This window comes from Nicotiana tabacum, chromosome 7 (assembly GCF_000715075.1).
Source record: "Nicotiana tabacum cultivar K326 chromosome 7, ASM71507v2, whole genome shotgun sequence".
In the NCBI taxonomy this organism is placed as follows: domain Eukaryota; kingdom Viridiplantae; phylum Streptophyta; class Magnoliopsida; order Solanales; family Solanaceae; genus Nicotiana; species Nicotiana tabacum.
The window spans coordinates 124,395,365-124,467,453 of record NC_134086.1 but is presented as its reverse complement, the minus strand read 5'-3'; the positions used below and the strand labels follow the sequence as shown (position 1 = coordinate 124,467,453).

The window sequence follows — 72,089 nt, the reverse complement described above, 5'->3', positions numbered from 1 at the left end:
AAAATGAATTTAAGTTGACTTCGGTCAACATTTTGGATAAACAGACTCGGACCCATGATTCGACGGTCTCGGAGGGTCCGTAGGAAAATATGGGACTTGGGCGTATGCCCAAAATTGAATTCCGAGGTCCCAAGCCCGAGAAATAAATTTTTGAAGAAAATTATTTAACTAAAATTATAAGAATTTTTAGAAATTTGAATGTATTTGAATTTGATGGTATCGGGTCCGTATTTTGGTTTTGGAGCCCGGTACAGGTCTTATATGGCATTTAAGTTGAGCCTGTAAGAATTGTTAAGAAACAGAGGTCATATGACGTGATTCAGAACCTTAGTTGTAAAATTTGAAACTTTGAAAGTTCTTGAGACTTCCTTTGACTTTGATGCTAATCTTGTAATTATTGAGGTTATTTTGATGATTTGATTGCGCGAGCAAGTCCGTATGATATTTTTAGGTTAGGGTGCATGTTTGGTTTGGAGCCCCGAGGGCTCGGGTGAGTTTTGGATAGGCCACAGAGTAAAATTGGATGTAGGAGAATTGCTAGTGTGTTGCAGGTGTGTAGCAGGCCTCTGATCTCGCAAATGCGAGATCAGGCATCGCAATTGCGATGCAAGCAGGGTTCGCAAATATGAGGATTTTGTCGCAAATGCGAGGTATACTTCACAAATGCGAAGCCTTTAGTACATGTCAGAAGTCGCAAATGCAACACCTTTATCGCAATTGCGAAGGAAGCAGGTTTCTTAAGGGTTCGCAATTGGGAACCCTAGTCGCAATTGCGATATCAGAGACCTGCTAAATGAATTTCAGACGGGATTTCAACCATTTTTATAACTTTTTCTAAACTTAAACTCTCTTGGGCGCTTTTCTAAAGAAAAGTTCTCCTCCAAATCTACTGTAAGTCATTTCTCACTCATTGTTTTTAATCTATAACATCTTTTTACATAATTTCAACTCAAAATCAAGGGTTTTCATGGGGGGAAGTTGGTGTTTTGGGTAAAACTTAGGATTTTCAAATTTTGGGGATTTGGACCTCGATTTGAGGTCCGATTTCAAAACAAATTATAAATTTGTTTTTGTAGGTGAATGGATAATTGAGTTTTGGTTCGAATCTCGGGTTTTAACCATGTGGGCCCGGGGTCAATTTTTGACTTTTTGGGGAAATCATTGGAAACCTATTTTCATGTATTAGAATTGATTCATTTAGCATTTATTAATATAGTTAAGTAACTTGTGGCTAGATACAAGCGAATTGGTGGTGGAAACAAGAGGTAAAGCGGTAGTTAAGGCTTGAATTGTGTTCGTGGCATCGAGGTAAGTGTTTGGTCTAACCTTAACTTGAGGGATTAGGAGTTGTGTCTTATTTGCTATGTGTTAATTGTGGAGTACGGCGTATAGGCATGGTGACGAGTATCTATACGTCGGTGTCAAGCATGCCCGTGAGTCTCGTATTGTAATTGTTGTGACTCCGTTGTGATTTGTTCATACTTAATATGCTGATTATCATTGTTGGTACCCTTGTCGGGATGTTATTGTTTATGATATTGTCTTCCTTGCTGGGATGTTATTGTTGATGATATTGTCTCCCTTGCCGGGATGTTGTTGTTATACTCTTGTTCCCTTGTCAGGATTCTTTTATGACTGATGTTGAATTATATATGGGATCGGGTTGCACGCCGCAACGGTATCATATGAAATACGATCGGGTTACATGCCGCAATGGTAATATATAAAATGGGATCGGGTTGCACGCCGCAACGGAATTATATGAAATGGGATCAGGTTGCATACCGCAATGGTATTATATGAAATGGGATCGGGTTGCACACCGCAACGGTATTATATGAAATGGGGTCGGGTTGCACGCCACAATGGTAATATATAAAATGGGATCGGATTACACGCCGTAACGGTAATATATGAAATGGGACCGGGTTGCATGCCACAATAGTATTATATGAAATGGGATCGGGTTGCACGCTGCAACGATATTACATATTTTGGGATCGGGTTACTCGCCGCAACAAGAAAGAAATGAAAGTGAATATTGTGTTTGTTTTCCTTATTCTTTACCTTCCTTTATTGGTATTCTATTATTATCCGATACTCCCCGCAGCATGTTTTCCCCCTCCTATGTTTAACTGTAAATATCTTCTTTTATTTTTTCGCCGTTTATGATTTAACTGCACAAGTGTATTTGGTAGTCTAGCCCTAGCCTCATCACTACTTCGCCGAGGTTAGGCTAGGAACTTACCAGCACATGGGGTCGATTGTGCTGATACTACACTCTGCACTGTGTGCAAATCCTGATGCTACAGCTTTTGGACCGCTGTGAGATGGCTGCCTTCAATCTATCAAGTGATCCGAGGTAGTCCTGCAGGCGTCTGTAGGCCTTGGCATCTCCTTCTATCTTTCCATTTTGTTTCTTTTATGTATTTCAGTGACAGCGTTGTATTTATCTTTTGGACCCTTATTTGTAGTATTCCTAGACAGTCTGTGATATTGTGACACCAGTTCTGGGTAGCTTATGTTATGGATTGGCATTGGTATCATTATTAAATTATTACGTCTCAGTCTTCCGCTTTATATTTCCGCTGTTTATATGATGTTTATTCACCATTGTTAAAGGATTAAAATATATGAAAAAGGTTAAGTAATTGTAATAGTTGGCTTGCCTAGCTTTCACTAGTAGGCACCATCACGACCCCCGAGGGTGGGACATTTGGGTTGTGACAAGTTGGTATCAGAGCTCTAGGTTACTTATGTCTCATAATTCATGTACAAGCTTAGTAGAGTCTGAGAGATCAGTATGGAGACTTCTGTATTTATCCCCTAGAGGCTACATAGTTAGGAAAAAATTCACATCTATTCTTTCCTGTCGTGCGACTTGATTTCTCAATGTTAATTGAACTTCTACTCTGTTCTCTCGCAGATGGTGAGAACACGTACCGCTTCATTAGCTGACCAGCAACCCGAGACCCTAGTAGTAGCTCCTGCGAAGGGTAGAGACAGAGGCTGTGCTAGGGCCCGAGGTAGAGGCATAGCTCAGCCTAAAGCTCAAGCAGCAGCTCCAGTGGCGGAGCCTCACGTTGAGTTCGATGAGGAGGCTCTAGCCTAGTCAGTTATAGTGGGGCCAACTCTGGTCCCAGAGGGGTTCATCGCCACCCCGGTACTTCAGGATGCTCTAGTCCATCTAGAAGGCCTTATGGAGAGTGTTGCCCAGGCATGCTTGCTCCCTGTAGCACCAACCGTCTCTCAGGCTGGAAGAGGAGCCCAGACTCCTACTACTCGCACTCCGGAGCGGATGGCTCCCCAGTTTCAGACTCCAGCAGCTCAGCCAGTTGGGGTAGTTCAGCCTGGTATTGTGGCACGGTCCGGAGAGGGGCCAGCCATGTCTGCTGATGCCTTTTTGGAGATTGGATAGGTTTACCAAGCTCTTCACTACCACTTACAGCGGTGCATCTTTCGAGGATCCCCAGGATTATTTAGACAGTTGTCATGAGGTTCTTAGGAACATGGGGATAATGGAGACCAATAGGGTCGACTTTGCTACTTTTCTGTCTGGATCCGCCAAGACTTGGTGGAGAGATTATTGTTTGGCAAGACCAGCTGGGTCACCAGCTTTAACTTAGGATCAGTTTTCTCAGCTATTTCTGGAGAAGTTTCTTCCTATCACTCAGAGGGAGAACTAGTTTGAGCGTCTCCAACAGGGTTCTATGACTGTTACTCAGTACGAGACCTGGTTTATTGATTTGGCCCGTCATGTTCTTCTTATACTTCCTATTGAGAGAGAGAGAGAGGAGGTCCATTGAGGGACTCGTTTAGCCTATTCGATTACAGATGGTTAAGGAGACGGGGAGCTAGATTTCTTTTCAGGATGCGGCCAATGTGGCCAGGAGAGTTGAGATGGTTCTATCACAGAGGGTGGTCAGGGGTCTGACAAGAGACCTTGTCATTCTGGTAGGTTCAGTGGTGCCTCGTCTAGAGGTATGGATTCTTTTGGTAGGGGCCATCCTCCCAGGCCATTTCATTCAGCACTTTAGGCTTCTCATGGTGCTCCAGGTGGCCGTGGTTCTCACATGTAGTATTTTGATCAGCAGTCCTATAATGCACCGTCAGCTCCTATCAGTGCAGCTCCGCTCCAGAGTTTTCAGGTTCGTTAGTCCTAGCAGTTGAGGGCTTGTTTTACTTGTGGCGACACGAGGCATATTGCTAGATTTTACCCTCGAGCATCGGGTAGTTCTTAGCACCAAGGTTCCCGTGCCATGATTCAGGCACCGAGTGTTCCACCGCCCGCTCAGCTAGCTAGAGGTGGAGGTAGAGGTACTAGATATGGAGCTCAGGCCGCTAGAGGTGGAGGCCAGCCAGCCGGAGGTAGTCCTAGAGATATAGTTTAGAGTGGTGGGGCCCAGCCCCTATGTTATGCTCTTCCAGCCATGCCTGAGGCTGAGGCTTCCGATGTCGTTATCACAGGTACTGTTCTGGTTTGTAGTAGAGATGCTTCAGTTCTATTTGATCCAGGGTCTACATACTCCTATGTGTCATCTTATTTTGCACCGTATCTGGTCATGCCTAGTAATTCTTTGAGTGCTCTTGTATATGTGTCTACACCGATGGGTAATTATATTGTGGTAGATCGTGTGCATCGTTCTTGTATATTTGTGATTGGGGGTCTTGAGACCCGAGTAGACTTATTACTTTTGGACATGGTTGATTTTGATGTCATATTGGGGATGGACTGGTTATCACCTTACCACGCTATCTTGGATTGTCATGCCAAGACTATGACCTTAGCCTTGCCTGGGTTGCCTTGTTTAGAGTGGAGAGGGACTCCTGGTCATTCTACCCGTAGTGTTATCTCATATATGAAGGCTCAGCGAATAGTCGAGAAGGGGTGTTTGGCCTATTTAGTATATGTTCGTGATTCTAGTGCTGAGGTTCCTTCTATGGATTCTGTGCCTGTCGTTCGTGAGTTTCCTGAGGTGTTTCCTTCAGACCTGTCGGGCATGCCATCCGATAGGGATATTGACTTGGCTCCGGCCACTTAGCCCATTTCTATTCCGCCATATCGTATGGCCCTGCCTGAGTTGAAAGAATTGAAGGAGCAGTTGCAAGACTTGCTTGATAAGGGCTTTATTAGGCCTAGTGTCTCGCTTTGGGGTGCACCGGTGTTGTTTGTTAAGAAGAAGAATGGATCGATGAGGATGTGTATAGTTTACCGGCAGTTGAACAAGGTTACAATCAAGAATAAGTATCAATTACCGAGGATTGATGATTTGTTTAATCAGCTTCAGGGTGCCAAAGTATTTTCGAAGATTAACTTGAGATCTGGTTACCATCAGTTGAGGATTAGGGCATCCGATGTCCCTAAGACAACTTTCCGCACTCGGTACGGGCATTATGAGTTCTTGGTGATGTCATTTGGGTTGACAAATGCCCCAACAGCTTTTATGGATTTGATGAACCTAGTGTTCAAGCCTTACTTGGATTCGTTCGTGATAGACTTCATTGATGATATTTTGATTTATTCCCCCAGCCGGGAGGAGCATGAGCAACATCTGAGAGTTATTCTTCAGACTTTGAGAGATAGTTAGTTGTATGCTAAGTTTTTGAAGTGTGAGTTCTGGTTGAGTTCTGTAGCATTCTTAGGTCACGTAGTATCAGCAGAGGGTATTCAAGTAGATCCGAAGAAGATAGAGGTAGTCAAGGACTAGCCTACACCCGCATCAGCTACAGATATCCGAACTTTCTTGGGATTGGCGGGTTATTACCGTCGATTTGTGGAGGGGTTTTCATCTATTGCAGCCCCGATGACCTAGATGGTGCCCAATTCAGGTGGTCGGACGAGTGTGAGGCGAGCTTTTAGAGGCTCAAAACAGCTCTAACTACAGTGTCGGTGTTGGTTTTACCTACAGGTTCAGGGCCATATACAGTTTATTATGATGCATCTCATATTGGACTTGGTGCGGTATTGATGCAGGATAGCAAGGTCATTGCTTATGCTTCGTGGCAATTGAAGATTCATGAGAAGAACTATCCGGTTCATGATTTGGAGTTAGCAGCCATTGTTCACGCCCTGAAGATTTAGAGGCACTATCTGTACGGCGTGTCATGTGAGGTGTTCACATATCACAAGAGTTTGCAATACTTGTTCAAGTAGAAGGGGATAAATTTGAGGCAGAGAAGGTGGTTGAAGCTATTGAAAGACTATGATATCACCATCTTATATCATCCGGCGAAGGACAATATGGTGGCCGATGCTTTGAGTAGGAATTCAGTCAGTATGGGCAGTCTTGCGTATATTCCGGTCGGCGAGAGACCGCTTGCTTTGGATGTTCGGGCTTTGGCCAGTCAGTTCGTGAGGTTGGATGTCTCAGAGCCCAGTCGTGTGTTAGCTTATACAGTCGCTCGTTCTTCATTATTTGAGCGTATCCCAGATCGGCAGTATGATGATCCTCATTTGTGTGTCCTTAGGGACACGGTACAACATGGGGGTGCCAAGCAGGTTACATTAGGAGATGATGGAGTTTTGAGGCTGTAGGGTCGAGTTTGTGTGCCTAATGTGGATGGACTTCGAGAGTTGATTTTAGAGGAGGTCCATAGTTCTCGGTACTCTATTTATCCAGGCGCCGCTAAGATGTATCAGGATTTACGATAGCATTATTGGTGGAGGAGGATGAAGAAGGATATTGTTGCACATGTGGCTCGATGTTTGAATTGTCAGTAAGTAAAGTACGAGCATTAGAGACCTGGTGGTTTGTTCCATAAGGTTGAGATTCCTAAGTGGAAGTGGGAGAGTATCACTATGAACTTCGTTCTTGGACTTTCACGGACTTAGAGGAAGTTCGACGCAGTGTGGGTTATTGTTGATAGGCTGAACAAGTCAGCATATTTCATTCCTGTGGCAGTCTCCTATTCGTCCGAGAGGTTAGCTGAGATCTATATCTGGGAGATTGTTCGTCTTCATGGTGTGCCTGTGTCCATCATTTTGGACCAAGGTACGCAGTTTACCTCATATTTCTAGAGGGCAGTTCAGCGTGAGTTGGGCACACGGGTTGAGTTGAGCACATCGTTTCATCCTCTGACGGACGGGACAATCCGAGCGTACTATTCAGATTTTGGAGGATATGTTTCGAGCTTGGGCCATTGACTTTGGAGGCTCGTGGGATCAGTTTTTGCCTTTAGCGGAGTTTGCCTACAACAACACTTACCAATCGAGCATCCAGATGGCTCCTTATGAGGCTTTATATGGTAGGCGGTTCGGTCGCCGGTTGGATGGTTTGAGCCGGGAGAGGCTCGGTTGTTGGGTACAGATCTAGTATAGGAGGCCTTGGACAAGGTCAGGATCATTCCGAATAGGCTTCGTACAACTCAGTCCAGACAAAAGTTTTATGCCGACCGTAAGGTTCATGATGTGGCATTCATGGTCGGCGAACAGGTGTTGCTTCGGGTGTCGCCTATGAAGGTCATGATGAGATTTGGGAAGAGGAGCAAGCTTAGCCCTAGATTCATTGGCCCGTTTGAGATTCTTGATCGAGTGAGAGAGGTGGCTTGCAGACTTGCGTTTCCGCCGAGCTTATCAGTCGTGCATCCAGTGTTTCATGTGTCCATGCTTCGGAAGTATCACGGTGATCCATCTCACGTGATAGACTTCAGCATTGTCCAGTTGGACAAGGACTTGCCTATGATGAGGAGCTGGTAGCTATTCTAGACCGGCAGGTTCGTCAATTGAGATCGAAAAGTTTCCATTCTGTTCGTGTTTAGTAGAGAGGTCAGCCTGTTGAGGTAGCGACCTGGGAGTCCGAGTCCGATATGCGGAGCCGATATCCCCATCTTTTCTCCGACTCAGGTACTTCCTTCTTATGTCCGTTCGAGGACGAACGATTGTTTTAGAGGTGGAAATAAATTCGGTGTTTTGAGGCCTTAAAACCTTCTTTTGCCTCACCTCGATTTACGTATGCAGTCCGGGCGTGTATTCGAAAATTCATTATGTGAAAATCTGTGAAAAGGATAAATTTTGCTTTTAAAATGAATTTAAGTTGACTTCGGTCAACATTTTTGGTAAACAGACCCGGACCCATGATTCGACGGTCCAGGAGGGTCTTTAGGAAAATATGGGACTATGACATATGCCCGAAATTGAATTTCGAGGTCCCAAGCCTGAGAAATAAATTTTTGAAGAAAATTATTTAACTGAAATTATAAGAGTTTTTAGAAATTTGAATGTGTTTGAATTTGATGGTATCGGGCCCGTATTTTGGTTTTGGAGCATGGTACGGGTCTTATATGGCATTTAAGTTAAGCGTGTAAGATTTAGTAAGAAACGGAGGTCATATGACGTGATTTGGAACCTTAGTTGTAAAATTTGAAACTTTGAAAGTTTTTGAGATTTTCTTTGATTTTGATGTTAAACTTGTAATTGTTGAGGTTATTTAATGATTTGATTGCGCGAGCAAGTCCGTATGATATTTTTAGGTTAGGGTGCATGTTTGGTTTGGAGCTCCGAGGGCTCGAGTGAGTTTTGGATAGGCCACAGAGTGTAATTGGACTTAGGAGAATTGTTGGTGTCTTGCAGGTGTGTAGCAGGCCTCTAATATAGCAAATGCGAGAACATGCATCGCAATTGTGATGCAAGCAGGGTTCGAAAATGCGAGGATTTTGTCGCAAATGCGAAGAACCCAGGGCCAACATTACCTTGCAAATGCGAGATATACTTCGCAAATGCGAAGTCTTCAGTACATGTCAGAAGTCGCAAATGCGACACCTTTATCGCAATTGCGATATCGCAAATGCGACAATACCTTCGCAAATGCGAAGGAAGCAGGTTTCTTAAGGGTTCGCAATTGCGAACCCTGGTCGCAATTGCGACATCAGAGACCTGCTAAATGAATTTTATACAGGATTTCAACCATTTTTACAACTTGTTCAAAACCTAAACTCTCTTGGGCGATTTTCTAAAGAAAAGTTCTCCTCCAAATTGATTGTAAGTCATTTCTAACTCATTTTCTTTAATTTATAACATCTTTTTACATGATTTCAACTCAAAATCAAGGGTTTTCATGGAGAAAATTGGGTGTTTTGGGTAGAACTTAGGATTTTCAAATTTTGGGGATTTGGACCTCGATTTGAGGTCCGATTTCAAAACAAATTATATATTGGTGTTCGTGGGTGAATGTGTAATCGGGCTTTGATTCGAACCTCAGGTTTTGACCATGTGGGCCCGGGGTCGATTTTTGACTTTTTGGGGAAATCATTGGAAAACCTATTTTCATGTATTAGAATTGATTCATTTAGCATTTGTTGATATAGTTAAATAACTTGTGGCTAGACAAGCGAATTGGTGGTGGAAACAAGAGGTAAAGCGGTAGTTGAGGCTTGAATTGTGTTCGTGGCATCGAAATAAGTGTTAGGTCTAACCTTAGCTTGAGGGATTAGGAGTTGTGTCTTATTTGCTATGTGTTGTTAATTGTGGAGTATGACGTATAGGCATGGTGAGGAGTATCTATACGTCGGTGTCAAACATGCCGTGAGTCTCGTATTGTAATTGTTGTGACTCCGTTGTGATTTTGTTCATGCTTATTGCTGATTATCATTATTGGTACCCTTGCCCGAATGTTATTATTTATGATATTGTCTTCCTTGTCGGGATGTTATTGTTTATGATATTGTCTCTCTTGCCGGGATGTTGTTGTTATACTCTTGTTCCCTTACCGGGATTCTTTTATGACTGATATTGAATTGTATATGGGATCGGGTTGCACGCCGCAACTGTAAAGGGATCAGGTTGCACGTCGCAACGGTAATATGTGAAATGGGATCGAGTTGCACGCCGCAACGGTAATATATGAAATGGGATCGGGTTGCATGCCGCAACGGTATTATATGAAATGGGATCGGGTTGCACGCCGTAACGGTATTATATGAAATGGGATCGGGTTGCTCGCCGCAACGATAATATATGAAATGGGATCGGGTTGCACGCCGCAACGGTAATATATAAAATGGGATCGGGTTGCACGCCGCAACGGTAATATATGATATGAGATCGGGTTGCACGCCGCAATGGTATTATATGAAATGGGATCGGATTGCACGCCACAACGGTATTACATGATTTGGGATCGGGTTGCTCGCCGCAACAAGAAAGAAATGACAGTGAATATTCTGCTTGTTTTCCTTATTCCTGTTAGCAATTGAATTATGGTTTTTCTTTACCTTCTTTTATTGGTATTATGTTGTTATCTAATACTCCCCGCAGCATGCTTTCCCCCTTCTATGTTTAACTGTAAATATCTGTTTTTATTTTTCCGCCGTATATGATTAACTGCACAGGTTTATTTGGTAGTTTGGTCCTAGCCTCGTCACTACTTCGCCGAGGTTAGGCGAGGCACTTACCAACACATGTGGTCGGTTGCGCTGATACTATACTCTGCACTGTGTGTAGATCCGAGTGCTGCAGCTTTTGGACCGCTGTGAGGTGGCTGCCTTCAGTCCATCAGGAGATCCGAGGTAGTTCTGCAGGCGTCCGTAGGCATTGACATATCCTTCTATCTTTCCATTCTGTTTCTTTTATGTATTTCAGAGACAACGTTATATTTATCTTTTGGACCCTTATTTGTAGTATTCCTAGACAGTCTGTGATATTGTGACACCAATTCTGGGTAGCTTATGTTATGGATTGGCATTGGTATCATTATTAAATTGTTACGTCTCAGTCTTCCGCTTTATATTTCCATTGTTTATATGATGTTTGTTCACCATTGTTAAAGGATTAAAATATATAAAAAAAGGTTAAGTAATTAGAACAATGGCTTGCCTAGATTTCACTAGTAGGCGCCATCACGACCCCCGAGGGTGAGAAATCCGGGTCGTGACACCCAAAAATTTCATAAACTTCTGAATCGCTAAACTTTCAAAACTGCAAACTTTTTAACTCGTAAACTTTATTGTTTCTAAACCCGTAAACTTTATAATTTCTAAACCCGTAAACTTCCGAACACATAAACCTCTGAACTCCTAACTTTGGAACTTGTAAATCTAAAGATGAAAAAACTAAAACTGAAAATAATTAAAAAAAATAAAATTTCAAGGGGGGTGATATGTGCAAAAAAACGAAAAAATAATAATTTGAAAAGAAAAAAAGAAAAAAAAACTTTTTTGTGCAGGGTAGGGGTGGGGCGTAGTGGGGTGGGGTTGGCAAGGTGGGGGTGGGTGGTATAGAAAAAAAAATTGAAATTACAAAAAAAGAAATTGCCCTGGGTGGAGAGGGTAGCAGGGTGGGTGGTGACGAAAAAAAATTGAAATTTAAAAAAAAAAACCTTTTTGGAGAGAGGGATGGGGTGGGTAGGTGTGGGGTGGGTTGGTGAGGGTGGAGAAAGTTGAAAAGGAGTTTTGAAAAATATTTTTCCTTCTCTTGATAAGGAAAATATTTTCCTCCAATTGGAGGAAAATGAGTTCATAAGGAAAATGTTTTCGAGAACATTTAAGCCAACCAAACATGGAAAAATTGGAAAACATTTTCCTTCATACCAAACACACCTTTCAACTTTCAAATTTCGACGTAGTCCGATATCTCGGGATATGGACTTCCGTTTGATTCTGGACATACGCCCCAATCCCAAATCACCATCCGGACCCACCAGGACCGTCAAAACACGAACTAAGTTCGTTTACCAAAAACATGAATTTTAAAACATGACTGTTAAAGGTTTGAGATCACAAAATTAGGTTTAAATCATAGATGACATATTGGGTCATCACACAAAGTCTAAAAATTATTTACAGCTTGTTTGGATGGTTGTTACATATCGTTTCATAATGTATCGTATCGTATTGTATTGTATTGTATTGTACTGTATCGTTTGATGAATACAATGTTTGGATGGATTGTGTCGTTTTGCCGTCGTTTCATGGTATCATGCACCAGTAATATGATGAATAAACTTGCAATATTATAAAGAAAAATTATGAGATGGTATATAAAAAGGTAGGGTAAATGATAAAATAAAATTATTTAATAATAATGAAGGGTGAGATTGAGAGAAAAACACAAGGAAACGATGCGACCACACCAAATCGGTCGTTACATAAAGTGGCATATTTCATCGTTACGTAACGACAGATTTAACGATACGATACAATAAAATTTAAGTAACAATCAAAACAAACATTGTATTTAAAGTAACAATACGATATGATACAACTGGTAACAACCATCCAAACAAGCTGTTAGGTAACACAAAATAAGACCTTGGAACTGAAGGTTGATCTCGTGGACAACTTTTATACACACTTCAAAGAGGTATTTCAATTTATATTTCATGTAACTCAAAATTTGTATGTCTAGTTTACATGTAATTTTGTCTTGGACTTCTTTTAAGTTTGTAGCATATTATTTCCATCATATATAATTGTAAAAATTACTTACTAATTAAGTAAAACGTCTCATCATGTTCTCCCGCCTTTTAAAATACTAATGGTAAATGGTTATAACTTTACGATGCATCTCTAATTAGGTCAATTTGTTCAATTTCTTTAGACTTTCTATTCCACGCATTTTTTTTTTGTCTATTATTCATGGAAACACGCTCATACGAAAACAAATCAAAAGAACAAAAACTGTATTTGAAAAAACCGACCAGCGGCAAAAAGGAAAAAAAAAAGAATAATGAGATTGAGAGATCCTATTAAGAGGGTGTTTAGCTAAGCTTATAAGCTGGTTATACATGCTTATAAGCACTTTTTGGCTTATCTACACGATTGAAAAATTAAAAGTGTTTTATAAATCTAGTGCTTATCAGCCAAAAATAAGCCAAAAGTCATAAGTTGATCTCTCCCAACTTATCAAATTTAAGCTTATAACCACATTAGGTTTGATCAAAATATTTACTATTCTATCCCTAAAATACTTATTTTAAAACAAAACTCCTCGTATAATTTCACTCTCTCCCAAGCAATACATAATAAGTGCTTGCTTCTTCTCTACAAATAGTGTGTGCATTATTTAATTTTTTTTTCTTAACTTTTGTCAATTTATACTCCACCCATTCTAATTTATGATTGTATACTTATCATAACATAAATTATATTTATAAAAAATGGTATTAACTAATCATTTTATAATTAAAATAACATGATAAATAGGTTATTTTTTATTTGAATCTATGTATAATCTAAAATTTTTGAAGAAAATGACATTTTTAGTAGTGTAAATTGTTATAAGGTCATTCAAGTCATTTTAACATAAAAAGAGCTTATCAGCATTTTCTAATCAAAGAGTTTCAAACGCTTACTATTAATTTCAGCACTTTTATCATAAAGCGTAATTGCTTATTTATTAAATCAGTTTCAACAGTTAAAAGTAATTTTCAACCTTAAATATTTATCAGCTACTCGAAATCAGCTAACCCAAATGGCTTACATCAATCTGTGTTAGATTGAAAAAAAATGGAATTTTTACCTAGCTATACTATAATAGAAACCTATTTACTACCTTTATTTAGTTTCCTTGTTAATTACTTTATATACCTATATTTACTAGTTTTATACAAAACCATAAAAAAGAGGAAATGCAACATACCTTAATAATAGCGTATCAGTTACACATAATCCCATACATTTAAGATTCTTTTCCTTTTTCTAAAGGATTACAAAAACATCTTCTAATTTTGTACTTACCCACCGTAAGAATTCCCCCTTACTTCTAACCCAAAAATCTCGCTTACTCACTCCTCTTCCAAAGCTTTTGATATCCGATTTCTCTCTTTCAATCATCCACTATTATCCCCAAAATTGCAAATTCTTTCTTCTTCCAAAGCGTTTGATATCCGATTTCTCTATTTCAATCATCCAAAACTATATTGAAATAAATAAACCCATAGTGAAAGAGATTACAAGAACAAGGTTGCAAGTTTCTACAGCTTAGAGGGGAGAAAATTACAAACAAGCAACAAAAAGAATGATATTTACTTCCAAGAAATAATTTACACAAAACGGCAACTATGAACCAAAGGCGGTCACAGAATTGCCTTTGTCGTGGATACTTTACACTTGAAATACACCTCTCATTCCTCTAATTTACACATATTTTCTCTACAATCAAGTTGTGGGTAAGTTGTGGATACAATACTAATACAATTATAATATTATTATATTAAATTATTAGTGTAGAGTTGTGATTGACACTTGAAGAAAATAAAGATCATAATTGTATTATAATTTTTCAGAAATGTATCGCGATTGTATTATAATTGTATATGTATCATAATTGTTGCAGGAATTGTATTACTAATGTATGAGAATTATATATTCATTGTATATTATTACAAGCAGTTGTGAATTTGTGACGAATTTCACAATTTGTATCACAAATATGATAATTGTATATTAATTTATTAATATTGCATCAGGTAATATTTTGGGTATTAATGTACCAAATACAAGTTAGATACAATTGTGATACAAGTATGATACATTTATGTTTTAGGCATTGATGTATTTGATACAATTCAACTACAATTATGATACAGTTATCATACAATTTTTAAATATTTTTAAATAATATAAAGCTGTAGGCAATGGTGAAGAGAGAAGATGGAGATTCTGGATGTAGATTAAGTGATTTTAATTTTTAAATAAAAAGGAGAGAGAAGAGGAGAAGGGAAAAAAAAGGAAAGGATGTAATTGAATCCCTTAATTGAAGACACTAATAATGGGGTGGGAGCCTTTTAAGAAGCAATGTATACAAGTTGTAAGAAAAACTTAGATACTTATTAAAACTGCAAAACATAGAGAACATAGGTAAATAAGTTTCTAATCTGTACTATATTAAAAGCACGAAGGCAATTAGCGAAATGTTATTCGCCTTTTTTACCCCTTTAAAATATAGTTCATATTGGACAAAATCAACATTTAAAATTATTTCCTAATATTTAGAAATTTTAGATCAACTAAATTTTGTGCTTTAAATTCTTCCTTATTTAAACTAGGTAAGAAATCATAATATTTAGGACTTTAAAATCAATTAAAAAATAAATTGTTAAGAAAAAGGAAAGGAAAAACTATCAACAACCCCAAATCAACAACAAACCATTGGGAAGAATTAGTGGTACGTGCATTAAAAAATTGTTACTAATTTATGTGATTTTCTTTATATAGACCAACTTAATGTTACTTATGCTATTACGAGGAGGAAAAACATAAATGCCACAAAGTTAAATGATGAAAACCATTGTAGACATGAGCAAGACTTTTCAAATAAATATGAGAGAGTGATTAATTATTAATAATAGTTTGCATAATTTATCTCATACTATAATATTTGAAAATTACACCTCAATAATTTCAACAAGTTAACTACAAAAACATAAAAGAGAGAGAGGTGTTGGGATATTGACAATAGTTAAAAAACACGAATAACTTTGCAAATACAAATATCCAAACTTAAATATTAGATTGATTTTTTAGGCTTGAAAAATATAATTCTAAATAAAATTATAACTATAGTTAAATATTTAAAACTTGTAATGAGTTAATATTATTAATTTCAATCAATAAAAATTAAATCTTTTCCTTTAATAAGAATAAATATTAAAATTTTGAATTAACAAATTGAAAAAATAAATCCCATTCAATTTCTTTCCAAATTCATCATATAAGCAAACCCTTATTTTCAGTTGACAAACTTTTAGATACAAAAATTAGACTTTTGTATAGGAATAGCATTTGAGGTGGAATGAATAAAAATTAATGAAAAATCGATTATAATATAGTAATAAGCATCAACTGCAAAATCCTATAATAATCTTGAACAAATTTATATATATAATTTAATACATGAAAAGTTAAAAACAAAAAGAGTAGATTAATTAAAATGTAGCGGTTGAATTTACTTTTTGTGATAATAATTTATTTTTTAATATGTTAAAAATAATTCTTATGGTATTTCTTGTATATTAAAGAAATAGAACAAAATACATTTTGCTCGTGAGCAAAACGAAGGCGTCTTCTGTCAATTGAATGAGATGATTAAGAACTTATAAGGGATAGAGTTTTTTTCTTTTTTTGAGTTAGATAAATAGTATCAACAATTATCATTTTCAGAAACTTGCAATTTTTAGCTTTACCTTTTATTTTATAACTCAAACCATAATAATATAAAATTTATGTAATTCTTTAAAATATTATATTTATTGAGATAGTGTAGTATAATATAACTAGATAAAAATCCTCAAAAAAAAAAAAATCCATATTCAAGAGTAAATGATACTTCAAGACCAAGATTCGAAGATCAAACTTAAATGCTACAGCCTACAGTTAAAAGATAGAGACTATAGTCAATAACAATACGAGTCGAGCCACTCGTGACTCTGTCAATTCCAAAACTGCCACTACTTAGATTAGAGTTGCATTGACTGTTCAAATCTACATTCAGTTAAATGGAAAAAAAACTTATTTACACTCAGTATATTAAATGCTACTAATAATTTTTTTCCTAATAAAGTACGAATTCTATTCACATAGAAGCTTTCATTTTTGTATATTTCTTCATGGTACACTCTCATCCATAGAAATGGAAAAAATAATGACGTTGAGAGATCCAATTACTGCAATCCACGTAAGTCTGGAATAGAAAAATATTTACTGAAATGATAGAGTCAATAATCAAACTTAAATAAAAAGAAAAAGAGAAAATACAGATAATTAGTATTCCTACTAAGCTCTTTTTCTAAATGGAAGTCAAGCCATAATTAGTATTCCTACTATTACTCACTCATTTTCCAATTCAAGGATAAAATTGTCATTTCAAGGACCCCATGAATCTTCCACCCCAGTCACTACGCATCCCTCAACATTCCCCACCTCACCCCTTTATTATTTTCCAACGCTCTATATCCTCTCTAATCCTACGCACTCCTCAACTAACCTTACACACCAGACAACATAAAAAGACTAAAATTTTAGACATCGGTACTCGCTATCGTGCGCACTTCTCCGGCAACGGGAAAATCGTACTTAAATTTGTGTGTTTTTTTAAGACCAGGAATCGTAGGAAATGGGCGGTGCCGGCGGGAACGGGAACGGCGGAGGGGGAGGGCCGCAACAGTCGGGTACGGCGGAGTCACAGTACTCAACGGCGAGGATTTCGGTGTGGTGGGATATAGAAAACTGTCAAGTACCTAGAGGATCTGATCCTCACGCGATTGCTCAGAATATAAGTTCTGCTCTTGTGAATATGAACTATTGTGGACCCGTTTCAATTTCTGCTTACGGCGATACTACTAAGATCTCTCCTTCTGTTCAGCAGGCGCTTAATAGTACTGGAATCGCCCTTAATCATGTACCTGCAGGTATACTTTTGTGGACTGATGCGTAAAAAAACATTTTTGTTGTTTGCATGGTTTTTAGCTTGTTTAATTTTGATAAAATGACTTCTTTTTAGTTGATTTGATGGATGCTTGAGTTGATCTATGTTGGAGGGTAAATGAAATTGTGTGGTTGAACAGGATCTGTTAGATCTAGTTGAATTTTGGCTTTTTGATTGTCTTTGGTGCTGATTTTTAAGTCAACGGAGTGTCTATGATGGTCTAAAGCGCTTGATTGACTCTTAGTCTTGGAATCTATGCATGTGTCGATCTGATTTTCCTGTGTCTGAATTCTCACGGTCAGATGCAAAATTGCATTTTGTCCAATGATATACCCAAGTTTTTAAATTTATGAAACAAAATATTTTTATTAGGTGACTCAAAATAAAAGGAAATAATGTTCTTTTCTTTACTTTTCTTTTCGAACGCCCTACCAGTGACAAGGATGGGGTGTTTGGTATCTGTTTAGCATGGATTGAAAACTGTTATGAGTTGCTGATCTTTTGTTTCGTAATTGTAGAGCTCATCTTCTCTAAATCGTGAAGAAACCAAAATAGTGGTCTGAGCCAGATCCAGGATTTTAAGTCATTGCGTGGGTTACTACTGCACAGTCCATTCTCTTTGATGACAATGGAATAGATGTTTTTTTTTTCAAAAATAAAAATAAAAATTTAAGCATATGTATTATGAACTAGGAGTGCATGGTCGATTCATAAATTTTTTCCGAGAAAATTTCTTTGAAAGTTATTTCCTTGAGCTAGTAGGAGCTATGTTTTTGGCTCTAAACATATTGAATTGATTGATATTTGCTTAAAGTTGCCTCCATGTGACTAGGAGGTCACGGGTTCAAGCTGTGGAAACAGCCTCTTGCAGAAATGCAGGTAAGTGCAGGGTAAGGCTGCGTACAATAGACCCTTGTGGTCTGGCCTTTCCCTGGACCCGCGCATAGCGGGAGCTTAGTGCACCGGCTGTCCTTTATATCAGTGCTCGCTAGGTGTTAAAACTTTGTAGTCTGACTGGTCGCATATGCTGCCTTACAGCTTTGTACAAAAGTGAAAATTTGGAGTTGATATGTGGTTTCCTTAGTTGACTCTTATCTTAATCTAATATCCTTATTTGGTTGATCCCTTTTCAGTGCCAGCTGACTAAAGTATTAAGCTTACCTCTATTGATGGTTGTTAACTAAGTGAATAGCTAACTGAGTCTTAAGATAACATTTGGAGGTGGTGTATACACTAAGAGAAAACCAGTGTGTTCATGATTCTTATTTTTAGCGCTTATGGTAGCTTGATTAAATCTGTTTAGAACTGCTTGGAGTCAACTTTGACTAATTTTGGACCAAATGTGTATAGGTGTCAAAGATGCAAGTGATAAAAAAATTCTTGTGGACATGTTATTTTGGGCAGTTGACAATCCTGCACCTGCTAATTATTTGTTGATTTCGGGAGATCGTGACTTTTCAAACGCACTTCATCAATTACGCATGCGCAGATATAATATTCTTCTAGCACAACCTCAAAAAGCATCCGTGCCACTTGTTGCTGCTGCGAAGACTGTATGGCTCTGGACAAGCCTTTCAGCTGGAGGACCGCCTTTGACAAATAGTGAATCAAGTCAACTTGTAAATAGCAGTTACGGTTCTTTAGCCACTTCAGACGCATTATCTACGTCATCTAGTGATTCCAATCTGATAAGCCAGGCTGTTGATACTTTCCATGAAAGCCCACAAGTGAAGTTTAACAATGGGGGAAGGGGTACCGATAATAAACAAAAGGGTAGACCAGTTCGTAAAAGTGTGAATCAACCCAATATATCACGAACTTCATCTACAATGTCCGGCACACAAGAAAATCGTAGTGCTGCAAACTTCCATCAACCAGGATATGGGTATCCTAAGCAGTTCAATGATTCAGTGGAGTTGCCTGGAGCTCATAATTCAAGGACTCCGTTCAGTGGGCCCATATCTGCGTCGAGCGGTGGTCCTGGTAATCTCGAGCCTTCCTGGACAAATGGAAACAACTCACAGAGCAGTTATCAAAATAATTATCCTCCAGTAAGGCCAAACAACCTCCCAGCATCACCGGTAATTCCACCTGGTAATTTCTTACCACCTAATTCGCATGTGCATCATTCTCAACCAATGCCTCCTAGGTCTGATGCACAAGGCTTCTCCTCAGGCCTTCAAATACCTATGCCTGATGTGGGTAAGCTAAAAATCAGTGAAAACTCCAACAATGGTCATAATCGTCCTTTTTCTCAATCGTGGAATGGAGAATTGAGACAACCTCCTCAGATTGATAATTCTTATACTAACATAAATGGGCCTCAGAAAGGAAACAATTTGCAGAAGAAAGCACCATTTTACCTTGAAAAAGAGGTCAACAGGTATACACATCCCAGCCCTGAGATTCCACCACCACCATCATCTTTAACAAATAGCAGTAATGGACCGCTCAACGGTGTGTGGGGAGCTCCAGGATGCCCAAAACCTTCTGAGTATGTTCAAGGTCTTATTGGAGTCATTTTACTTGCATTGAACACCCTAAAAAATGAGAAGATTATGCCTACTGAAGCAAACATTGCAGATTGCATCAAATATGGAGATCCAAAACACCGCAATACTGATGTTAAGAAGGCTCTTGCAAGCGCAGTTGAACAACAGCTGGTAGTAACAAAGAAAACAGGTGCTTGGCAATTATATGTTGGTAAAAATGAGAACATATGGAAGTGTGTGAACCCTATTAGTTGTAATCTGAAACAATATCCCAAAGAAGCATGGGATGACCTTCAGAAATTTCTATCATCTTCTGCTGGAAGAGCCGCCATAAGCTCTACTCAGTGCAGGTAATGGGATCTCATTTAAGTTGAACCTTATCGGATTTTGGTGGATGTTGGAGAGGTTTTCAAAAGTATTCATTTTGTTGTAGGACATCCAATTAAAAATTTGACAACGTTGTATTGAGGAAAAAGCTTTTAGGTTCAGGATAATGCCAAACGGGCTTTTTTTGTTAGGTCCTATAAAGATAGTTTCTCGTGTGTATCTGGCTGATATAATCTAATTTGAACTTGCTTATTTACTTGATTCTTCACTAGGTTTGAAGCAGCTACAGTTATTAAGAAAATGTGCTTAAAGGAGCTTGCTTTAGGCGAAATACTTCAGATCTTGCATATGGTTATAAACATGAAGAAATGGCTTGTACAACATCAATCCGGGTGGCAACCAATTAAGATTACTCTAGCAGAGATCGTCCCCGACTCGGGGGTCTTAGCTGCGACATAAGATCTGCAACATCTGGTTATGGACGGGAGAGATGGCTTATAGGTTCTTCTTATCAGTTCCTTCATGCACTTGTCGACTGAACTGGTAACAGATCAATCTGGCCCATTTCTCCTCTTAAAGTGTCGCAATAGATTAAGTAGCTGTATTTATGTTAATTAGATTGTTCTGAAATATATATAGTTATAGTTTGGCTGTTCATCTTTTTCCTGGGAAATAAGAAAGCATTGTGGTGGGAGCTATGTTGGATGTTTTAGTAAAGCCTTCCGAGGTGTTGGGCTTTGGCTGGAATTCTAGAATATCTTAAGTGAGAGATTGCTATCACGTGGTTGGTGCTTCGTATTTGGGCTATTGCTTTATTGCCCGGTTATTGCTTATTGATTAAGCCGATCAATATATGTGGAAAGTTGCTAACAGTGATTCAGGGACTTTCCGGTAAAACTGCTATTCAGGAACTTTTTGAGTAACATATGTGAGGGTATCCTAGTTCTTAATCAAAGTTGCTAACAGTGAGTCAGGTGCTATCCAGCCAGCAAAGAAGTGATTCAGGAACTCCTCGAGTAACATATGTGAGAATGTCCTAGTTGCTCTTGTATCTAACATAGAGATTTTGAAGCTATGAATCTCAGAGCAGGTATCAGGTATACAATTGAGTGAGCAGGATAAGCTTTCAGGAACTCTTCGAGTAAACATATGTGAGAATGTCCTAGTTGCTCTTGTATCTAACATAGAGATTTTGAAGCTATGAATCTCAGAGCAGGTATCAGGTATACAATTGAGTGAGAAGGATAAGCTTGTCTGCTTTATATTGAGAGCAAAACTACTGGAGTTGAAGACTCTAAAACTGTCGGAGACAAGTTATTACGGAGCAGGTATCAGGTATACAAGTTGAGATGGTTTTGCTTGGTTTATATCGAGGGCGAAATACTGGAGTTAAAGACTCTGAGGCTGTTGGAGCCGAGTTATTATTAGACTAGTCTTTAAAGTTGTATCTTGCAGTATGAAGATGTTCAGATCTTTGTTTTCTGGCCAGAGAATTGAAAGTCTTCTACCCTTGTGTTTCAGCAAACAGGACTATGCGAACAAAAATTATGTGGCAGATTATGGTATTATGCAACTGCTAAATGAGAGTTTGTGTGAAGACCTAAAATTCCTTCAACCATATCACACTTTTCACTTGCAATTATGGAAGAAGTTAGAGACAAACGACCGAGTCCTTCGTCACTTCAACACAGTTGTCATTGAAGGTTTGGTAATCTAGTTATGGATTATTCTACTTATCATCAAGCTGACAGCATACAAAAAGAGTTGTATGCTTCACCTCACTGCATGCTTAAGGTTTCATTCCGCCCCTACTGTTTTAAATTATTGTAGATATATGTTGTAATGGCTCGAACTGGAAGGAGCTCATTTTCAGCAGTAACTTTTAAAATAGAGCTTTCTTCGTTTTACATTTATTTGTTGCAGCAACTTTAGTCCTGTCTCTCTAGTTACTTGGTAATACCAAAGATCATTTCCTTGAGTATGTATAATTTGCGCCTTATTATAGAATTGTGTTTTAAAAAAAAAATTTGATTTCGGCTGGTTTTATGAAGACTTGAAGTTTCTATAAAATTCTCGAGGGTTTGACGCAAATGATCAATTAAATTTAAGGGTTTTCTGATTTCATCCTTTAAATATAGTACTGTGCATATATACCCTCTCTGTTTTTGTTTCTGGTGCAATCTTGGTTTGGGAATTGGGGCTAATAGAAACAAAAGGAATTCACTTTAGACAACGGTGAATCTGGTAAGTGGTAGCTACTCCGGATCTAAAACAGAAACAGCTTGATCGGCTTCTTCCCCATACCATCGGCTAAAATAAGGTCTCTTTTGGCGCTATGGGTTTCATTATTTTGTGGAGTTTCCTTTTTTCTGATAGCTGATGATAAAGTCCATTAGGGCTGGTCATAACCTGTGAATGATGGGGTATTACCACTTTTAGCTTGTTACACCTACTTTAATATTATGATAAGTTGTAGTAATCCATATGAGGTTGAAAGGATTAAGACCTCGAAAGTTTAACGACCTTAATACCGTTAGATGTTATGTTAGCGTGGTATTTTCTTTTAAGTAAAATAGTTTAGTAAAAGTTTTATAAGCATAATTTTGGATAGTTACTATTATTATTATTTTCGGATATGGTAAATTATACTCATAATATAAGAAAGTTTATGAGATTTTGTTTATTGTAAAGATAAAAATTATTTTCTCACAAGAAAAGAAGGTTATATTTTTACCATTTTAAGAATTAAGCGTACGAAATTTTTTACTCTTTATATGAGATTAGGAAAATTAGAAGTTGAGAAAAATATATGCATTTGTTTTTACATGGATGTTTTAAATAATAGTGTATGTATTTATTTTATATGGTACCACATGACCACGATAGTAAGTTATATAAAGTGTGATAAAAAATAAGTAGAATTTTAAGTAATATGAGATAATTCTTAATTTTACGGGTAATTGGTTAATTACCGGGTAACGAGACATTACCTAATTAACTAATAAGTTTGGATAATGATTAAAAATCTCCCTCCACGTGGTAATAAATACAGAAACACTTAAATGACTTTCCTTTATATAAGTGGCAAATTTTAAAAAGTGATACTTGGTAGTTGGTATTCAACGTGGGAATTGTATTCAGTTCACTTCTGCTGAATATCCAAAGGCAAAATTTCAACCTAAACATACTGAAGAGTTTGTACTTGAGTTTACGCGTGATCGTGCTAATCCGGGGAAAAATTATGTTCCCAGTACTTCCAGTTCTTTGTTTTGCTCTCTATTTTGACTTATTTGTCATTTTAAATTTTTTCTCAAAAATATCTTTTATTTCTTTTCACGTTTGGGTTCCAATGAGGATGTGAAGATTGTTCTTAATTCAATAATTAGGCAGCATTGTGGAGTAATGCAATGAAAAAGCTAATTGCATATCTTTATGAACATATATTATGTACGTGGTTTTCACATGGCTTTACGTCACTAACATGGTCAATCAATATCTTTATTGTAGTTTCTAGTTGATGAGTATGCATGCAATGCATCCTTAATCAACTTTAACTTTTTGAATATCTTATACCATGTCTCTGATATTGGTTAAATAAGATTAAGAAGTCTAAGCAGGATCGAATTTTTTAGTCTAAGCAGGATCGAATTGTTTAAGTATAGGTCTACAGGGAGTAAAACTGGAGGGTGATCATGACTGCATGAATTTGGAGGACAAAAGAATTGCTGTCAATTTTAAAGTCTAACTGGGTTTAGAGGGGCATGTCTTGCTTCTCTTTTGATCAGACTTCGAATATTTGCTTTTCTAAGGGGAAAAAAGGCCCTTTCTTCCACTTGGATCATACTCATGGAATTACCTCTTCATTTGTGGTCAGAAAATCTCTTCCAAGAAGTTGGAAGTTTTTTTGGAAGACTTGTTGACTTAGATATTCAGACAATTGATAGAAGTAATTCTGGAAAGTGTGGGTGGAAAAAACCTTTTCTTATGGTTCGGCAAATGTGGTTCACAAGGTTACTTGGAGCTAAAAGGCATCTTAGGCGTAGGTCATACTGGATCTGATGGTGGTTCCAACATTTCCATGCTAGCGAGGGTTGAAAAAGGTCCAAAAGAGTTTGACGAAAAGAATCTTCCCTACATGAAGACAAAAATTACAATGGGTCAGTGCAATCACTGTGGTTTCCGTACTCTTGTGTATACCTCATCTGGAGCATGTGATGATTCAGTGGCAAAGCTTAAGATGATGTGTAGCTTTGGCAGTAAGGTATTACCTCGGGCTAGTGATGGGAAACACAGGTATGTCATACCTGCAGGTATAGATAATCGGTTTGACGAGCCCTCATAGTTGACGAGATTTGCTTCAGAGAAGGATCGATAAAACTCCACCTCATTCGGAGTGCAACCGAGTCTATGAGTCATCGCATCCAAATTTTGCTACAGACTTATGGATAGGCCTGTACCCTGTCCATTTTGATGTCAAATAATCTTAGAGGCTTTGTAGATAGAGGTTCATTTTATACAGTATGTTAGAGGCCATGACGACCCATATGTATTCATGTTTTAAGAAAAATGGTTCAGTGATATAGTATTGCCCATTTACAGTTATACACTACGAGTTATTTCCATGTTGGGCCACGATGGTCACAGAAAGAATGAGTTACAGAGCGGTTCTCTCGGGCCAGCGCGGCATCGGGTGCAAGCCACACCTCCCTAGGTTTGGGGCGTGACAAAGTAGTATCAGAGCGGGTTGTGTCCTAGGGAGTCTATAAAATCGTGCCTAGTAGAGTCTCACTTATGGATGTGTTGAATGCCACATTTATAATTGAGAGGCTATAGGGCATTTAGAAAATGTTACCCTTCTTTTGTTCCAAATCGTGCCATAGAGCTAAGTCGTACAAAGTTGGTATAAAGCTTTCGCTGGATTTTGTATGCACTAGAGGTGCAGGTATCATATTAGAGCATTAAGGCATAATTTTCGCTTATGTGGAAGGAGGTTATGAAAGAAACAAAAGATACGACGCGAGATTGAAGGGTAAGTAAGGTAAAAGTGAAGAAGATACGACATACTCAAGTACAACAAGTTGTGAATAGTCCAGACTTCAGATAGAGGTTGGGTTAATTTACAAAAGAGACCCTGGTGAAAAATTTCGTAAATCTCAAGAGTTAACATTCGCAGACGAATGTTCTAAAGGGGGGAAGGATGTTACACCCCGTACTTTAATATTAGGATAAGTCGTAGTAATCCATATAAGGTTGAAAGGATTAAGACCCCGAAAGTTTAACGACCTTAATACCGTTAGATGTTATGTTAACGTGGTATTTTCTTTTAAATAAAGTATTTTAGTAAAAATTTTATAAACATAATTTTGGATAGTTACTATTATTACTATTTTCGGATATGGTAAATTATACTCATAATATAAGAAAGTTTATGAGATTTTGTTTATTGTAAAGATAAAAATTATTTTCTCACAAGAAAAGAAGGTTATATTTTTACCATTTTAAGAATTAAGCATACAAAATTTTATACTGTTTTTATGAGATTAGAAAAATTAGAAGTTGAGAAAAATATATGCATTTGTTTTTACATGGATGTTTTAAATTATAGTGTATGTATTTATTTTATATGATACCACATGACCATGATAGTAAGTTATAAAAAGTGAGTTAAAAAATAAGTACAATTTTAAGTAATTTAAGATAATTCTTAATTATATGGGTAATTGGTTAATTACGACATTACCTAATTAACTAATAAATTGAATAATGATTAAAATTTTCCCCCACCCCAAACGTGGTAGCCCCTTTAAAGTTTAGATGACTCTTAAAGTCATGGGAAATGTGGCAAATTTTAAAAAGTGATATTTGATAGTTGGTATTTAACGTGGGAATTGTATTCAGTTTACTTCTGCTGAATATCCAAAGGCAAAATTTCAACCTAAACATACTGAAGAGTTTGTACTTGAGTTTACGCGTGATCGTGCTAATCCGGGGAAAAATTATGTTCCCAGTACTTCCAGTTCTTTGTTTTGCTCTCTATTTTGACTTATTTGTCATTTTAAATTTTTTCTCAAAAATATCTTTTATTTCTTTTCTCGTTTGGGTTCCAATGAGGATGTGAAGATTGTTCTTAATTCAATAATTAGGCAGCATTGTGGAGTAATGCAATGAAAAAGCTAATTGCATATCTTTATGAACATATATTATGTACGTGGTTTTCATATGGCTTTACGTCACTAACATGGTCAATCAATATCTTTATTGTAGTTTCTAGTTAATGAATATGCATGCAATGCTTCCTTAATCAACTTTAACTTTTTGAATATCTTATATCATGTCTCTGATATTGGTTAAATAAGATTGAGAAGTCTAAGGAGGATCGAATTTTTTAGTCTAAGTAGGATCGAATTATTTATGTATAGGTCTACAGGGAGTAAAACTGGAGGGTGATCATGACTGCATGAATTTGGAAGACAAAAGAATTGGTGTCATTTTTAAAGTCTAACTGGGTTTAGAGGGGCATGTCTTGCTTCTCTTTTGATTAGACTTCGAATATTTGCTTTTCTAAGGAAAAAAAAGGCTCTTTCTTCCACTTGGATCAGACTCATGGAATTACCTCTTCATTTGTGGTCAGAAAAATTTCTTCTAAGAAGTTGGAAGTTTTTTTGAAAGACTTGTTGACTTAGATATTCAGACTATTGATAAAAGTAATTCTGAAAAGTGTAGGTGGAAAAGCCCTTTTCTTATGGTTCGGCAAATGTGGTTCACAAGGTTACTTGGAGCTAAAAGGTATCTTAGGCGTGGGTCATACTGGATCTGATGGTGGTTCTAACACTTCAATGCTAGCGATGGTTGAAAAAGGTCCAAAAGAGTTTGACGAAAAGAAATCTTCCCTACATGAAGACAAAAATTACAATGGGTCAGTGCAATCACTGTGGTTTTCGTACTCTTGTGTATACCTCATCTGGAGCATGTTATGATTCAGTGGCAATGCTTAAGATAATGTGTAGCTTTGGCGGTAAGGTATTACGTTGGCCTAGTGATGGGAAACTCAGGTATGTCATACCTGCAGGTATAGATAATCGGCTTGACGAGCCCTCATTGTTGACGAGATTTGCTTTAGTGAAGGATCGATAAGACTCTACCTCATTCGGAGTGCAGCCGAGTCTATGAGTCATCGCATCAGAATTTTGCTACAGACTTATAGGTAGGCCGGTACCCTGTCCATTTTTTATGTCAAATAATCTTAGAGGCTTTGTAGACAGAGGTTCATTTTATACATTATGTTAGAGGCCATGACGACCCATATGTATTCATGTTTTATAAAAAATTGTTCAGTGATATTGTATTGCCCACTTACAGTTATACACTACGAGTTATTTCCATGTTGGGCCACGATGGTCACAGAAAGAATGAGTTATAGAGCGATTCGCTCGGGCCAGTACGGCATTGGGTGCTAGCCACGCCTCCCTAGGTTTGGGCCAGGACAAAGTGATATCAGAGCGGGTCGTGTCCTAGGAAGTCTATAAAGCCGTGCCTAGTAGAGTCTCACTTATGGATATGTTGCGCACCACATTTATAATAGAGAGGCTATAGGGCATTTAGGAAATGTTACCCTTCTTTTGTTCCAAATCGTGCCATAGAGCTAAGTCGTACAAAGTTGGTATAAAGCTTTCGCTGGATTTTGTATGCACCAGAGGTGCAGGTATCATATTAGAGCATTAAGGCATAATTTTCGCTTATGTGGAAGGAGGTTATGAAAGAAACAAAAGATACGATACGAGATTGAAGGGTAAGTAAGGTAAAAGTGAAGAAGATACGACATATTCAAGTACAACAAGTTGTGAATATTCCAGACTTCAGATAGAGGTTGGGTTAATTTACAAAAGAGACCCTGGTGAAAAATTTCGTAAATCTTTAAGTGTTAACATTCGTAGACGAATGTTCCAAAGGAGGGAAAGATGTTACACCCCGTACTTTAATATTAGGATAAGTCGTAGTAATCCATATAAGGTTGAAAGGATTAAGACCCCGAAAGTTTAACGACCTTAATACCGTTAGATGTTATGTTAACGTGGTATTTTCTTTTAAATAAAGTATTTTAGTAAAAATTTTATAAACATAATTTTGGATAGTTACTATTATTACTATTTTCGGATATGGTAAATTATACTCATAATATAAGAAAGTTTATGAGATTTTGTTTATTGTAAAGATAAAAATTATTTTCTCACGAGAAAAGAAGGTTATATTTTTACCATTTTAAGAATTAAGCGTACGAAATTTTTTACTGTTTTTATGAGAAGAAAAATTCGAAATTGAGAAAAATATATGCATTTGTTTTTACATGAATGTTTTGAATAATAGTGTACGTATTTATCTTATATGGTACCACATGACCATGATAGTAAGTTATATAAAGTGTGTTAAAAAATAAGTAGAATTTTAAGTAATTTGAGATAATTCTTAATTATACGGGTAATTGGTTAGGTACCGGGTAACGGGACATTACCTAATTAACTAATAAATTGAATAATGATTAAAATTTCCCCCCTCCCCTTAAATTTTACATGATTCTTAAAGTCATGGGAAATGTGGCAAATTTTAAAAAGTGATACTTGGTAGTTGGTATTCAACGTGGAAATTGTATTCAGTTCACTTCTGCTTAATATCCAAAGGCAAAATTTCAACCTGAACATACCGAAGAGTTTGTACTTGAGTTTACGCGTGATCGTGCTAATCCGGGGAAAAATTATGTTCCCAGTACTTCCAGTTCTTTGTTTTGCTCTCTATTTTGACTTATTTGTCATTTTAAATTTTTTCTCAAAAATATCTTTTATTTCTTTTCTCGTTTGGGTTCCAATGAGGATGTGAAGATTGTTCTTAATTCAATAATTAGGCAGCATTGTGGAGTAATGCAATGCAAAAGCTAATTGCATATCTTTATGAACATATATTATGTACGTGGTTTTCACATGGCTTTACGTCACTAACATGGTCAATCAATATCTTTATTGTAGTTTCTAGTTAATGAATATGCATGCAATGCTTCCTTAATCAACTTTAACTTTTTGAATATCCTATACCATGTCTCTGATATTGGTTAAATAAGATTGAGAAGTCTAAGGAGGATCAAATTTTTTAGTCTAAGCAGGATCGAATTGTTTAAGTATAGGTCTACAGGGAGTAAAACTGGAGGGTGATCATGACTGCATGAATTTGGAGGACAAAAGAATTGGTGTCAATTTTAAAGTCTAACTGGGTTTAGAGGGGCATGCCTTGCTTCTCTTTTGATCAGACTTCGAATATTTGCTTTTCTAAGGGGAAAAAAGGCCATTTCTTCCACTTGGACCAGACTCATGGAATTACCTCTTCATTTGTTGTTAAAAAAATATCTTTCAAGAAGTTGGAAGTTTTTTTGGAAGACTTGTTAACTTAGATATTCAGATTATTGATAGAAGTAATTCTGAAAAGTGTGAGTGGAAAATCCCTTTTCTTATGGTTCGGCAAATGTGGTTCACAAGGTTACTTGGAGCTAAAAGGCATCTTAGGCGTGGGTCATACTGGATCTGATGGTGGTTCCAACACTTCTATGCTAGCGATGGTTGAAAAGGTCCAAAAGAGTTTGACGAAAAGAAATCTTCCCCACATGAATACAAAAATTACAATGGGTCAGTGCAATCACTGTGGTTTCCGTACTCTTGTGTATACCTCATCTGGAGCATGTGATGATTCAGTGGCAAAGCTTAAGACGGTGTGTAGTTTTGGCGGTAAGGTATTATCTCGGCCTAGTGATGGGAAACTCAGGAATGTCATACTTGCAGGTATAGATAATCGGTTTAACGAGCCCTCATAGTTGACGAGATTTGCTTCAGCGAAGGATCGGTAAGACTCCACCTCATTCGGAGTGCAACCGAGTCTATGAGTCATCGCATCAAAATTTTGCTACAGACTTATGGGTAGGCCGGTACCCAGTCCATTTTGATGTCAAATAATCTTAGAGGTTTTGTATACAGAGATTCATTTTATACAGTATGTTAGAGGCCATGACGACCCATATGTATTCATGTTTTAAGAAAAATGATTTAGTGATATAGTTTTGTCCACTTGCAGTTATACACTATAAGTTATTTCTATGTTGGGCCACGATGGTCACATAAAGAATGAGTTACAGAGCGGTTCGCTCGGGCCAGGGTGGCACCGGGTGCCAGCAACGCCTCCCTAGGTTTGGGGCTTGACATAGCCCGTGCCAGAAATTATTTATATTTGTTAGCCGAGGCCAGAAACTATTTATATTCGTTAGCTGAAAAAGTGTATAAAATTTATATATAACATACATAATGTATATGTATACAACAAATATACATTTTTTTGGCTATTATTTTAAGGGCGACTATACAATGTCATTTTCCCATGAAATTTTGAGATATCATAGGAATGCTAAAACTGAGAGCGGCAAGAAGTTTAATGGGAAGCCGAATTTGATTATCTGAATGCAATTCATGGTTAGCATAAAAACTTGGTCTAATTAAAAAGTAAGCAATATTTGCAATCACAGTTCGTGTTTCCATATGTACAGCTGGAAAGAAATGAGACTAAAACACAAGATTAGAGAGAAATCTTCGTTTGACGAGAAAGTAGTTGTTAGAACATTACCACAAAAGAGGTTTCCGAAGTATCAACACCTTCAAGGGAAAGAAAAGCATTTGGTTATGGGAACCAAAAATTTGACCCAGGAAATAAATTTGATCCATTGCTCTTATGTCTAATATCTGGATTTAGTTCTAAAGATTATACATTTGAACAAAGTAGGGGAAATAAAACTTTCCAATCAGTTACAGTACTTTAGCTGCCCAAATCAGGAGAAATTCAAAAATAGCCAGATTTACAAGTGGTTGTTCAAAAATAGTCCAGTTTCAAAAGTAATCGAAATTTAGCCACTTTTCATGTAAAGACAAATCTGAACGAAAATACTGTTCAAAATCCGGAAAAATACTCCAGCATAATATACTCTGGAGTTTGGAGCACCGGTGCTCCAGTCTCCAGTATACTATAGTGGACCCAGCAAAGTATATCGGTCCAGCATATTATGCTGGAAATTCATACACAGGCGGTACCGAACTCCAGTATATTATGTTGGACTGGTCTCTGTTGCAGCAAAATAGTGATTATTTTTCATTGACTTGATAAATGATGACTATTTTTGAATGACCAGTTCGAAAACTGGCTAGATCGTGCTATTTTTACCCCAAATCAAAGTAGAGAGATCAATCCATTTGGCCCTATTGGGGTGCCTAAACTTTCTGATGAACACAGACGTCGTTTGGGCTAACTAAGTGGTAATGCCAAAGAAGAAATAACAACCCTCTTTTAGTGATATGTCTTGATGCAAAAGAAAGAAAAGACTTTAAGATCATTCAAATTGAAGCTAGATTCATCTCCCCCATTTGGTTACTGTCCAATTGAATTGTCACGTATACAATTTCAAACATGACCATTTGTTGAAAAATGGAGAGAATATAATACCCAAGTCTGTATCACCAAATGATGTTTTTTACTTTTTACCCATTCCCAGGCCAAATATTGGTTAATTAACAAGTTTGATTGAATTCAACTTTTAAACGTTTAGAGACTTTTAGAGGGATGGACAAGAGAGAGACTACGAGAGGCGTCACCTTTATAAACTTGACAACTATGAGGTAGCTAATTCTTATCTCCCTGAAACTCATGGACTAAAGAGCAAATACTCCTTTTAGTAGTCTATTTATTGAGTTTATTTTGTCTGCTTGATTACACTTCCCTTCAACATTACCGATTCTGGTTCCCCTGATTCTGTTCCCTGTTCAGAATTCAGTTCTGTACTGTTTTCAGCATCCCCCCTTCCACTTCAACCTTGCTTAATTCTCGTTTTTTATCCAGCTCATTTTTTTTTTGGGTATTTACTGTTTAAATGTATCTTTTTCGTTGAAATATAAGTGACCACTGAGCAGAGAGGGAGCAACTTCAATGGTGATAAAGCTCTCAACTTTAAAGCTTACCAAGAAAATCCCCAACTGGGTTTGTTCAAAACCCTCTCTTTCTTCACTTTCTGGTGCTTGTAGAATCCAAATCATCCCTGAAACCAATCAGCCCTCTACCCCTTCTTCTGACTTCGACACAAAGATTCAAGTTTTAAAGAATAAGCTTCACCCTGAAACTTTAGCCACCGTTCTCGATTCCACAACTGATTTGGATTCTTCATTGAAGCTATTCAAATGGGCTTCCCTTCAAAAAAAGTTTCATCACTCTGCTGATACTTATTTTCAATTAATCTTGAAGCTAGGTATGGCTGGAAAAATAGATGAAATTGAAGGATTTTGTAATGAGATGGTAAAGGAGAAATTCCCAAATTATGAACAGGTTCTTGTGGCTTTGTTAGATGCATTTGTTAGAAATAGTAGGCTTAGTGAGGCTTTGTGTGTTTTTTCTTGTATAAATTTGAGTAGCTTAAAGCTCTCTATATCTGAATTTAATCAATTATTAGTTGCACTTATCAAGGAAAATAAAGAATTTAAGGATGTATTATTCGTGTATAAGGAGATTGTGAAAGCTGGAATTGGTCCCAATATTGATACACTTAATTATTTGATAGAAGCTTTGTTTGCTGCCAATCGTGTTGATGCTGCATTGGAACAATACAAACGACTTCATAAGAAAGGTTGTAATCCCAATGGGAGGACTTTTCAGATAATTATTGGTGAACTTGTTGCAAGGGGTAGAGTGGATGAGGCACTTGTAATTTTAGATGATATGTTTAGCGTACGGTGTGAACCGGATTATTCTGGATTTTATGCTCATATAATTCCTTTATTTTGTGAGATGAATAAATTAGATGTAGTGATGAGGTTGTTCTCTGTGATGAGAGAATCTAAGGTTCTTCCTGATACACCAACTTATGGAGCAATGATAAAGTGTTTGTGCGAGAATCTTCTCGTGGTTGATGCTGTAAAACTTGTAGATGAAATGGTGTATAGTGATGTTAGGCCAGATGATGATGTATTCATGAGAATAATAGATGGATTATGTGAATTGAATATGTTGAGTGAAGCTAAGGAGTTTTTGAATGACAAAGAAGTTGCAAGTGTACTGCCTTACAATGCACTTCTTGAAGCTTTTCTAAATGATGGCACCTTTAGTATAGCCGAAGATCTGTTTGATGAAATGTTTGAGAGAAACATCACAGATCATCGTTCTTGGAATATCATGATTCGGTACATGTGTGATAATGAAAAGCTGAAAGATGCTTTGAAATATCTTGCTAGAATGACTGTTTCCTCCGTTAGCCCTGATTCGTCTACATATTCTGCTCTCATCATTGGCAACTGTAAATTAGGTGAATGTGAGGATGCCTTGGCTTTGTTTCATCAATTTAGGGCCAAAGCTGGGTTAATAGATTTGGTATCATATGCTCAACTTATTGAATGTCTTTGCCACAAGGAAAAGATTCAGGAAGCTGCTGAAATATTTTGCTTCATGTCAACAAAGAGATACGCTCTTCAGTCCAGTTCGTTTGACAAGCTTATGAAGGGACTTTGTACTAGTGGCTATGCTGGTCAAGCAATCAAATTGCTACCACTTGCATATTATTCTGGTACGTTGTCTTCTACTGCTGCTTACAACAGCATATTGCAAGGCCTATTCAGTTTAGGCAGAGCAAGTGATCTCTTTGTAGTGCTCTCGAGAATGATTGTAAATGGTTGTACCCTGGATGGTGAAACATATTGCATTCTTATTCGGGGCATGACTTCGCTTGGGAGTGTAGAGAAGTCTGCCCTGTTCTTGGATTCAATGCTTCGGCGGGGTCTATCACCAGATTCAGAAACACTTGCTGAACTTCTGGAATATCTAGTGAAAAACGCTCAGGTCCACATGATACTTTCTTCAATAGATAAGCTCGTCTCAGAATCTGAAGTTGTTGATTCAGCTATGTACAACATGCTGATAAATGCTCTCTTGAAAGAGGGATACAAAAACAAGGCCTCTTTCTTACTGGAGTTGATGTTGGATAAGGGATGGGTCCCTGATTCTAGTACTCACGCTTTATTAGTCGGTTCCAGCGTGCAAGATGAAATAGATGCCAAAAAGCCTTCCCATGACAATTTGATCACACAGGATACTGTTGGCTATATACTTGCTGAAGGTCTGGGGAATTCAGATGGACCTGACTGCAGACCATAATACTCTAATGGGGAGATTGTTTCAGCAATCAAGTTGAATGGTACGTAAATGTAGAATATTGGTGATCTGAAGAAAATTATGATGTACTCCAAATCTTCCGTTAGATACCTGCTTCAATCTTCAACACTGATCTACGAAGCACACCTAAAAGTAAGTTCCATCTGTTATTTCTTTCTTTCAGTTTCTATATAAACTTTACAAATACTTTGATGTTCTAATAGCTCTATAAAGTTAGTTATTTTAGTTTTATCCTAATTGTTAGTCATTTATATAATCTGAAGATGACATTACCTTCTCAGAAAGGTTATACTGTTTATCATGCTTTAGAAAATTATGTCTTCTGATAGTTAAACTATAAAACAGAAACTTTTTATGATAGTTCGGAGTTTATCCCGTGATACTCATTTTGCTGTGGTTACTTCACATTTATAAATTCAATTGTCAATATTTGCATCATACTGCTAACGATCCTTCACAAAAAAGACGTTTCAGAATGTTCTATCTCAAATCTGATCTTTTACTGGCTGAGACAGGAACAATTGACTGCAGATAGAACAATTAATTTGCTTTACGCTTCTGTGAGATGAAAGCACCACTTAAAATGTACAATTAAAAATTTGATCTATCCTACTTTTAATAAATCTAATGCTACTTTTAAGCTTCTCAATATCTGAATTTAATCAATCACTTCAATTTTTATTACTTGATATATATCCAAAAGCCATTGTATTTCTTATTATATTCCATTCCAGCAGTTTGGAAGGTGGAAAAAGATGTCTGCCACATGTTTGAATTTTATTGATTATGATGTACGTATTGTGAAGTCTTGCTGTAACTAATAGCTGAATATTAACATCGATGATGCAGTGACAACGAAAGCTGGCTTGACGTCCAGTGTTTAGCATTCCTATCAGCAGTGATGAATTATAATACCTTTCTCGGTCTTATCAGTTTAGTATCACTGCAGGTGAACAGGCTTTTTTTTCGTTGTAATGGCGGTGTTTGAGCCAGCTCACACGCACGTCGACTGATGCACGGGGTACCTTCTACCTCTCACCAGCACAGGTAACATGTAACTATGTCCATAAAGGCTTAGATCGATAAAAAGAAATCACCAAACATTTTTGCCTCTTCTGGGGTGCAGGTGATTAGTATACTACTACAACCAATATTAAGGTTAACTGTATCATATGCTGAGCAACTATGCATTTGTAAATGTTGAGAAATATGTATTCTTGTGCTGCTCGGCTCATCTCTATCTGTGGAGGCCAGGAGCTATGTTCAGATCTTAACGTTCTTTCGATACACTGCCCTCTGATCAGGCAAGTCCAGGCTCGGCTAGAGATATTAAGAAGGAAACTCAAAACACTGTTTAGTACTTGCACTCGAGCTTTGCCTGAAATGTCGTTGATGTACTCGCTCAATTTTGAGATATGAATTTTCTTTTATAAGTGAACTCGGCATAGTGAGTTACTTGCACTCAGACTCCTCAACATTGTATTCAGAACAGAAATGAATGAAATAGTTTCTTCGTTATTTCGAATATCTTAACAGCAGATGAGCAGAAAAAATATTGACTGTAAATTGTTAAGTTTAAATGGGTACTTGCATGCAGAAGGTTCACCGCAGATAATTGATCGAGTCTTAATCACTCTTAACTGTTGCTCCTATGCTTTCTAGATAAAGCTCTTAACCATCAAATTTCTTTATCTAAGAGTAGAGAAAATTCTCCAGCTGAAGTCACAGATGAGTTTAAGCCAATTATTGCCATATGGTCCTCACCAATTTTTAATTTCAAGTATACCATATGTGTCCAAAAATAGAAGCACTAAATGGTGGCGTATGCAAGTGTTGTCTTTAACCTTTTTTTTTTAAATAATTATAGAAGGCCCAATATTTGGATCTTTGACCAATTTCTAGTTCCTCACTTCCCACACCGGCGATTTCCAAAAATAAATAAAGGCAGAATGGCCTAAATGACACTTATACTTGTGTCAATTTGTCATGTCGGTCCTCCTACTTCACTTTTTATCATCCAGACACTTTAACTTGTTCAAAATCAATACTTTAAACCCCTCTGACCGTTGACCAAGCACATGTGGCAAAATAATGATTGAGCTGGATAAAGTGAGTGTAATTCACGCGGATAATAAGCGTGAATACGAATATTTTGAACCAAAAATAATTAAAAGAAAAAGAAAAAAATCATTAAAATAAGAGTGAAAAATAAATAAGAAAAAACAAAAGGGATATTCTGTTCCTCCCTATTCGCCCCCCCCCCCCCCAACTGCACCACCTTTTCGTCCCCCCGTATGCTAACAATAGGCTTGCTAATTAAATTAGCTTCCCGGGAGAGTTTTTCCACAAGTTCCTGCTACCTTCTTGCCATATCAAGCTCCCCATTGGCTTTAAAGTCCACATAAATGGAAAACTTAAGAGAAAGATCTTCAACATCTCTTAGTGATTCACACATAGGTTTTTCAAGAGTTGGCTTCATGACCTCAAGACGATTGGCAGGGTAGCGATTTCTGATCCCAAGGGGGAGATAATGTAACACCCCGCACATTCGGATTAGGTATGAATGAGTTAAAGGAGTAGTAAGGTTATATTTTGGACATGTAAAATCCTATCGGGATGATTATGGGTAAAAATAGTTATTTCAAAATCAAGATGGAAAGTGAGGTGCATAAGATTCGACAAAATCGACTAAGTTTGCAGAAGGTCCGTCTTCCAGCAGGGTTTAGTGAAAATGTGTAAGGAATTTGGGAAAACTCAAAGCATGAAAGTTGTAGGCCTTTGAAATAGCTTTCCAACGATATATTGGAGCCCAAACGGAGCTCTATGCAAAAAGTTATGCCCGTTTTACAGAATGGTGGATAACCACCGCGGTCCTGCCGTGTTTTTACCGCGACCGAGGTGGTGAGGCAGTGTCCCAGCGATCTGGGACGCGGTGGACGACTTGGGAAGTCGTTTTTTAGCCTTATTTCGTCTCCCACAGCCCCAAAACATAAAAACTTGCTCTAGAAAGGAAGGCTCTCAAAAGCCTAACTCCTTAAGGGTCCCTCCACCACCCAAGGTAAGTTTTAATGTTGATTCTAAGTTAATTGCAATCTCCCAACATCTTATTAACATGGGTAAACCCTCCATATCATTAGATATTCGATTGAGACATCATTGTTGAGAGAAGGAAGCCTAGAACTCGAATTCAAAAGGTTTGAACTTCAAAAAGGTAATGTCTTCACTCTCTAATTGATTCTAGCATTAGTTTAATGATTATAAACCCTAGTTCATGAGATATGGGTTGATGAGTTTGATAGAAAAGCGTGAACGATTATAGGGTTGGGGTGTTGATTGTTGATTATTGGTTAAGAGTGTTGTTTACTTTATGAGTGATAAAGAATAATGTTGATTATAACCATTTGGGACTTTAGAATTTATCTAGGAGCAAAAGAATAGGTTATTGGGTGTAGAGACACCATTAATAAGGGCTATGAAGCTTTATGCCACCGAGTGTGATAAAATGCCTAAGTGACCAAAACATGACTATTGTTGCTAATTTGGAATCCCTTTGACTTGTATTGATATAGATTAAAGTTGAAAGGGTTGGCGAATATTGTATTATGCTCAAGAGCAGGAAGTTAAGGTATGTGAGGCTAACTTTCTATGTTTGGGAATTTTAATGATTCTCCCTACACTACGTTTCTTTTACGACATATCAATTGCCTCAGAAATATAGTTAAGCCTAGTTCCTTGAATAGTTGTAGAACTTCTATTCTCTAGCTTCATAACTCGTTCATGACTTTCATTCTGAACGTTGTGAGCTCAGTTCATATTCAATAGGGGTGTTCAAAACCGACCCGAAATCGAAAACTGAACCGAACCAAAGCTTAATGGCTTACTGGTAACGGCTTAACGGACGGGGAACAGATTAATTTTTTTTTATTAACGACTTATCGGTTTGGGGGCGGATTAATCAATTTTCTTAACGGTTAATCCGTTAACCCGTTAAGTATATATATAAACCAAGGAGTTTAAACGGGCAACTAACAACATGATGTAATCACAAATCATAATACCGTCAAATTGATATCAACTGTGCATTCTCATATTTGAAGCAATCATGTTATTGATCTGCGCTTTATTTTTCAAATAGCAACTCTTTTGAAAGAAAGTGAAATTCAACAGAAGAAAATCTAATGGCCAGTTAAAGTATTTCTTATGGTTTTTCTGAGAATGGTGAAGTGGTCTTATGGTTAACGATAGAAAACAATGATATTGCAACCATTTTGGGTTTTCGAAAGGGGGTGAGTGTGGAGGTTGAACTCTCTTCCTGCACTTCTCTATTATCCCTGATATTACGAATAGAAAGCTACAGAGTTTGATTCCCAAGATGGCCAGTGATGTCCCGTATAACTTGCATAATTCTTGATCTTTGAGCGAAAAAGTTAACTAAAGGAAGCCCCATCTTCACCGTAGATCAAACCAGCCATGCTATCATCTGAACCTTATTTGCAGAAGCCAACATATAGTGATACAAAAATTATGAAGATGAACAAGTATTTGCCATGTCGGAAATTCTTGTTGGTTAGCAATATCCTTTTAAATCAAGTTTCCAGTTAACAAAAATAATCACTGGCATGCCAATGTCTGAGGCTCGTGAATGTATAAATGATATATATATATATATATATATATATATATATATATATATGAATTTCTAGGCCGATAAACTGCCCGATAACCACTCGATAAGAGCTAAACCGATACCAATCCACCCGATACCTTATCGGGTGGCTAGCGGATTAATACATTTAAAAGCCGATAATCGATAAGCCAAACCGTTAAGAGTAAATAACGCTGCCCGATAAACAGTCCTAGCATTCAATATAAACTTGGGCTTGATGTCCCTAAGTCTCAGTATAGTTTACTCAGCATGTCATAAACAATTGAAGTTTCAGTGTTCATAACCAGTTCAAGAATACATGTCTCATTCTAGTCCTATTCAATATTCTAGTATTATGTAACTCAGTATGATTCAGTATTCTAGTATTATGTAACTCAGTATGATTCAGTATTCCAGTATAATATAACTCAGTGTGATCCAGTATTCCAGTATCATGTAACTCAGCGTGATTCAGTATTTCATTATTATATATTGCAGTATGATTCTCATTTTCTAATTTTAAATCCCTGAATGTCGAACAACTGTATTTGGGCCTGAGGCCGCAGTTTATGCTTTATGCATTTTGGACCTGAGGTCGCAGTTATGTATACGTATACTTGGGCCCGAGGCCGCAGTTTGTGCACACATATATATTGGGCCTGAGGCCGCAGTTTAATATTCAGATAAATAGGTTGTTCATCATTTAGAAAAGGGATTGTTCATATCCTTACTTTCTTTCAGTTCAATTATCAGTTATCAGTTATCAGTCCAGTTATCAGTTATTAGTTATCATTTAATTTATCAATTATCATTTCAGTGATCAATTATCAATTCTCAGTTATCAACTTAGTTTTAGTTTCAGCATTTATAATTCTTTCTTTCAGTTGCTTTACATACCAATGCAATTCAAATGTACTGACGTCCCTTTTGCCCGGGGCCTGCATCTCACGATGCAGGTAATGATTTACAGGTTGATGATTCAGAGCGCTAGAATCCTCGTACCAGCTATTTGGTAATCCCCAGTTCTTTCGGGGCATTATCATTACTATAGTCTTCAGTATTTTGAGACAGTCAGCGTTTTCAGTACAAATTAGAGGCTTCATAGACTAGAGTAACAGTTAGACAGAGTCTCAAGTTTTTCATGTTAAGCTATATTTGCTATAATACGTTTCATAAATTATATTAGTATTTCCGTACTTTGATTTATATCATTCAGACTTTCAGTATATCAGCATGTGTTAGTTTATCTTCCGCATTTAGTATGTTATGATATCACATGTTGATTCAGCCAGCCAGTTGGTTCGCTCGGTCACATGTAGTCAGGCACCGAGTGCCGTGTTACGTCCAAGCCCAGGTTCGGGGCGTGATAGGAGAGGTAATTCCGGTAGTGCTCTGACCGTGAAAAATGGTGGATATTCTTTAGGCCATTTTTACGACACTCCGGCCATAGGTTTTTGTCAGCAACAAGCTTTAGAAAATCCCTTACTAAAAGTGGCCATTTATGCTATCAAATACTAATTTTGTTCTATTTTCATTTAATTTTGACATTTCCTAGGAAGAAGAAATCTGTGAATTTATTTTAGGGAAGAGAGATGAGATGGAGGTATTGATTTTCTTTTTCTTTAAGAAAATAATATATAATAAATGTTTTTAGTAGATAAAATATAAAAAAATGACGTGGAATATGATGTGTCATCCACGTTAAGCAAGTGAGATACACACACGGTCAGAGGGGTTTAAAATATTTATTTTGAATAAGTTAAAGTGTCTGAATGAAAAAAAAGTGAAGTAGGAGGATCAACATGACAAAGTGGCGCAACTATAGGTGCCATTTAGGCTATTCTACCATAAATAAATAAGAACAACTTATGTGGTGTTATGAAACAATAAAAGAAGAAGAAGAGTATTGCAGAGAAAAGTAGAGAGAGAGAATTCTTATTGCTTTGAGATGAATTACAATTGAATAGAACCCTCTATTTATAGGGAGAGAGTGGCTTAGCCACCAAGTAATAAATCCTAGAATCTCTCTAAATATAGACATTCGCCATAAATAAAATTCTATTTATAACACTCCCCCTGAATGTCTATTCAACAAATAATGTGCCTCGTTAAAACCTTAATTAAAATAAAACCCAATGGGAAAAAAATTATAGAAAAAGAAAAAGAGTACACATATCTAATAATACGCCTTTTGGTTGCCTCATTAAAAACCTTGCAAGGAAAACCCAGCGGGACAAAACCTTATAAGGAAAAAAGAGTACAACGCGTATTAACTCCCCTTAATGAGAGCATCAATTCACATCCTTGAGCCTTCACATTCAAATCTTGTGCACCATCTTCAAGAGATTGTTGGTAGAGATTTGATAAACAAATCCACCATATTAACTTGAATGAATATTTTGCACCTTGAAATCATCATTCGTGATAGATATATAATGTCTTCATAAATATCGTGGCATGCCTTTTCAATATTTCCATAGAGGTATTCTCGCTATCACATTATCATGCTTATAGTTATGCAAGATACATTTGTGCATAAATTGCATTGAGGATGTGGTACTTCAAGATCAAGAATTGTATATACTTTAAGCAATTTAAATCCTTCAGGAATTATCATATATGTATAGTCAAATAAGCCATATAAATAGACTTTAGATGCATATCAAGTTTTTATGTCATGCCTAGACATATAAGATAGATAAAGGTGATTGCAAACACTATTGACTTTATACTTTCAAGTTTTTGAACTACATGTCCAAAACTATATGTATTTCATATGAAACCAATTCTATTCGAATTGTTTCTTCAGACTTAAGATCCTCATATATATGTAGTGCTATCATAAATGTCGTCGACGAACATTTTATATCGGTTCCAACCTGCTTATTTTTCATAAAGACATAATATAGAGATCTCTTTATTCATATTTTCAGGTACCTGAACCTCTCATGAGATTTTATGAAGTCTTATGTCATGTGATCTTCTAGATCACTTGCCTCCTTTATTATGATCATTTTGATCATTTTCTCATATTCTTTATGAAGAAGTTTATTTGAAACCGATTTGTCTATACGCTTTAAGCGTACCATAGACTTTGTCCGTCTAGGACTTAATATGAGCATTTCCAATGAGAATATAGTTACTTTCATTGAGTCAGCAAACACCTCTGGCATGCTTTGCAATATATTGCAAATGAATTATCTTTTTATGAACTTCAAGTTCATATTATCTTATTCGAGGATCTAAATGTACAAATGATAATTCATTCCACGTAACTTTTTCTCAATTGTTTATCATCTCTCCCCCTCATGTTGGAAAAACTAACTTGTTTTCCTCAATTTTGAAAATCCATCTTTGTGCGTTATGGTGCTAATCAAAATACACACTGCACATTAATAATAATACGATGAAATTATTTGGTTCCTGACCCTAAAGCACTTGTGAGGGGAGAATGTAAGATACTTTCGTATATAACCTATATCAAACTGATATAGATAACTTTGTTCTCATAAGCAATAGTTTAGCTATTAAGTGAAGGCACTCAATAAATTATTTTGTTAAACAGCTTGTGATGTAAACCAACTTATCAAGATGAACTTCTTGAATAGAAAATTTGGAAATTATGCTCGAAATTAAAATATTGAGCAAGTTACCTCGCAAAACACCATATTACAGGTTAATAATAACCATACATGTAATCATCTCATAGATGCATCTTATGTGGTATACATGACAGGTGAATGAGCTCATATTCACCTTTGATATTTCCAGCATTCATGGGATTCAATCCCAATTTTAGTTGGTCAATTAATTAATGAGAACAAACAATATAAGAGAATTCGTAAAGAACTTCTAGTTCTTTAATATTTACCCATGTGAATTCTCTATTATTTTTGCACATCATACTTAGATTGATATGGCTAAACCAATTATGCCAACTGAATAAATTATCAATATTGATAAACTTCAGGTTTACACCATGACGTGTGCAATTATCAATAAACTCCAAGTTTATTATGATATGAGTTTTTATATTAATAAACATCCACTTTAGTGTGGTGTTCTTTTATTTATGTAGTACAAACTGGAGAATAAAGCGAGTAGCTTTTCACATACATATTATCCCGCTATAAGTTGTAGTAATAGAAGATATTAAATTTTTCCTTTATTTATAGTCTCAATATAATCAGTTGCTTTCGCGTATACTTTGGAAACCGAATAAGTTTCTTTGAGACTTACTACAACACAATACCTTATTGGTAATCAATTGTGTTTCTCCAAAATAGTATAATTGGCTCTTGCAGAGTTCTCAATTAATTTTGTAGTACCACATATTCATCAACATCCATATGGTGAATATCTCTTTTAAAGAGAAAATTACACCATTATGGTTATGGTCAAAATTATATGCAAGATTTGTTTCTTGCATTTCTGTTATCTTTTATTAATCACAATGCAAAGATATTTTGGCGTACAATAAGTACGTGACCAATGACCATTCATGCCATAATAATGACATTATTTTCTTATATCATCTCAAACCTCCTTCTAGAAGTGAGTGTGGTATATTCACTACCACTGACACGTTCATATTCTTCCAAAAATGAATATGTATTAATAAATCACATGTTATCACATTCACGTCATGAATGAACAATAATCATCGATATGTGCTTTACAAAATCTCATGTCAAATTGATGACAAATATTACTTTCACAAAGTGAAAGATTATTTTGAGAATCCTTATTGTTTTCATTACCACAATGATGACGATTATAATTTCATCTATTGCTACGTCCACATCCATTGATACATTCATAGTAATAATTTTGTTTTCTTTCAGACTTATCACATATTGCTATCACATTCTCTTAAGGGAATGTGAATGAAGCAAATTCAATGGGACGTATTTTCAATTCTTTGCCAACAATCATACATGAATTTGATCATGGCAAGACATAGAAATTTTACCCCTTCGGGTAGCTATAATTTCTTTCAAACTCCATTAGAGTTATAATCAAAATTTATTGTCTTTACTTGTATTTAAAATCAAACTATAAAATGTCAAGAATTTGAAAGAGAAAAGTAAAATACTTACCTTAAATTCAGAATTTAATCATGAAGGAAGTTCATTGAACAATTGACAATCATCATGCTCAATCCCAAAGTTTCTACTCAATTGGTTAGAGTCTTGTGCTGATAACGTATTATGGAATAATAAAAGAAGAAGAGTATTGCAGAGGAAAGTAGAGAAATAATTCTTATTGCTTTGAGATGAATTACAATGGAATAGAACCCTCTATTTAGGGAAAGAGTGACTTAGCCACCAAATAATAAACCCTAGAATCTCTCTCTAAATATGGACATTCACCATAAATAAGATTCTATTTATAACATGTGGAGCTTTTTTAAACCAAGCGTTATTAGATTTTTTTCCCTGTAGATATACTAATCCAAATGTATTTTTAAATCTTTGTCCAAATCTGTATAAAATTTCTATGTAATTGTGTTTTATTAGACATCATCTCGTCGATAATTATGCACATTAAACGAGTAATTGGACTAATTATAACCCCGTATAAAACGTCATCGTTTGGCTTGAGTAGTTGTCAGCCAATCAAAAAGCACCTCTTTTGTCTCCCTCCCTCGTCTTCCTCACCAATGAAACCCTAATTTTCTCTCCTATCGAAAAACATTGAAAACACCTTTTTCCTCTCCTTCTCCGAAAAAGCACAGAATCATCACAAATATACATGAAGTTACTCTTCAGACTTCACCTTTCGATGTTTCATCTTCTCTTACAATCTCAAAAATGACAAAACAAAACTTCACCACTATCCCCGTGGCCCCTCTCCCCGTTCCCACCGCATGCGGCAACTGCGGCGTCGAGGAACGGTGTTTTCTCCACCACGTCCGTCACCGAGGGATATTCCGGCGACTTTGCACTAACTGTGTTCTCAGACTTAACACTCAATCATTTTGCCCTACTTGCTTGCTCGTTTACGACCCTTCCCCTCCCCCTTCCTCTTCCTCAAACGGCCTCGTTTCATGCCACAAATGCTATTCACTCTCTCACAACTCCTGCGTGGGCCTCAACCCTCCTCACCCTTACGTTTGTTCCCTTTGTGTTAACCCTAATTCCCCTGTTTTTTTCCTCAAAAAGGGAAAAGATGTTGGTGTGGATAATGAGGATGCTATGGTTATTGATAAGCAGGCAGCTAGGGTTTTGTTAACGGCCGCGAGGATCGCCGCCGGGACTATGAATAAAGCTGCTGTGGCTGCTAAGGTGGAGGCGGAGAGGAGGGCGAAGGACGCTGCGTTTACTAGGAAACGAGCTAGAGAGGCTTTAGATCATGTTGCTTACCTTGATGCTAGGGATAAAATGAAGAAGAAGGATGTTTTATTGCGGTTGCCTTCGAATGTGAACAACAGAGGCAGTAGTAATAATAATCGATGCCTTAGTATGGTTGTAGCTGCTGTGCCATTGGAGGAGGTGCATAATGTCCTGAATGCAAATGCAGCAGATAGGTTGGATGGTTCTTCTGAGGTTTTGGTAGCTTTGAATGCTGTGGACTTGAAAGGGCAGAATCCAGTCCCAGGGTTGCCTAATGGGTCTGCAATGGATGTGGAGATGAACAGGGGTGCAATGGTGATCCCTACTACATCTGCTATTAATCATAGCGGTGCTTCTGGAGCTGAGGAGGACAAGTCTGGGGAACTGGAGTGTTCGAATGGCCAAAGGGAGATGGTAAACAAGACCGAACAGGATCAAGATCAGCATATGGTAAATCCCAATGCTGGGAAATCGAATGGTAGTATCTCGCATCAATAATTTGTAGCATGAATAATGGTAAGATCAAGGTGGGGTTAGAAAGATGTTGATTTGTGTAATCAGGTTATGATTTTGCGATTACTTGTGGCGTAATTGCCCTTTTTCGCAGGTCACATTGCTCGCAAGAAATCTAATGTCTGGGCATTCTATCTGTCTGAATGTGAAGACTGGGACATGGTGGGTGTGGGTAGTTTTTGTTAGACTATGGATAATATTCGTACAGTATTTTCTTTGTAGAGAGACGTTCTTTGTACTTTTATCTAATGAAAGGCCAGTTCCATGCGTTAGTGCTTCCCTGAATCTGCTCAGACTTGTTTTGTTAGTTTGGAGAGACTTCGCTTCATGCTTTCTACATTATTTTACTGCCATTAATCAATTTGTCCTTGTGCTACCTTTGAGCTTGCTACTATTGTACTTCAATTGCATCAAACTTGCAAAGCATATTTCTGATAGTTGTTTTTGCTTGAATTGATGGATCAAGTGGCTTTTCTTCTTACCTTTTTCTGGCATTCTATAGAGCAGTTTCTTGGATGAAGTATTGGAGTGAATAATGTTCTGAACCAAGGAATGTCTATTGAGCAGAATAGTGTAAATGTGTGCACTCAAGGTGGATCTTAGCCTATGAAAACTTGTCATCTTGTTGAATTCGTATTAACTACTTTTGCCCTGTGCCAAGTAGAAAAATTATGTCTCATGCTCAAGAAAAGGAGGTCGTGGAAAGAAGATATCAAATTGAAAAGCTTTGGCATCATTCTTTGCATGGTGTGTTATGCCATTCAGCTCAGGTTGTTTTGAAAAGCTCTGGTGATTTTGCTATGTTCTTCTGTTTTATCATGGCAGAGTATAGTCAAGAAAGATGGTTCATTCTGTTTATAGTAACGATTCTGAATATATTTCAGAATTTTGATGGGTTACAGAGTTGCTCTCGATTTGAATCCTTTGGGATGTCTTTTTCTTTTTTAACGTGTCTGCTTATGTATGCTTCTCCTGAAGGAGGATAGCCCTGTTAATCTAGTTGTATCGGGGAGAGTATCTGAATATTAGGCAGAGTGGTTGACCATGACACAGTTTTCAGTTGGCCGTATAGACCGTCAGATTCATCTGAATTTAGGAGGTTGCAGTTTCCATTTTAGCTCTTTCATTCCAAAGCTTTTGTAATACTGCATTAATGCTTGTTTTTTAATCTTTATTCATATCCCTTAACTTACCATCAGTTGGAAAGACTTTGCTTTGTTGGGAAGTGTCTCTGAGAGTTTCTTTTTTGCTACTTTTCATTCATATCTGAAGCTATGCTTCACATGAATCCTTCCAACAATTTAGGTATCAGGTAATGCTACCTACCTGCCCATCAATGCTTAGGCAATTAGGAAGATATAACCTTAGTTTTGTTGCCGCAACTGGTGCTTGATCCCTGGACATATCCAACCGTGAGACTAGTTAGAATTTGATTAGATTGTATTTACGAATCTTTTTCTTATTGTAATTTTGTTTATCGATTTACCCTCTATTCTAATTTATATGATATGATACTTTCACAAGATTTAATAATTCTATTCAATTAAATTGTAATGTGCTGGTCATCCGGTGAAATTAATTCCTTTTTTTTTTATAAATTTTTTAGTTATTATTTTATAATTTATTTCCACCGATAACGTCGATATCTCCATGATGATCTTGCGAAGGTAAAATTTTAAAAGTTGCCATTCTAGGAGCCTTCGTTCGAATTGAATACCTCTTCTAGTATAACATTATAACTAAAGATGATGAGACAGAGTTCAATTAAAACACTACAACATTTACTACCTTATCAACTGTCCATATAAAGTTTATCCCAAAAAATCACGTTACAGCAATCTCCACTACTCAACTCTACAAATGCTAAACCATAGTTCATTCCATTTCACCACATTCACTTTTCTTTCTATTTTTAGTAGCTCAGCCATTCTTTCTCATCATGGCTAAGTCAAGTTCCATGATAATCGTCCTCTCTCTTTGCATATGTGTGTCATTGATGATCAGCAGTGGAGAAGCAAGTTCCTTCTCATATAGCTATGGATGGGGTCCTGGGCAGCCAATTCAAGGTTCATACAATTATAATCCAGGCAATGGTGTTTCCTACTCTAACCCTTACGGCAGCTATAGCTCTCCATATTTTCCTTATTACTATCCTCCTTGGTTTCCTTTTCCACCAAACTTTCCTGGATATTCTCCTTATCCTCAACAGCAAACTGCTGCTCAAGATGTCCCACAACAAGCTGCTACTCATAAAGATGTCCCACAACAAGATTCAAAGCATTAAAACTTTTTTTAGTATTTGGAGGGTTCTTTTCTTCACCTTAATTTTTCCTATGAATAAAGGTTAGATTATGTTATTAGGGTTTAACTTGGTTGGGAATTTCATCAACTTTCTTGGGAGTTTTGATTTGGGTAGATTGTTGTTTCTAGTAGTTTCTTTTTATGGTCGATTTATAACTTAAGACACAAATAAATAATTTTGTCTCTATGTTCTTACTTGGTTTTTTCCATTGAGTCATGATGTTTCTTTGTAAGTTTGTTATTGGTTAATTATTTCAAGATTCTATTGACCCATTTAACTATCGTGCTGCACATTTTATTTCATAATGTTGAGATCAGTAAATCTACTCTTCAGTAGCCAGCTATTTTTATTGTAGAATTTTGAGGCGTTGGGCAATCTTTGGGCACGGGGAGTATCAATTGAAAACAACAAACTATTGTGACGGCGATAAGAAACGATATATTGTTAAATATAACATGATTATTGTTACACGGCGAAGCAACGCATGTCAGTGCAATTACTTGAGATCAGTGGCGAAGCCAGAAATTTCATTTAGGGTGTTCAAACTTGAAAGAAGTATAAAAAATCTCCAATAAAGGGTGTTCAATATATGTTATATACCACTAAAATCTAGTAATATTTTACCTATATATACCATATAAATTTTCGATGAAGGGTGGTCAGTTGACCACCCATGGGGCTACGTAGCTTCGCCCATGCTTGAGATCCCCTCTGTACGCTAGACGAGATTACCAGTCCGTACGGAAAAACCAATGTCAAGAGCAATTGAGAGAACAAAAATGAGAATTGAGAATGAAAGAAAGCTTGATTGCATGAATGAAAGCTATTACGGAAAGACAACACAATGTCGAGGGGGAAAAACGAGAAACACCAGTACAGAGAATTATTTGGTTGCTAGAAAATTTGATTGCTTGATCCCCATAATAGTGCAAATCAAAGTTACAAAACTTGACCTAAATAAGCTAGAGGAACATAATGGAAGTACATGAAATAAAACTACTCTATATTTACAATAAAATGACTTAGTTTTCTACAAGGTAGAAACATGTCCGTTACCAGTAACCTTGTCTTTGGCATTACGCTCTACGCGGGCTGCGTTGTGTGCACGTGCGATGCTGTTGACATCTGCCTGTGGCTGGGCTCTGGCGAGGGCTATCAGTGGAGTGACAGAGGCACATGCGCACTTGATACTTGGCGCAGCCAAGACCACGAGCCGTCCATGACGCTAGGCGTTGAGAGGCTTACTATGACGGCATGGGACACGTCCAACGGGTCATGGGGCATGGCTAGAAACCTGCCCATGACATTATCCCCCACCGAGTTGGCAACGTCTCGGCGCCTTATAATCATCAATAAGGCTCTTGTAGACTTTGAGGTTTGCTCCGCTCTCCCAAGTATTCTCCTCTGCATCACAACCTACCATTTCACCAAGAATTCTTGGTGATCTTTCCTTGAGGGGTGAATCACTCGATCGTCGAGAATAACTTCAGTATGCCTTTTTCCGGTTCAATTAGGGCCTCAAATGCTGGGTATTGTGAGTTGGTTCCATGAAGGATCCTCCATGTCTTCCCGAAAAGGTTTCAAAAGACTAACATGGAAGACGAGATGGATTTTCCACCAGGCTGGGTTATCCACCCGGTATGCAACTTTTCCAATGCATCTTTCAATGGACAAGGGTCCAATGTATTTTTACAATAGGCGAGGGTCATGGACCCCTACAAACAAGTACCACTTCGGGATTTTGACCATCACTTTGTCTCTTACTTGGTATTCAACAAAGCGATGATTTGATCAACATGCCTCTTCATCCGCTTCTAAGGTTTGACAAGATAGCTCCACACTATCTCCAAATTTCGTTTCCATTCTTTTGAGAAGCTAGCAGCTCGAGGAGATTTTGACATGTTTGGTGCATTCACAGTGTGTGGGAGTAGAGGTTGTTGTCCGGTAACAATTTCAAAAGCACTTTTGTTTGTACTAGAGCTCTTTTGTGAATTGAAACACAGTTGAGTATCATCCAGAAGTTTTACCCAATTCTTCTGCGATCCGGTCACAAAGTGGCAGAGATATTCCTCCCGCATGCCATTGAACCGCTCCATCTGGCCATCATATTGTGGGTAGAAGCTTGAGTTGTGACTCAATTTTGACCCGAAATACTTAAAAGAGTTGGGTCCAAAAATTTCTAGCGAAGCATGACTCGCGATCACTAACGATGTCTTTAGGCAGACCCCAATATTTGACGACATGAGAGAAGAAGAGTCAAGCTGTATCTTCTGCTGATATATATAGCGGGACTACTATAAATGTAGCATACTTAGAAAACCAATACACCACAACCAAAATAGTTGTGAGATCTCCAACCTTGGTCAATCCGATAATGAAATACAAGAAAACGCTTTCCCAAGGTCTCTTTGGGACAGCTAGTAGTTCCAAGAATCCTGCTTGTATCAAGTAGTCCGACTTGTTCTTCTGGCATACGAGACAAGTCTTCACATACTGAGTGACGTCATCGGCCATTTGAGTCCAATAATATGCACGACGTAGTAATGTCATGGTGCGTTCTTTACCGGGATAGTCGACCCACAAAGTACCATGACATTTTGCCAGAAGAATCTTTAGCCGATATCCTCCTTTAGGAACATAAAGTCGGTTCCCTTTCACTTTAAAGAAATCATCTTTCATGTAGAACTGGCGAGTTTTGCCATGTCCTACCAAATCAAGCAAATACTGTGCAACAGGATCCTTGATGAGTAGATTCTGTATCTGGTATTTTATGGTGGTGGCTACTTTGCTCCCCCTTAGGGTGGCGAGTAGGCACACCGATGCTAGATCAGCTCTCCGACTGAGCGCATCAACAACATGATTAGTCTTCCTACTTCGGTACTCTAGGTTGAAGTGAAATTCTGCTAGGAGTTCCTGCCACCTGGCTTGTCGACCATTCAACTTCGGTTGGGTCATGAAGTGGCTAACAACTGTGTTGTATGTATAGACTCTTGACCACAAACGGGATTCCCAGCAGATAGTGCCTCCAAAGGCGTAAGCAATGAATGACAATCGATAATTCTTTCTCGTGGGCGGCATAGCGCCGCTCTACATCCTTAAACTTTTGGCTCTCGTACACTACATGATGCCCTTCTTGTAGCAAGAATCCTCCAAGGGCATAGTCGGAGGCATCCATTTGTACCTCGAATAACTTGGCCAAATCAGGGAGGTCCAAGACGGGGGTACTAGATATAGCCACTTTCAATGTGTTGAAGGCCTCCGCTAGCCTGGATCCTAATCCTAAGGCATGGTCTTCTTGAGGAGTTCTGTCAATGGCAGTGCGATGAGGGAGTAAGTTTTCACAAATTGCCTATAGAAGTTGCATAGGCCAAGGAACGCCCTCAAGGCATGGATATCCTTAGGTGGCAGCCAATCTGTGATAGCCTGAATCTTCTGTTGGTCCATCTTGATCCGCCCTTCCTCGATGACATGTCCGAGGAAGTCAATATGTTTTTGAGCAAAGGAGCACTTGGATAGCTTCGCATATAATTCGTGATCCTGCAATCAGGCTAGGACCTTCCACAAGTGCTCCAGGTGTTCTTGTTATATTTGGCTATATATCACAATGTCATCCAAGTAGACCACCACAAATTCCTCAATGTACTATCAGAAGACTTGGTTTATTAGGGTGAAGAATTTGGCTGAAGCATTAGTCAAGCCAAATGGTATAACCAGGAAGTCATATGACCCATATCTTGTCACACAGGTCGTCTTGTGTTCATCACCCTCTATAATCCGAACTTGCCAATAAACTGTCTTCAGGTCTATTTTGGTGAACACCATTGCACCACCCAGTCTATTGAACTTGTCACAACCCATTTTCTAAACAAGCGGGACCGACACCCAATCACTAAACATGACCGTGCGAACCATTTACGCTTATCAAATCTATTATAACTTCAAACTTTATATGCCACAAGGACATACTATAACCAAATAATTTTAATTAATTTAAATATCTAAAATAAATCAACTCCAAAACTTTGTTCGTAGTAACCAATGAAATACTACTAAGTTATTATAAAAAACATCTGAATCTTAACCCACCGACTGTGTCTATGAAGCCTCTACTAATAAACTGATGCACTGCTCAGGACATGAGATTTCCCGGCCAGTTCTCTAAGTAAACACAGAAATAGCTAAATAAAGATGACTCTAAGAAATACTCCACGAACAAAAACGTAGCTCACCAATAGTACTGGAAGTGAGGGAAGTCCTAACCCATAGCCTGCTCGCCTGCAAAACTGGTTCCTACGTTGTACCGCAGACCAATGTAGGTTCCCAAAAGAGAACGTCAGTACCATCTATTGTACTTAGGGAGTCTCAACGACAGAGTACGAAACTTTAATAACATATACATTACGAGCAAAGGTTCTAAATGCATGTAAAACATAAAGCTTATAAGAACAATTCTAAAATAATTGCATAATAGAAGTTTATAAATATTCTAAAAGAAATTCTTTTCTTTTTCTTTCCAAAAAAAAATATACTTCACTTTATACTATGGGAGTTCCAACTATCCTGACCTATTTCTGTCTTAGTCATTGCGTGATCGGCACGGGTTCGATCCCAACCTGATCGAATAGGCCCAATCCACGAGGTGCCCCTCGCTTCATGGTTCTCAGCGCTCATGTATCATACCTTAGCCTGGCTAAGTAATTCTCAGCAACGAGATCCCTCGTCGTCAGCTCCCTACTTTGGCACAAGTAGTTTCAGGAAGTCAGTACCTTGGTCAGGACCCTCGACCTGGACGATGACCCCTTCTCAGAATAAAGGTTACTCCCAAAAATCTTTTCTTTCTAAAACTTGTTCTTGTGACTTTTCAAGTCTAATTCTTTTTTTTTGGAACATCATGTACATGCTCATGTTGGTATCCTTAAATGTAAACAACGACATAAGAATGAAATAAACATCTAAAAGTATTTCTAAAGATTCTTGCTTCTTCATAAATTTTTAACATGAAAATAACATATAAGAATAACACAAAAATCTGAAAATTTATGCACATATATTGTAATAAATCATCTAAACTTTTGCTAGAACAATTATAATTTAATAGGTACTCAGTCTCTCCAATTAAGTAAATATAAACTCTTTTAAACAATTCATCAAACACATTGTATGTGTGTTTTTGTGAGTTAAACCACTTTAGTAAATGTCTATATAAACTTACCTCAAAACTTCTCGAGCCAATACGTAGGCCCCAGTCCAATTGACACCAGTCAAACAATTGATTCTACAACAACCAGTGCATTTTAATTAATTTTAAAGTTTCTCACCTAAACATGAAATTTACTGTTGATACAGAGAAAGGAGGGAATTAACTATTCAATTCTTACCTATTACCACTGTAGGATAATTAACAATAGAGAATCTTATGTACCTGAGTTCAAGAATTAGTGGTTTGTAAAGAACCCTGCGATTTTCTTTTCGTTGCCTAGATTTGTTGCGTAACAGAACAACGTTCTGTTTCTTGTGCGTATATTACTCTGTTGCTTTCTTTCTTTGGACCTCTTTTACGTCCAAGGCTAGGCTTTAAGGCCTTAAGCCTTTTTTTTTCAACAACCCTTTATGGGCTTAGGCTTGTCCCTCCAATTTATTTTTGTTATTTTGTTTTTATTTTTTTGACTTATCTATTAATTAATTATACCCACTTTTAATAATTAATAATATTAAAATGATTAATATTCTCCTAATTGTATATTTAATTATTTATAAGTAGAGAAATAACTCAAAAGTCAATCACAAGGGTTTAAATCCGTAATAGGAGTATAATTTAAGAAAAAAATTAAATTCTATATTTAGCAAGTCTTAAGGGTCCTTGAACTTCTTAAGTTTTCTTAGCACAATTTTCTAAAATTTCGGCAGAGTCTCCCTTGTAAATTGGACTATCCAAAAAATATCCCTATCACCAATACCACAATTACACCAAGAACAATCTAATATACCATAACATGCCATTCATAGGCACCATACACAGCTCATAAACTTGTTACTCACACTCCGGCAAGCAGGTACCACAATAACCAACCAAATTCTAAAGCACAATACTTCTACAAAAAGTAAATAACTAATGAAATAAATATACTCTGTCATGACACTAAATTATTAAATAACTAAAGATACTCTGACAAAAACTAAATTACTTCGACAGCTAAGTATAATCTAGCAAGGACATCAACACATGCTAACTTGTATTTAATAAATAAAATGTAAATATCAAACCAAACCTAGGTTCACATACCTTTTTCCTCAAATAAATATGGATATTTCTTCCTCATATCTTCTTCGACCTCCCACATAGCCTCTTTTGAATCATGATTACTCCACAAAACTTTTACCGATGCTATATCTTTTGTTCTTAACTTTCTTACTTGCCTATCGAGAATTTCTATAGGTACCTCTTTATAAGTTAAGCCTTCTTTAATTTCTATGGTATCAATATGTATTATATGCGACTCATCATGAATGTACTTTCTAAGCATAGACACATAAAAGACAGGATGAATAAAGGACAACTCTATGGGCAACCACAGTTCCCTTCTTTTCTATAATCTCATAAGGTCCAATAAATCTAGGACTAAGTTTCCCCTTCTTACCAAACCTCATAACTCTTTTCATTGGTGAAACTTTCAAAAATACCTTGTCACCAACTATGAACTCTAAGTCATGATGCCCCTTGTCAGAATAGGACTTTTGACAACTTTGAGCCGCTTTCATTCTTTCTCTGATTAGCTGGACTTTCTCTAAGGCCTTACAAACAAACAATGGACCAATCAATGGCACCTCTGCTGGTTCAAACCAATCCACTGGAGACCTACATCTTCTCCCATACAATGCTTCATAAGAAACCATACCAATGCTAGCCTGATAGCTGTTATTGTAAGCAAATTCTATAAGTGGCAAGTGATCATCCCAATTACCTCCAAAATCTATAACACATGCTCGCAACATATTTCCGAGAGTCTGAATGATCTTTTCTGCCTGACCATCGGTCTGTGGATGGAAAGCGGTGCTCAAATTAACCTTGGTACCTAATATTTTCTAAAATGCCTGCCAAAAATGCGCCGTGAACTGAGGGCCTCTGTCAGATATGATTGAAACTGGAGTACCATACAATCAGACTATTTCTTTGATGTACAACTGCGCATATTGCTCTGTAAAATCTGTCGTCTTTACTGGTAGAAAATATGCGGACTTTGTCAGTCGGTCTACAATAACCAAAATTGAATCATGCTTAAGGTATGTGCGAGGTAGACCTACTATGAAATCCATATTAATCATCTCCCATTTCCACTGTGGTATCTCTATATCTTGATCTAGTCCACTAGGCCTCTTATGCTCGGCTTTGACTTGGTGACAATTCAAACATTTAGCCACATGATCTGCTACGTGCTTCTTCATGCCTTTTCACCAATACAACTCTTTCAAGTCCAGACACATTTTGGTAGCACCTGGGTGGATAGAGTACCCCGAACTGTGAGCTTCTTCCATTATGGCCTTCCTAAGCCCATCTACATCAGGCACACATAACCGATCATTCAACTTCAAAACTCCATCACTTCCTATGGTGAAAACAATGATTTCTTTGTTTCTAATTCCTTCTTTTAACTTCACTAAGTACGAATCTTCGTCTTACTTAGTCTTAACATGCACAACTAAAGAGGATTGCGCTAAGGCATAAACAATTACACCTCCTTATTCGATCACATCCAGTCTAATTCCATCATTTGCCAGTTTTTGAATTTCTCGACCCAAAGTTCGCCTTTGCACTGCAAGATGGGCCAAGACACCCATCGACTTCCTACTAAGTGCATCTGCTACCACAATAGCTTTGCCCGGGTGATAAAGGATGTTGATGTCATAATCTTTCAATAGCTCAAGCCATCTTCTCTGTCTCAAATTTAATTCTTTTTTATTAAAAATGTACTGGAGGCTTTTGTGATCTGTAAACACTTCAGAATACTCGCCATAAAGTTAATGTCACCATATTTTTAATGCAAACACCCATGCTGCAAGCTCCAAGTCGTGTGTGGGGTAGTTTTTTTCATAATTCTTTAACTGCCTAGAAGCATAAGCAATAAATTTTCCATCTTGCATAAGAACACAACCAAGACCCACTCTGGAGGTATCACAATATACTATGAACCCACCCAAACCTGTCGGCAAGGTTAACACAGGTGCAGTGGTCAACCTCTTCTTTAACTCTTGAAAACTCTGCTCACAAGTGTCTTACTACTGGAACTTAACTGCTTTCTGAGTCAAAATGGAGCTGCAAGTGAGGAAAACCCATCTACAAACCTTCTACAGTAGCCAATTAACCCCAAGAAACTCCTTATTTCGATTGGCATTGTCGGTCTAGGCCAGTTCTTGACTGCTTCTATCTTCTGAGGGTCTACTTTTATGCCTTCACTAGATACCACGTGGCTTAATACCACTGACTGCAGCCAGAACTCATATTTTGAAACTTTGGCATAAAGCTCATTATCCTTCAAGGTTTGCAAGGCTATCCTGAGGTGTTCGGCATGCTCATCCTTGCTCTCAGAGTATACCTAAATATCGTATATAAACACGATAATAAAGGTATCAAGGAATGATATGAAAACTCTATTTATGAGGTCCATGAATGCAGCTGAAGCATTTGTCAACCTGAAGGACAGTACTAGAAATTCATAGTGCCCGTCGTGAGTTCTAAAGGGTATTTTAGATATATCTTCTTCTATGATTCTCAACTGATGATATCTCGACCTCAAGTTTATCTTTGAAAAGTACTTTGCACCCTGAAGTTGATCAAATAGATCATCAATTCTTGGCAGTGGGTACTTGTTCTTAATGGTAACTTTATTCAACTACTGATAGTCGATGCACATTCTGAGAGACCCATCTTTTTTCTTGACAAACAGGACCGGGGCACCCCACGGTAAAACACTCGACCTGATGAAACCCTTGTCAATAAGGTCTTTCAACTATTCTCTCAACTCATTAACTTCTTCTGGAGCCATCCTATAAGGAGGTATAGATATGGGTTGAGTGCCTGGCATGAGTTCAATGTCAAAGTCTTTGATTCTTTCAAGAGGAAATTCGGGAAGGTCATTTGGGAAAATTTCTGGAAATTCTCTAACAACTGGCATAGACTGAAGAGCTGGTGGTTCTGATTTTGGATTAAAAATGTGAGCCAAATAAGTGAGACACCCCTTACTGATCATTCGTTGTGCCTTAAGGTAAGATATAAACTTACCCACAAGCGATGTTGAACTACCCTTCCACTCTAAGACTTCTTCATTTGGAAATTGGAAGTTGACTATCTTGGCACGACAATCTAACATGGCATAGCAGGAAGATAGCCAATCCATACACATGATCACATTGAAATCCGCCATTTCTAACTCTATGAGATCGACTTTGGTGTTGCGACCTTGGACTGAAACTATACAACCTCTATAAACTCTTGTGACTTTCACAAACTCGCCAACTGGAGTAGATACTAGGAATGGCTCACTAAGTTGTTCAGGTTCTATCCCAAGGTTAATTGCAAAGTATGGAGTCACATATGAAAACGTTGAACCTGGATCCATTATGGCATAAGCATTATGTGAGAACACTAAAAGTATACCTGTAATAACTTCTGCAGATGCCTCTGCACTCTAACGATCAAGTGTAGCAAACAAATGGGGTTGTCCCTCTCCGTGAGTAATTCGATCTGCACTTTTGCTTGCCCCATGCCCGATCTGATTATGAGAACCACAAGCTTGAGGTGTGCAACTGCAGTAGCTGAGCAACTAGAAGGACGAGTTGATCCACCACTGAGATTTCATCACAACTTTGGGCAGTTGGCCTTTATATGACCAATGTCTCCACAATGATAGCAACCATGAAATTCGAGATTGCACTAACTTGAATGTTGCTGCTTACATGTTCCACAAAGACCTTGTTGGTGTGAATGTTGCTCAACATGATTCTGGCTATGTAAGGATGACGTCCTAAAATTCTGATTCTGGCGAGATTTGTTTCCATAACTCTGAGTACGTCTGAAGGAAGACCCACCACCTGACTGATGACTGGACTAAGCTAGTGCTAATGACTCCTTATTAGAGGAATACCTTCCACCTCCGCTGGATGTACCATTAAACCTGCCTGATGTCCGGGCTTTCTTGTTATACTCTTTTTATTCTCCCCTTTGTTGTTTGTCTTTTTCTAAGTGCTTTGCAAATCCTACAATAGAGGAGAAGGCTGTCATCCCTACCACTGCAGCTAATGTCGTATCCTAAATATGGTAAGCCAAACCGCCAACAAATATGCAAATCTTTGATTTTTCTGTCTTAAACATGTGATGAGCATGCTTAGCTAACTTTATGAATTCCATGTAGTACTCTTGCACACTTTTATTCCCTTGTTTTAGCTATTCGAACTCTGTAGCCTTAGCTTCCCTATCCTCTTCCGGGATAAAGTTAGCCATGAAGGCCTTTTCAAATTCTTCCCAAGTAGGCGGGCCTGTAAGCACGTGATTTTTGCCCTATATGAGAAATACTCCCAAAAAATGCAAAATAAAATGATTTTCCTTGGTGTGCAATTTTGAGTATTTTTGTGACATTTTTGGATTATTATTTGTATTTGTCTGTGTTTGTTTATTTGCTAAATTAATAAAAAATACAAAAATATGTCGCATTTGCATGTAGGATTTAATTCTATAATTGTTAGTAATTAAATTAGTTTTACAAAAATTAAAAAATTACAAAAAATATGCATCTTTTGCATTTTTAGCATTTAATGTCCAAATGAACAATTTTATGCTTAATTATTACTTAATTGTGCGTTAATTATTATTGGTAGTTAATTTGCGCTTTTATAACTTAATTTAGTTCTTAATAATAATTTAAGTATTTTTATAATTTAGTTTTAGAAAATAAAAGAAGAAAAGATAACAAAAATACAAATAAAAATCGGATTGGGCCACTTCTTCAATTTTCAACCCCAGGCCCAAACAATTGTCCACGACCCAGTCCACTTCACACGGGTCGACCCAGTCCGCCCCATTAACACATTAACCCAAAACCCCTCTTCATTCAAAAAACAAAACAAAAGAAAAAACAAAAAGAACAAAAAACCCTAAAAACCTAAAAAACTATCCGCCCCCACCCTTTTGGTTTTCTTATTCCCAACACCTCCCATGGCTTCTTCTCCAAAATACTAAACACACCAAGCATCCATGGCAGCACTTCCGTCTCCTCCGGCTCACAACCACCACCATCGTCCAGCCCGTCGCTACTGCCCCATCTTCTTCGCGACGTCCTTCACCTCTGGCGACCAAGGTTGCCCGTTCCATGCTTTGCTTTCGTCGGAATAGCCTCTTCTGTTTCACGTCCAAACATATGCCATTGCTACTGCGTTGCTTTCTGCTTCATCGTCCCTCTGTCCCAGCCACCAGCCTCGTCGTCCCGTCATCACTGCCCAAACGATCCTCCATTAAATCCGACGAACACTGCCGCTTAGCCTTCGTCGTCACTGCCCGTCATCACAGCCCCCACTCCCTCACGTCCAAACGCCATAACCATCTCGACTCCCTCCATATCTAACCCCTTCACCTCCATGGCTAACCCCGTCTTCATCGAGCTCTAACCCACGTTACTATCTTCCTCCTCACGTCGCACGAGCACACTACCAGTCACCGCTGTTTCGCCTTCTTCGCTGTTGCGTACTGCCGGCGACGACCCATAAGTCTGTTGTTTGGTTGCTAACCATCGTACTGTTGGTGACGACGCAAGGCAGTCCGGTTAAAGTCTGGAAAAGGTCGAGGGTTTTTCGTCGAAGTTAAGATCCTGTACGTTGTGAGTTCATCGTCAAGTTCGTTGTTTGTTTGGTCGTTGTTCGTCGTTTCGATCCGGTTAGTAGTTTTTGAGTCTTACTTTGTCCGTATTTTGTTTTGATATTTTCGAATCTAAAATCGGCCAATGTTTGTTTTTGTTTATCGTTTGAATTAATTTTTAGTTCATGTTCATGTGTTGTTTGTTAAATTAATTTTTCAGATTCCAAATGAAAGATTAATTATTTTCATGTTTATTTCATGTTCGTATTATTGTTCAAGTGAATATTTGTTAGTTTAATGTTTGTTAGATTCAAATTGAAATTTAATTAATTATTTCTTCAATTTGTTTCATGTTGTTATGGATTTCCAGAAAATATTAATGTTGTTTGAATCGTTAGAATCCGTCATGTTTGTTGCTTAAAAACAGATTTAATTCATGTTCATCTTTGTTTGAAGTTCATGTTTAAATCCAGTGATTTAATGTGAGTTTATGTTTGTTTGTGATTTGTTGATTTAATTTGAATCATGCATATTGTTGTTGGTATTGTTGTATCTTTGTTCATCCATTGATGATCTAAATTAACCAGGATTGGTTCCCGATATGGTTGATTTATTTCCATTAATTTGGAGTTGTGTTGTTCATCATGTTCATATGAATTGTTGTTGAAGATTGTTGAGAAATTGGTCATCTTGACTATATTTTGGTTGAGTTATGATTAATTGAGTGTTTAGAGCTGATGGGGGTAATTTGGTAAATTGCATTGTATTCGGGGGTAGATTTGTAATTGCAATAAGGTCGGAGGGGTAGTTTGGTAATTGAACATTATTTTGATTCTTTATGTTAAGCATGAGGGACAAATATAATGGGGTGGGTTTTTTGAGGTACTTGTTTAATATAATGGGGGACAAGACAAAACATAATGAGGAGAAATCTTGTACTTTTTTAATATAGGCATGAGGAACAAATTATAATGGGGAGGAATCTTATATTTTTTTTAATATAGGCATGGGGGACAAATTGTAATGGGTTGGGAACGTATTATTTATTTAATGTAGGCATGGGGGACAAAATTTAAAATAAAGAAGACATTTAATAGTGGGCCAAAGCATGCCATTGAGGGAATAATTTTGGGGTTGAGAATGGAAGACTTGTCTTGCTATATATAGAGTCATTCTTGACATTAAAAAATGGGGACTAGAACTTGAACATGGAGAGGATTTTTAGAGAGAAGAAAAAAGGTTGAACATTATTGAGAGATTATTGTTGAGAGACTTTTACACTTGAGAGTTGACATACTTTTATATTGGAGAGAGTTTGTGATAGTAAAAGAGAAAGACAATTTGAACTTTCACTCGAACAATTCTGTTTGCTTTTCTTCGAGTGTTATTCAAAAATTCGAAGCTGCTGCATCTCGTATCTTTTCTCTCTTCTGCTTTGACTGCGATTGTACTTTTGCACTGCTGAGTTTTCAATCTGTTACTGAGTCATTCTACTGGTTGTTACTGGTTTCGCGGTGTTGCTGAACCTGCTGTTGCTGTGTTATTACTGCTGCTGACTCCTACTTCTTTTGTTCTTGTACTGCTGTTTCCAGGTACACATTTGTACACTCTTGGTTCGAAGCAAAAATGAAATATTAATCAGGCTCCTGTTCCTGTTGAATTCTTTTGTTTGGATTTGTGTTTGAATATTAATTTCCCTCTCTTGGTGTAAAAATGTAGTTGATTGATTAAATGAGCAATGATGTCGCATATGTATAACTTCTTCATCTAATAATGTTAGTTTACATTAATCGAAGAATAGTTAATCTGTTTTGATATTATTGTGTATTTATCTCATGTTCTAGCAAATAATAAAATGTGGAATGAAAGCAGTTTTTCCTTGTACAAACGCGATCGCAATTTTCCGTTCACATTAGCCGTAACTTAATAACTAATAAGTTGCGTTTTTCAGCATGTAAATAATTAGGAGATTTTTCTTTTATTTTAGAGACAAACTTAATAGAAAAATGTAGTCGCTATAGGTTTATCCTTTTTAAAATAAAAATGAGACGAGCCTCGCTAAATAAATCACAAACCGCCGGGGCCCTCAATAAAATACATAACCATTGACTAGACTTTGGATTTGGCCGTTTAATGAACCTTCACGGCCTCTTCCTAAAATAACAATACGTTAGACTCTTTAGGACGCGCCTTAATAAATCTTACCTTCCTAAACTCGGGTGCACATTTATGTGACCCAAATCTAATTCTCAACGGAGTCGAAATGTATTTCTAATCACGGGTACATTGATTGTGACGTGGTTCGAGATGCGTGTCCATGACGTTGCAAATTCATTTTAAAAAATAAGAATGAGATGAGCCTCGCCAAATAAAATACAAATTGCGGGGCCCTCAATAAATATTTGCTTTAAAAATTATTTGGACTTCGGGATGGACCGTTTAGTAAAATTCCACGGTCTTACCCAAAATAAATACGCTAGTCGCTTTAGGCGCGCCTTTAATAATTTAATTTCCTTAAACTCGGGTGCACATTGATGTGACCCAAATCCAAATCTCAACGGAGTCAAAGTGTGTCGACGACCACGGGTACATTGATTGTAACGCGGTTCGAGATACATTTTCACAACGTTGCAATTCTTGATAAAAACAGTAAATGATAAAAGCGGTTAAAAGTTAAATTTTGCACATAAGTTCACACTTGTATAAAATCAGATAATCAAGCCGAATATAACAGTTGAGCGACCGTGCTAGAACCACGGAACTCGGGAATGCCTAACACCTTCTCCCGGGTTAACAGAATTCCTTATCCGGATTTTTGGTACGCAGACTGTAATATAGAGTCATTATTTTCCTCGATTCGGGATTAAAATTGGTGACTTGGGACACCCTAAATCTCCCAAGTGGCGACTCTGAAATAAATAAACAAATCCCGTTTCGATTGTCCTTTAATTGGAAAAAACTCCCTTGCACCCCCGCGGGTGCGGAAAAAGGAGGTGTGACAGCTCTGGCGACTCTGCTGGGGATTAGATGACCCAGAACCACTGGTTCAAGGTTAGAAATTCGAGCTTAGATAAATTGTTATATTTGGTTTTATCTGATTTTTATATGTTTGAGCCTAATGTGCTAAATGCTGCTTTTACCGCTTTGATATTATTTGGACTGTATATATAAACTGTGCCGAAACCCCTCTCTTCTCTCTCTTGAGGAGTGCACGCTGGTCGTGGCTTCTTTCTGTTAGTGTCATATACCAAAATAGAACGAGGATTCGGTGGAGTTGCAAAATCGGATGGCCTTTTGGTTACCGGTACACAGCTCCCATCCTCGGCTCGAGTTGTCCGCTCGGGTAAGCCAGGTCTAGAACAAACACCTAGGCTTTAAAAACTTAGTATAACAAAGCCTCATGCCGGATCCCTAGTAGGAACGCTTATTTGCATCATGTGCATTTGACTTAGGGGACTCAACACAGGGGTTGGGTCCGTCTAGGACTAGCAACCTGATATGAAAAGACCATCCTGATGCATCCTATTTGTTTTCCGCGCATTTATTTTGTCTCACTGACCGGTGTTAAAAAAAAAAAATAGCGGTTAGAGAATTGATTGTTTATTGTTGAAAAAATCCAATACTCAAGTACTGTCAAAACTCTGCCGAAATTTTGAGAAAATAAAAAAAAAGCATCTTATTAGTTTGTTTTATTAAAGACAAAGGAAAAAATAGAAGGAAAAAAATATCGTTGTTCTGTATTGGTTGTTCAAAAAAAAATATAAATAAAATAGTTTGTTTTAAAAAAAAATAGTTTGTTTTGCAAGCGGTTTTATTATTTGTTGCAAATATACATATATAAAAATCCAAAAGTTTTCTTTATTTCCAAAAATGTATATATATCTTTATTTGTTGCAAAAATATGTCTTGCAAAGTCTAGAAAAGTTTTTTTTAGACTCCCAGTTTTCAAAACAAAAATCCAAAAATATTTTCCTTTATTGGCTTCTTTAGAAAGGTTTTTTTTTAATTATTAAAAAAAAACGTATATATATGATAAAAAAAAATCCGAAAATATTTTCCCTCTTCTTTAAATATTGAAAAGAAAATTCAAAATTCAAAAATATTTTTTAGAAGCATTTCTTTTATTAAAAGTAGAATTCCAAAAATATTTTCTTTTTAGAATAAGAAAAAAACAAATGAAAATTCAAAAAAAATATATCTTAGAAGTCTTTCTTTTAAAAAGAAAATCAATACTTCCTTTCTTCTTTTAAAGTAGTTCTTTCACAAAGATAATAATAAGTAGTTCATCTACTTATCCTTGATTGCCCGAACTACGCGGGTTTGATTCTCACCGGATGTGAGATACGTAGGCAACCCTCATCGGGTCCAACCCCACCTTCTCAAAAAAAAAAGGAATGTTTTATGTTTTTCGTTAATTTGTTTGTTTGTTATGAATGAAAAATAATAGTCTATTTGATTGTTGTGAAAAAAGAATAATAATTAAAAAAAATAGAAAATGGAAAAGGGTCTTCTCAATAATAGTTTATTTGCCCGAACTACGCGGGTTTGATTCTCACCGGATGTGAGATACGTAGGCAACCCTCATCGGGTCCAACCCCACCTTTTGCTAAGAAAGCCAAACAAATAATAATAAAAAAAAATATGTCAAATTTTAATTTTTGTCATAAAAAAGTTAGGTGATGTTGTTTTGTCATAAATAGCCGAATGTTCCCGAAAGGGATGCCGGAAGGATGACTTTGCATAAACAGCCACCTTTGGGTTATTTTTTTTTAAGATTTGGTCCAGTTGACCCACACAACCTTAAAAATCTTCGTCCCCGAGATGTTGAAAGGCCGTGTTTGCAATATTGAGTTTTTTTAATTTGAAAATGATAAAAAGAGTCGTAAATAAGTCAGGTGATGTTGTTTTGTCATAAATTGCCGAATGTTCCTGAAAGGGACGCCGGGAGGCTGACTTTGCATAAACAGCCACCTTTTGGGTCATTGTTTTAGATTTGGTCCAGTTGACCCGCACAACCTTAAAAATTTTCGTCCCCGAGGCACTGAAGGGCCGTGTTTGCAACACCATGTTTTTATTGTTTTTCGAAAAAAATAAAACAAAGAGTTAGCGGTCAGGTGAATACCGTTTGAGTTTTGTCATGGTAAGCCGAGCCAGCTTCGGCCGTGTCCTAAATCGTTCTTGCCGAAATATCCTTAGAGTATCTTTCAGTTGTCGAAAGGTTATTTTCGTAAAAGAATGGACAAGTTTGTAAAGTATCATAAAATAATCCTCCCCGGCCTCAAAATTCATGTGGAATTTGGAAGGGGCCACATTTGCAAAAAATAACCGTTCGGTTGCATTTGTCAAAGGAAGAAAGGGAGTTGGTCGTTTGTTTTTGGAGTTTGTAAATCTTTTAATTAGAATATGTGGGTTGTTTGATTTTTTTTTCCAGTTTGTAGGTCATCTTCAAACCTTTGAAACCCAGTTTGTTTTAATATGAAAATTGAAAAAAAATGTTTAGTATTTTTTATCTTTTAGTGGTCCGAACTACGCAAGGTCTGATTCATACGGGGTCATGATACGTAGGCAATCTCCATAAGATTCGACCACCACAAAAAAAATGGAAAAATAAAAAAAAAAGGAAAAAATGAAAAAATCGAAAAAGAGAAAAGAAAAAAAAATGAAAAATCGAAAGAAAAAGAAAATACAAAATAGAATAAAATACAGGGGTTCCCAAAGTACTTCAAAGGGGCAAATAAGCAAGCCGGGATGACGCATGTTGTTTGAAGCAAAGCATGTTAGAAACGGTTAACTGCCTAAGAGCATTGCATCCTCAATGTGTTGTTATCAAATCTGTTAAACTCTAAACGCTAACAAGTTTGTTGTTTTCCGAATCTCAAACAGTTAGTTGTTAAAGAATTCTGGCAACACACCCTTACCAAACTAGATCCAAAGGACCGATAACAACAAGCATGACTACTTCAGAGAATAGTACCAAGGAAGAAAGGCCGGTGAGCCAGTTGTTAAAAGAAGCAATGGAAAAGATAGAAAGGATGGGACTAGAGATGAATGCAATGCAGCTAGCTCTAGCCAAAGCACAAAAGAGCCCTGAGCCACTGGGGCACATGCCTGAATACCCTCATTCCGGCCCTTCAACAAGCCTTCCGAATCCCCGTTATCATCACGAAAGAAGCCCACATTATTCCCAAGCTCCACCACTCCATCAACCTCTCCCAACACCAAATGTTCCCACCTTTGTGGGACCCACATCAGCCACCTTGCAAAGAACGACCAGTGAGCCATTGTTTCAGGCTCACGATACGCAATACTATCCCCATGAGCCTACATTCCATGCCCCCGAGCCACAGGCCCCCCGACCAGTGAGCCATTGATCTGGCGCAGGCTTTCGCAAGTCATTTTCAATACAATCTCGAGATAGTCCCTGACCGTCTTACATTGCTGAGGACCGGAAAGAAGCCTGGGGAAAGTTTTTGTGAGTTTGGTTTCCGCTGGAGAGAACAAGCGGCCAGAGTTGATCCTCCCATGAAAGAGGGAGAAATGGTTGACTACTTCTTGCAAACACTGGATCCAACTTACTTTGGTCACTTGGTGACAATGGTTGGGAAATCCTTCAATGAAGTGGTAAAGATAGGGGTCATGATAGAGGAGGGTCTAAGGTCTGACAAAATACTAAATTACTCAGCGCTCAAGGCAACGACCCAGGCTATTCAGAGCGGCGCGAAAGGTGCGCTCGAGGTAGCATCAGTCGAAACAGGTACTGGGTCCAAATTCAGAGGTCATTCCCCTCACTACCAGCCCAGGCCCAGTCATCCAAATTATCCACACACTCCATACAACCTTCCACAACCCTACTACCCACCATCAGAGCCACTCTTTTCAGCCCATCATGCCCAAGCCTGCCCCCGAGCTCCATATAATCCGCCTCAGTATTATCCTCCGAACAAGGCCCGGTCGCAGGGTCAACCATCAGGTTACCCCCAATGGCGAAAGCCAGCACCACATAATGCATTCTTGCCTTCACAAAGCTTTCAAGCACCCAACGACCCTGGAAAACAGGGGCATGGGGGAAACAAAGGCAAGGAAACAATTTCACGCCAATTGGGGAGTCCTACACAAGTTTATTTGAAAAGCTAAAGCTTTCAGGACTGATTGAGCCACTCCTTGGCTATACTCCAGATCCATATGCAAAGGGGTTCAATCCTGCTGTACGATGCATGTACCACTCTAATGTCCAAGGACATAGCATTGAAGACTGTCGTTCTTTGAAAAAGGAAATCGAAAGAATGATTCAGGAAGGGGCAATTGTGATCGACGACAGTGACATGGAGCAGGCGAATCATCTTGAAAACTTGTTGATTGATGTTGATAACACTGAAGTTGGGGATGGCCTTGGCAGTGTTGATATGGAGCTTAATGGCTAAAATGTCATGCTTTGCAGTTGGAAGATACTCCATTTTGGGTCAGCCCGAGATGTCGTGCTTGGATAGTTGGAAAGACATTCCATTTTTGGTCAACCGGAGAGGATTTTTGATTGGTCTATTTTGTCGTCATTTCCGTTGTTCGGATTATTAGGATTGTAATTCGGATTTATTTTGTGTCAATATCTTTCCGCCTATCTTTCCGTTTTGTCATAGCGGTTTGTTTAAGTTTTGTCCAGGTTGTTAGGATTTTATTCCGGTTTGCTTTGTTTTTAAAAAAAAAACCATTTGTTCAGTCCAATGCAAAAAATTCAGTCTTTGATTATTCCTAGTCATCTTTCTGTTTAGTCATTTTATCATTTTTATTCAACGCCGATTCTAGTGACATGACATGCGCACACAGTTTGGGCTTAGCATTTAAAGTTAATCATAAAACCCCGAAAAGGTGATCAGACCATTTAAAGGAAATAAGAACGGTGTGAGATTATTCAGAGCTCGAGTCATGTGGAACTGGGGCAAGTGAAACACAAAGAAAAACCGTTAAAAGCAAGATTCGCCAAATTGGCATGAGGGCCATTCAAGATAATGAGAGTTAGAGTGTCGCCCAACAGTGCGTTAGAAGTGACAAATGAACAAACAGATGTTGAATATAATTGTCAAGTCCAGCACCATCAGAAGAGACTACAAATTTAAATTGTATTGTTTGCACTTGGCATATTTGGAAGACTGGAATGACGAAGGCATTTTGTTCTGCTACCTAAACACTTTATCCTTCGTTACCCCTTTTGAGCCTTGTTTATTTTTCTTTCATACCCCTCATTCGGAATCAGTAGCAACGACTAGAAGATGCGAACATGGAAGATAAAAATAAAATTAAAAAAAACAAAAAAAATAACAAAACGAAAAAAGAGAAAAATGAAAGAAGAAAAAAAAAGAAAAGAAAAAAAACAAATAAAAGAAAGTCGGAATGAAAAGAGGAATTGAGAACTACGTTTGACCTGATTCCTCAAAGAGGATACGTAGGCGCTTCACGGCTCGGTCATAGTTTTGAAAAATGAAAACAATTCAATTAAGATATCCCCAAGCAAGAAACTGGGGCAGAGGTTGCGTTCGTTGTAAATAAATCTGGTTCCGAAAGTTGTAATTAATAACCCAGAATCGATGCACTTTTGAGCCTTTAATACCCTTTCTTTCTAGCCCTATCCAAAACCCACATTACGGTCCAAATAAAGACCTTCTGATCAGTCTTCAAAAGATACCAAGTCAGACAAATGAAGAGTCTTACCGGCGAACATAACATTCTGTTCCACAGCAGAGAGGACTCTAATCTCCAAACAGAAAGAGTCATACCGACACTACAAATCCCCAGCTGGAAAGTGATACAAATGAGAGAGTCTTATCGGTGAAAACCTTCACAGGCACCATAAGGCGATGAAAGCTGAGAGAAAACCAAAATGAGAGAGGCTTGATAGTGAAAACCCTTCGGGCACTACAAGTCGAATAAGATTGGGAATCAGATGGGGAATCGTCAAGGGAAGGTCTTGAGAGACGATTGACGGCAGAGGATAGGCCACATACGCATGTCATGGCCATTAGAGTCGGTATCTGCGTTTGATAGATTTTTATTTATAGTTTCTTTTGTTAAAGAGTCATCTTTTCCTTTGTCTTTTATTTTGTTTCTTTTTATTTTTTTCCTTTCATAGGAAAATTCCCTAGTAGAGTCTGTTTGGTCGGAACCAGTGGGAAATGACTTCAAAATAGGCCATCAACTAGTACATCCAAGTGGTATAAGGAACAGGCGCAAAACCCGTATCAAGAAGGGTATCCCCATAAAGATGAGATTGATAAAAGGGATGGGCCAGTATCAGCAATTAATATCATCCCCAACAAGTTTAATAGCATAATGGAACACAAAGCTCGGAAAGGAGAAAGAGGAAACCATCCCCAACAAGAGTGGCATGACCGCTTACCATGTTTTTAAACTAACAAATTTTTCTTTGATTTAGAAACAGGGAAAATGAACGTTATTGATGGCGGAAAGACAGGCCATAAAGAAAATCATCAAACCGGGGCAGAAAATTTTCTCATTGTGAAAATTTTCTCGAAGACAGGCGCCCACTTGAATAACGAGAGGAATACTTTTATGTCTTAGTATAGACAGGCGCCCACCTGAATAACGAGAGGAATACTTTTTGTCTGTGCATTTCATATTTCAGGCACCCACCTGTATAACAAGGGAATACATTTCATGTCTTTACCATTAGGCGCCCACCTGTATAATAAGGGAATACATTCCACGTCTGTTCTAATAGGATACGCACTTCCTAAGCCTAGCCTTTACCAATAGGAGACGCACTTCCTAAGCCTAGCCTTTACCAATAGGAGACACACTTCCTAAGTCTAGTTTTGCCAATAGGAGACACACTTCCTAAGCTTTACCCATAGGAGACGCACTTCCTAAGTTATTTCACCCGTAGGAGATGCATTTCCTCCTAAGTTTATTTTTACCCATAGGAGATGCATTTCCTCCTAAGTTTGTTTTAGTTCCACCCATAGGAGATGCATTTCCTCCTAAGTTTGTTTTAGTTCCACCCTTAGGAGATGCATTTCCTCCTAAGTTTGTTTTAGTTTCACCCTTAGGAGATGCATTTCCTCCTAAGTTTGTTTTTTACCCATAGGAGATGTATTTCCTCCTAAAGTTTATTTTTACCAATAGGAGACGCACATCCTAAGTTAAGTTTCACCAATAGGAGACGCACATCCTAAGATAAGTTTCACCATTAGGAGACGCACTTCCTAAGTCAATTTCACCAATAGGAGACGCACATCCTAAGTAAGTTCCACCAAGAGGAGACGCACATCCTAAGTTAGTTTCACCAAGAGGAGACGCACTTCCTAAGAAAAGTTTCACCAATAGGAGACGCACGTCCTAAGGAGACGCACTTCCTAAAAATAGTTTCACCAAGAGGAGACGCACATCCTAAGTTAGTTTCACCAAGAGGAGACGCACTTCCTAAGAAAAGTTTCACCAATAGGAGACGCACGTCCTAAGGAGACGCACTTCCTAAAAATAGTTTCACCAAGAGGAGACGCACATCCTAAGTTAGTTTCACCAAGAGGAGACGCACTTCCTAAGAAAAGTTTCACCAATAGGAGACGCACGTCCTAAGGAGACGCACTTCCTAAGAAAAGTTTCACCAATAGGAGACGCACGTCCTAAGGAGACGCACTTCCTAAAAATAGTTTCACCAAGAGGAGACGCACTTCCTAAAAATAGTTTCACCAAGAGGAGACACACATCCTAAGTTAGTTTCACCAACAGGAGACGCACATCCTAAGTTAGTTTCACCAACAGGAGACGCACATCCTAAGTTAAGTTTCACCAAGAGGAGACGCACTTCCTAAGTAAGTTTCACCAAGAGGAGACGCACATCCTAAGTCAGTTTCACCAATAGGAGACGCACATCATAAGAATAGTTTCATCAATAGGAGACGCACTTCCTAAGAATAGTTTCACCAATAGGAGACGCACTTCCTAAGATAAGTTTCACCTATAGGAGACGCACTTCCTAAGAATAGTTTCACCAGTAGGAGACGCACTTCCTAAGCCAAGTTTTACCAATAGGAGACGCACTTCCTAAGAATAGTTTCACCAATAGGAGACGCACTTCCTAAGTTTAGTTGTACCAATAGGAGACGCACTTCCTAAGTTATTTCACCCAATAGGAGACGCACATCCTAAGTTATTTCACCCAATAGGAGACGCACTTCCTAAGTTAGTTTTACCCGATAGGAGACACACTTCCTAAGAAAAGTTTCACCAATAGGAGACGCATTTCCTAAGTTTATTTCACCAATAGGAGACACACTTCCTAAGTTTATTTCACCAACAGGAGACGCACTTCCTAAGTATAGTTGTACCCATAGGAGACGAACTTCCTAAGTAAGTTTTACCAATAGGAGACGCACTTTCTAAGTAAGTTTTACCAATAGGAGACGCACTTCCTAAGTTCAGTTTTACCATAAGAGACGCACTTCCTAAAGTTCAGTTTTACCATAGGAGACGCACTTCCTAAGTTCAGTTCTACCAATAGGAGACGCACTTCCTAAGTTCAGTTTTACCATAGGAGACGCACTTCCTAAGTTCAGTTCTACCAATAGGAGACGCACTTCCTAAGTTCAGTTTTACCATAGGAGATGCACTTCCCAAGTTCAGTTCTACCAATAGGAGACGCACTTCCTAAGTTTATTGTACCCACCGGAGACGCACTTCCTAAGTTTATTGTACCCAATAGGAGACGCACTTCCTTAAAGTTTAGTTTTGCCCATAGGAGACACACTTCCTAAGTTTACTTTTATCCCATAGGAGACGCACTTCCTAAATTAAGATTTCACGCATAGGAGACGCACTTCCTAAATTATTTTTATAGGAGACGCACTTCCTAGCTCAAAATCATTAAGGTTTCACCCATAGGAGACGCACTTCCTAAGACTATTTAACCCCTAGGAGACACACTTCCTAAGTTTATTTTCGTGCATAGGAAACGCACTTCCTGAATTAAGTTTACTTTAGGAGACGCACTTCCTAGTTTGGCTTTTTCAGGTTATACTTTTACTTTAGGAG

At 37.6% G+C, this 72,089-nt stretch overlaps 3 protein-coding genes across 5 annotated transcripts; all 3 read left to right on the top strand.

Annotated features, from left to right (window-relative positions):
- The first annotated feature begins 16,819 nt into the window (after positions 1 to 16,819).
- Positions 16,820 to 22,163, top strand: LOC107796831 (uncharacterized). Its single transcript, XM_016619653.2, has 3 exons — positions 16,820 to 17,342; positions 18,710 to 20,201; positions 20,451 to 22,163. The coding sequence occupies exons 1-3, from the start codon at positions 17,048 to 17,050 to the stop codon at positions 20,635 to 20,637; spliced, it is 1,974 nt and encodes a 657-aa protein (XP_016475139.1). The 5' UTR covers positions 16,820 to 17,047; the 3' UTR covers positions 20,638 to 22,163.
- A 9,728-nt stretch (positions 22,164 to 31,891) lies between these two features.
- Positions 31,892 to 35,927, top strand: LOC107796832 (uncharacterized). Of its 3 annotated transcripts, XM_016619656.2 has the most exons (3): positions 31,892 to 34,542; positions 35,360 to 35,457; positions 35,537 to 35,927. In XM_016619656.2, the coding sequence occupies exon 1, from the start codon at positions 32,182 to 32,184 to the stop codon at positions 34,390 to 34,392; it is 2,211 nt and encodes a 736-aa protein (XP_016475142.1). In that variant the 5' UTR covers positions 31,892 to 32,181; the 3' UTR covers positions 34,393 to 34,542; positions 35,360 to 35,457; positions 35,537 to 35,927. The 3 variants fall into 3 exon arrangements, with proteins under 3 accessions (XP_016475142.1, XP_016475141.1, XP_016475143.1); XM_016619655.2 differs by having other exon boundaries at positions 35,360 to 35,927; XM_016619657.2 differs by having other exon boundaries at positions 35,260 to 35,927.
- An 8,740-nt stretch (positions 35,928 to 44,667) lies between these two features.
- Positions 44,668 to 46,174, top strand: LOC107796833 (uncharacterized). Its single transcript, XM_016619658.2, has one exon. The coding sequence runs from the start codon at positions 44,869 to 44,871 to the stop codon at positions 45,886 to 45,888; it is 1,020 nt and encodes a 339-aa protein (XP_016475144.1). The 5' UTR covers positions 44,668 to 44,868; the 3' UTR covers positions 45,889 to 46,174.
- The last annotated feature ends 25,915 nt before the right edge of the window (positions 46,175 to 72,089 follow it).

Bases quoted from the DNA above. Each gene is read 5' to 3' on its own strand.
- LOC107796831 (XM_016619653.2), top strand. From the start codon at position 17,048: ATGGGCGGTGCCGGCGGGAACGGGAACGGCGGAGGGGGAGGGCCGCAA. The intron at 17,343-18,709 runs GTATACTTTTGT...AAATGTGTATAG, and splicing joins CCTTAATCATGTACCTGCAG to GTGTCAAAGATGCAAGTGAT. The intron at 20,202-20,450 runs GTAATGGGATCT...ATTCTTCACTAG, and splicing joins ATAAGCTCTACTCAGTGCAG to GTTTGAAGCAGCTACAGTTA.
- LOC107796832 (XM_016619656.2), top strand. From the start codon at position 32,182: ATGGTGATAAAGCTCTCAACTTTAAAGCTTACCAAGAAAATCCCCAAC.
- LOC107796833 (XM_016619658.2), top strand. From the start codon at position 44,869: ATGACAAAACAAAACTTCACCACTATCCCCGTGGCCCCTCTCCCCGTT.